General features: G+C 34.6%; 5 protein-coding genes across 13 annotated transcripts in view; 3 read left to right on the top strand and 2 right to left on the bottom strand.

Moving 5' to 3' along the window:
• LOC105457394 (neuroligin-4, X-linked) overlaps window positions 1–15,516 on the top strand; it is a 129,165-nt gene extending 113,649 nt beyond the window's left edge. Inside the window, exons 3-11 of the mRNA XM_011702032.1 lie at window positions 781–978; window positions 4,679–4,794; window positions 7,808–8,040; window positions 8,623–8,835; window positions 9,335–9,473; window positions 11,874–12,025; window positions 12,111–12,229; window positions 12,469–12,599; window positions 12,685–15,516. Of these exons, the coding sequence (XP_011700334.1) occupies window positions 781–978; window positions 4,679–4,794; window positions 7,808–8,040; window positions 8,623–8,835; window positions 9,335–9,473; window positions 11,874–12,025; window positions 12,111–12,229; window positions 12,469–12,599; window positions 12,685–13,266 (1,883 nt within the window). The 3' untranslated portion in view covers window positions 13,267–15,516. The remainder of the gene's footprint in view (window positions 1–780; window positions 979–4,678; window positions 4,795–7,807; window positions 8,041–8,622; window positions 8,836–9,334; window positions 9,474–11,873; window positions 12,026–12,110; window positions 12,230–12,468; window positions 12,600–12,684) is intronic.
• Window positions 15,517–20,730: 5,214 nt separating this feature from the next.
• LOC105457388 (ras-related protein Rab6) lies at window positions 20,731–29,493 on the bottom strand. Of its 2 annotated transcripts, none has more exons than XM_011702029.1 (6): window positions 28,683–29,493; window positions 27,999–28,057; window positions 26,210–26,369; window positions 25,550–25,755; window positions 25,386–25,452; window positions 20,731–21,302 (listed from the first exon to the last, which is right to left on the bottom strand). In XM_011702029.1, exons 1-6 carry the CDS (start codon window positions 28,750–28,752, stop codon window positions 21,229–21,231), a joined length of 636 nt encoding a protein of 211 aa, XP_011700331.1. In that variant the 5' UTR covers window positions 28,753–29,493; the 3' UTR covers window positions 20,731–21,228. The 2 variants fall into 2 exon arrangements, with proteins under 2 accessions (XP_011700331.1, XP_011700332.1); XM_011702030.1 differs by lacking the exon at window positions 20,731–21,302 and adding an exon at window positions 23,070–24,881 and having other exon boundaries at window positions 28,683–29,492.
• Window positions 29,494–29,510: 17 nt separating this feature from the next.
• Window positions 29,511–32,528, bottom strand: LOC105457387 (protein FAM8A1). Of its 3 annotated transcripts, none has more exons than XM_011702028.1 (6): window positions 32,344–32,528; window positions 31,884–32,085; window positions 31,305–31,454; window positions 31,112–31,232; window positions 30,130–30,253; window positions 29,511–30,019 (listed from the first exon to the last, which is right to left on the bottom strand). In XM_011702028.1, exons 2-6 carry the CDS (start codon window positions 32,071–32,073, stop codon window positions 29,690–29,692), a joined length of 915 nt encoding a protein of 304 aa, XP_011700330.1. In that variant the 5' UTR covers window positions 32,074–32,085; window positions 32,344–32,528; the 3' UTR covers window positions 29,511–29,689. The 3 variants fall into 3 exon arrangements, with proteins under 3 accessions (XP_011700330.1, XP_011700329.1, XP_011700328.1); XM_011702027.1 differs by having other exon boundaries at window positions 31,884–32,090; window positions 32,344–32,527; XM_011702026.1 differs by having other exon boundaries at window positions 31,884–32,527.
• Window positions 32,529–33,786: 1,258 nt separating this feature from the next.
• On the top strand, window positions 33,787–49,902 carry LOC105457385 (beta-arrestin-2). Of its 4 annotated transcripts, none has more exons than XM_011702024.1 (8): window positions 33,787–34,052; window positions 42,718–42,928; window positions 43,094–43,469; window positions 43,709–44,002; window positions 46,279–46,422; window positions 48,349–48,435; window positions 48,693–48,839; window positions 49,018–49,902. In XM_011702024.1, exons 2-8 carry the CDS (start codon window positions 42,796–42,798, stop codon window positions 49,091–49,093), a joined length of 1,257 nt encoding a protein of 418 aa, XP_011700326.1. In that variant the 5' UTR covers window positions 33,787–34,052; window positions 42,718–42,795; the 3' UTR covers window positions 49,094–49,902. The 4 variants fall into 4 exon arrangements, with proteins under 4 accessions (XP_011700326.1, XP_011700323.1, XP_011700325.1 ...); XM_011702021.1 differs by lacking the exon at window positions 33,787–34,052 and adding an exon at window positions 42,403–42,506; XM_011702023.1 differs by lacking the exons at window positions 33,787–34,052; window positions 46,279–46,422 and adding exons at window positions 42,403–42,506; window positions 44,609–44,746.
• Window positions 49,903–54,643: 4,741 nt separating this feature from the next.
• The window catches only part of LOC105457384 (D(2) dopamine receptor A), a 17,707-nt gene continuing 261 nt past the window's right edge, over window positions 54,644–72,089 (top strand). Inside the window, exons 1-10 of one of the 3 annotated variants that reach the window (XM_011702020.1) lie at window positions 54,644–54,910; window positions 55,545–55,772; window positions 56,464–56,695; window positions 60,931–61,356; window positions 62,045–62,336; window positions 67,755–67,979; window positions 69,493–69,838; window positions 70,866–71,072; window positions 71,149–71,445; window positions 71,707–72,089. The exon at window positions 71,707–72,089 is cut by the window's right edge and continues 261 nt beyond it. In XM_011702020.1, the coding sequence (XP_011700322.1) occupies window positions 61,036–61,356; window positions 62,045–62,336; window positions 67,755–67,979; window positions 69,493–69,838; window positions 70,866–71,072; window positions 71,149–71,445; window positions 71,707–71,947 (1,929 nt within the window). In that variant the 5' untranslated portion in view covers window positions 54,644–54,910; window positions 55,545–55,772; window positions 56,464–56,695; window positions 60,931–61,035 and the 3' untranslated portion in view covers window positions 71,948–72,089. Of the gene's footprint in view, window positions 55,773–56,463; window positions 56,696–60,930; window positions 61,357–62,044; window positions 62,337–67,754; window positions 67,980–69,492; window positions 69,839–70,865; window positions 71,073–71,148; window positions 71,446–71,706 lie in introns of all 3 variants that reach the window. The other 2 variants (XM_011702019.1, XM_011702018.1) reach the window with 2 other exon arrangements.

The raw sequence follows: 72,089 nt of genomic DNA, 5'->3' as shown, positions 1-72,089 counted from the left end.
ACGTGATACGCGTCTGAACACTAAATCATACCGGCTGCTCGCCAGACGCGAGCCAATCTCTACATCCCACACAGCCATTTAGAGCCCTTTCACGGGAGGGCTGTGCTCGGCACGGGTAGCTTAAATAATTCACCTAACAAACAGTTGCAAAAATCAGTTAATAACTTTAAGCAATATGTGCGTAAATTAAGTTTGCACAACAATCTGAATCGTATTGGGATTTCTAAAACGAGTTATAATTTCAAACATAAAAATGGATTTTTTAGAACGTAGAAAAACAATCTGTTGTAGTTAATTTGACTAGCATATTGTCAAAACGTTTAATAACCATTAAATAATATTACTATTTTTTGTATAAAAAAGATATATAAAATACGGAAACAATATGATTGAATCAATTATTAATTAATATGGATAAAAATAATTTGCTATACAAATCTTTAAGATTTAATTTTCTAAACAATTAAACACAATTGTATCTTTAAGCATAGAAATAATAAAACTAATAACTAAAATTATACCTCTGGAATTATATCTCTAGAATTATATACCTCTCTTATTTCTCAGTTTTCCCATATAGATATAACTAATCCCAATTTCATTGTATCCCACGATTTATCTCATCTGTCATTCGATAGTCCGCGACATGCGACGATTGGAGTTAAGCCCATCGGCGGTAATTCCGGTGCGATCACGGTGATGTTATACTAGCCGTAACCGTCGATAATGGACACCAGGAGCGTTGCGCTTGACCATAAGCGGGGCTTGTTTTGATTGCAGGCTTTCTAAACGCCAACACAGACTCGCACTTACGCTCACCGGCGAATTACGGTCTGATGGACCAGATCGCAGCGTTACACTGGGTACAGGAGAACATCGGTTATTTCGGGGGCGATCCCAAAAACGTCACGTTGGTGGGACACGGCACCGGCGCCGCCTGCGTGAACTTCCTGATGACCAGCCACGCGGTTCCTGACGGTGAGTCACAGCTTCCATTCTCGCAATGTTCTTAAATTGAATATTAACACAGGAACGCTTCTTTCCGTGATACATTCCATAAATAATTAATAAAAAATGAGTGCAAAGCAAATAATCTATATTAACGAACTTTATAATAGTATAAATAAACTGCAAACAATTTTTAATAAACGAAATTAACTCACAATTCCCAATAAATTCACGGAAAATGCAATTAATCTACATATGTGTAAAATACATTTTGTACACATATCACGATAACAAAATATCGCATAGAGTTTTATTTAGAGAGAATAAAACGCGTATTTTGAAAAGTCTCTTGAACTCGGATACTTGTACAAAAATGTTCTTGTAACGGGTTTATTGTCTTGGATCGACCCATAGAAAGCTGTTTCTCTTGTCGCGTCGCATGGAAACAGATAATGTCACGTAGAAACGGTAGAGTGTGCGAGAGGAAGGGAAACGGGAGAGGTTGGAGGGTAGAGGTCGAAGAGCGAGAAGCTGCACTGAGACAATGATACGGAGGAGCTAGGAATAATGGGGTGGTTTACCAGACGCCATAAATTATGGAGGAATCAGCTGGCCCCACCACCATTGACAACTCGCAGCTGTAGTGAATTATCATCCAGAAGGTCCTCCGACGATAAGCTTTGCGGTTCCGAAACAGATTGCGATACTCTATTTTTTGTCCCTCTCTCGAGCTCTGATAAAACCGGCTACTATGTGACTCATCGAAGAATACGACGAAGAATAATAGCGAGCGATATCCGGCTAAAAAATTATATTGTATCTCTTCCTTAGTTAATACTGTTTTCGCGCAAGAACTAACCGCGATTCCGGTGATAAATAATATAAAGCACAATAAAGTTTAAATTCTCTGTTAAATCTTTAATTTTTTCCGAGAATTCTAGATTTCTTTAAATTTCTGCTCTCAATTGCTAAATTTAAAACAATCCGTGATATTTCAGTATTCTGGAATTTGAAATATTTAAATTCCTTGATTTTTCTAATTCAGATTTCTATAATTGATCTAGGTTTCTCTTATCCCCATTTTTCTTTCCCGTTATCCTTCATTGAATATGTGCATCTCATTTGTCCCTCATATCTTGTATCCCGGCTTTCACAAATCCCTAATTTTTTATTTCTTAGTTTCTCGTTTTCTTTGATTCTGCGCCTTGAATAATTTATACGCTTGAATCTTTGGACTCTTGGCTTCTCCTCTCAAATCTTGATCTCACGATTTTTCAATTTCTCGATTGCTTCAATCCCGCGAAACTTAACTTTCTTGGTTTTCAATCTTTTTTTGTAATCTTAATTTTCTCTTTTTTTTCTTTAAATCCTGATATTCCTGATATTCTCAATTTCTCGTTTCCTTTGACCCTGTAACTTTAATTCGTCGAACGCCTGGCTCCTGGGATCTCTTGTTCCCTCGAAGGAATTAATTAATCCTTGGGTATTATGGAGACCTGCCATTAAATCCAAGTAACGCGACGGAATTTGAGCCGGCGATAATCCTTTAATAGTCCTTTAATGTCGCGAGCTTCGACACCATCTTATCGTTCGGTGTCGTCCCTCTCAACGACGACGGATATCGGAAGAACGGGGCCATCTTGATTCTGTAATGTCGGAAATACGTCGAGGATGCCGCCAGGATATTCAGAGTTTACCCTGGTATCTCCTTCGCTAAATGAATGAGAGCGAATCAGATGTCGACGTGTATCGGGCTGATAAGATCGCTCCCGAAGACACATTCCATCGAATATCAAAAGATGGCCGGCCGACCGAGCTACGATTACACGTGGAAAAACAATGCTGTCGCTTTTTATTTGACCTTCACTTTATAGCTTTAACACAGATATTGCAAGAGTATGATAACGAGATGAGGAAATTAATTGGCTATCGAACAAATTTTTCTTGTATTGTGGGCAAATTAATAATATATAATTATATAATTTACAATAAGTAAATAAAAAATTTAGTAATAATAATATTGAAAATGATAATATGATATATTAATAATGAAATAACAATATAGAAATAATTGAGACAAAATTTGTCGGTTATAGATTAATTAATTATGAATAATCAATAAAAAAAGTTTTCATATACCTTCTGATTAACACTGTAAACGTCGAGTTCTAGGTATATGTAGCATCTTTCATAGAATCTCTCGTCTTCTCGAGATATCAAGATTAACGACTCACAAAATTGGGATTAACCGACTTATCCCAGTCTTCTGTATTAAATAATAGACGAACTAACACGACGAAGCTGTGTAACCGTCGTGTTCGCCCTGCCGCCTTAATTTTCTTCGCGCTGCAAACCGTGCACTCTCTTGTCTATTCATGTCTTACGTAATGTCCAATTTTGCGACGTGTGAGATGAGAAAATTAATGACTAATAACCCCTGCTCGACTCTTTGTTGTACCAAGATATTACGTACATTTTATTATTAATACCGAGGAGAGAAACTTGTAATGTTTTATTTTCCCTCGGCTTCCCTGTTACAAGAAATAAAAATTATTAATTAAATAGAAGGATGTTTCAACAGCACAGGAAAATAAATAAGAGTTCATTTACTTAATTATTAATTTTCCCCTTTACGTAACATTAACATAGAAATAATGACATAAAAACCAGTGTAAAAATATGGAAAATAATAATCAATCAAGTAATTTTTATAATTTGTATGCTGATACAAGGCAGATTACAGCTTAAATTTTCTCTATAAAAGGGAATTCGATTATTTATTTTGATTTTCGATTTAAATTATTTGCATCTTGCACATGTGCGTGTTTAACTGCAGCAGTGGTGTCGAAATTAGATTTTGTAGATTTTTTAATACCGCGGTCCATTTATCTATTTTTTTTATAGACATCTTGTATATGGCCACGTTTGGCGAGTCTTGCCCCCTCATCTTTAAAGCGGAAATCGCTGATAACGTCGTAATGGAAGTCGTTGATTGGAAATAAATCTATCGAGCGGTCGGGATGAGTATTCGTTACTATGCATTGAAACTCGGATTGTATTTCGTTTACTCAGGTAATATCGTAGTTCCGTCCGCGGAAGGGAATCGACCTCGAAATCATCTCGAAATTCAATTTTGCGTCGCGATATATAATCTCTTCCCGCGCGAACAAACACCTTTGCATTACGGGATACGATTTGCAGATCCTGAGATAAAGCGCGAGCACCTTTCGAAAAGTGCGACACAAAGAGACCTCCACGCGTCGCACGGATTCCGGGAATCGCGTCTTGAATCGCAGCGATTCTAAAGATATAGAATTTTCACGATGCAGAGTATTTCCGGGGAAACACATTTTCTGGTGTACACAAAGGGGACGCAAGAATCGCGACGTTGCTGGAACTGCGTGCGGAACAATAATAATGGACGCGGGAAAATACTTGGGAACTAAAGATCTTACAAAGTATACTGTTAATAATTATTAACAGTATACTTTGTAATTAATTATACCTCTACTTAAGTTTCCGCGCCGAGCAAAACGCTCAAGCCAAAGTACTTACTAATAACGTCTTAATAACCGCGGAAGACTCCCATTTATTTATTTATTATTATTAGTGAAAATAACGACTTTTAATTAATATCCTTTACAAAGTTAAAACTCTATCACGGTTGCAAAGGCTCGTAACAAAACCTTACGAAACTGTACGTGACATCAACGTGGTGACTCGATTGCAGGTCTGCTGTTTCATCGGGGCGTTCTGATGTCGGGTAGCGCGCTTTCACCCTGGGCGTTGGTGAGAGGCGCCGCCAATTACGCCATGCAGGTCGCCAAACACCTAAATTGTTCGTCGGTGAGTACCAGCAAACATGTCCTCCCGATCGCGCCGAAATTATCCCGCGCGTCAGCCTATAATTTCATTAGCCCTTCTGCCACCCACTTCCACGCCACATGAGTCTCTCCCCTCAAAAATAACGGCACCTCCGTCTAGCAAATTCCACTTCCGTGGAATTTAGCGACACGGTAATTTAAATTATTTGCATCTTGCACATGTGCGTGTTTAACTGCAGCAGTTGTGTCAAAATTAGATTTTGTAAATTTTAAGACGAAAACTTTTGGGTAAATTTTCAGGCGAATTCTACAAATAGATACTAAATCCAGAAAATGAAATTTATGACGTGGAGAGGATTCGAAGGGAAAACTTTGAAATTCAAAAGCTCCGAGAGCAGATTTTGACTTTACGAGACAGCGGACGCGCGGTGAATCCAGCGTTAAATTTTCGGTTAAATTTCGTTTATTTTCGGTTTACGGGGTGAGACTGATCGACAGGGATGTACCTGTTATATTTCACCGTGTGTCGACACTCTCGCCGGCGTTAATTCTTATTCGCTCGTTTTCGTGCTCGCATAATTCGCGATAATTCCGATCGTCGGCGGCGAAACGATCGCGTAAAAGCGGACGGGCATAAATTAAAATATCAAATGCGAGTATATTCGCGCACCCGGTGTTTTTACAGCATTAATTACGCAATACCAATTATATTAACGGCGCGTTTCAATTAAGCTAATATACACTCGAGACATCGGCCCCAATAGGCGAGTGCGCGCGCACTTTCAATAAAAGGGACGTTAAATTTCGCAAATTGCAGACCGGGCGATGCAAATTTGGTGCGCGTACAACTGCGCTGTAGCGTAGCTGCAACAATTATTTCAACAGTTAGAAATTTCTTGATTGCTCGAATAATATTTCATATATCAATTTTAACAAGCAATGACATTAAAACATGAAATTATATAGCTCGAATTTCAATAAGAGATACCACCGCACCGCTATTGCACAGATTCATCATTCTCACCCAGAACTCGCACCCTTCTTCTTCTCTTTTCCATTCCTCTCTTTTTGCCCAGATACGCTCTTGCGCTACGAGCCATGAAAAATATGTTGTCCTCGGTTGACGGTTATTTTATTAAAGGTGAATTACGTACTTGGCTCACTTTATAACCGCAGAGCCGTCCGTGACGTATCCCTTATTGAAATTGATATGCAGCGCTGTAAATTCCGGCGACGGTATTCCCGATCTCCTCGTCGGGAGGAGAGCCTTCGATATCTACAAGCCCCCCGCCGCCGTAGCGTTTTCTCGTCCATCAAAAATAACGCAATAAAAGATAACCCGGTTTCGACAGTGTTTTTCCAATTCGAACTCCCCCCCCCTCCCCACCCACCCCCCTGGATATTTCGGGCGTGTGGACGAGGGCGGACGGGGGAAAGAGGGGAGGGGGTGGAAATAAAATTGATTCCCGCTACAAGTTCGCCGATCCGAATGGCATAATATAATCCCCATCTCAATTTCCATTTTGCGCGGTGCCATTTTTTCCACGGGGTGCTTTTAGGAACATCGAGAAACAATTGCCGCTTAATCCTCGTTTAATGGTTACTTTCAATCGCGAATCGCGGCATTTAGGCCCGGATAATCCCTTTTTTGCGAATAACAATCCGCAGCATTTCATTCCGCAGAATTGATATTATTTGGAAAAAACAAAGTAAAGGAAAGAGATTCCAAAATTTATATATTCAATTTCGTTTTTATGTAAACTGTCCTTTCAGTATATTCTTCTCGAATATTCTCTAGTTACATTTATCTTCTAATGATTTATTAAACAAAAAGATTTATTTTTGCAACAACATTCTTGCCACGTTCATGCAACAAATACTTCCTCATTTATTAGAAAAATTTTTATTTTGTTTTTTCTTCCATCCGTTTATCGTGCACGATAAACGGCGCATAACGCGCGAGATAGCTCACGTGGCAAATCGCCCGAGCATAGCGGAAGACGTTTCAGAGTTGACGCGTTTCGCGCGGAATGTGCGGGATCGCGTCGGGAAAGGGTCGACATTTTCCGGCGGCATTTCCCGAGGTGGATACACACCGTCGGAACAAGGCGGTCGTGCCTTAACGAGGCTACCACCCCTGTGTACGCAGGGGTGCACACACCGTCGCGCCGCGTCGCGCCGGCAGGATAAACAAGATTTTCGTGCGTCGCTCAGCGGAATTCAAACGGCGCCGGAGCCTTGGTCCGAAGAGCTGGACCGAGAGGCCGTTGCAGCCGGGCACGGCGATTCGCTTTAATTTCGAGGTCGCACGCAAATGAATTGCTTTACCGTCGGTAATCGTCTTTGGAAATCCAGCTTCCAACGGCAGACACGAGCGGCTAACCGCAATCGAATGTCGAGTCTCCCGCTGACTAAATGTGAACGTCCTGCGTGTGTGCAAATTGCCCGTGCCGCGCGCACGCGGACGGGGCACCGCCGATGTTCATCGAACGAGGAGAGAGAAGCGCGTCTGATTGTCTGCCGATTCTCGGTCCCGATAAAATTACCCGGCACAATCGCGTTAAATGTTACGACTTAATAGGATATCCCGCAGCCCGCGGTCTTAATTGTAATGACAGGTTCTATGGCCAATCTGAAGTTTCGTTTTCGTTGAAAATGCCGAGGGAGAGATTATTAATCATGATCATTCGTTTTTGATATTGCTCACAATTGTAATTAAATTTAATACATCACGTAATTACGTCTTACTGTTATAATTAAGCATAATTATAATTCTGTTTGTATTAAATGAGTAATATGATTTTGTTATTTATTTGTTTCCCTGAGACTCAGTTTCCAAAATTCTATCTTCTTTTAATTGATTATACGCGGAGATTGTCGTTATCTTATTTTCACTGCAAGAGAAGATATGGAGAAAACACGTTAATGCCTCTCTTTCTTACGCTTATAAAGTATAAAAAGCTAAAATGTGGTAATGGAGAATCCCTGATCGCGCGTTATGATCCTTCTAAAGTGTTGATTTTATTCTGTCGCAGGTAGCGGAAGATCCTCAGGCCCTGTTGAAGTGCCTGAGAGACGTGTCCTTGAGTGAATTGGTATCGGTGCCTGTTAAAGGGCTGGAGTTCGCGCCGGCCTTTGGCCCCAGTATAGACGGCGTCGTAATCGATCCCGGCGATCCCGAGGATCAGGACTACACCCTGCAAGTCGACACGATCAATACGCTCAACAACATCCTTCTGAGGAAGGACGTCGTGGCGAAACTGTCGAGGTATCGCAGCTCCTCTTTTTGTTCCAATCGTTATAACTAGCAAAATCGAGCATCGGAGCAAGAGAAAATAAATAGCGCGAGAAACAATACCGGAGTTTCTGCAGAAATATCACGAAGAAAGATAAAATCGCATCCTGCGACGTCGAGAATTCCTTTATTCCTCGGTGGAAAATACGAAAAGCTCGCGTAAACAAGACTGTTAAGATTGAAAAATTTTAGGATTCAAAGTGCCAATGGAAAATTCCAGGTGTTTAAGAATCCAATGAATTTAATTTCGACATACAGTTAAAACTTTTTACATTAATTATTTCGTAATTTGTCAAATTTTCTATTATTCTAATAAATATTGTACAATATATTATATTTTCATGGCGTCAGAATTTCACATACATAAACAGAAATGCGATCCTTCAAGATTTGCAGACTCCATAAAAACGAAACTTTTCGTACCTCAGGAAGCTTTTCATACTTTAAGATAAAGCTTATAAAATCCCGAAAATGTTTTGTAAATCGCAAACTTGTTAATATTTTGTAAAACTTCCTTTTTAAACAATGTGTAAAGAAAAATGCTTCAATTCATAGGTACGATTTGATGGTGGGTGTTGTTCGTTCCGAGGCATATTTTTCGTTAACCGCCGACGATGCTCAGTATGGAATCGAGGCTGATAGAAGGACAAAGATCCTGCGTGAATTCGTGCGGAACACGTACACGTATCACCAGCCGGAAATCCTAGCGACCATAATAAACGAGTATACGGACTGGGAACGACCTGTGCAACATCCCGTCAATATTAGGTAAATCCCGAGGAAATTTAATTGAAAATAAATTTCATAACAACGTTCTTTTATTTATTTTAATTGCTGTCATCTATCTATTTTAATTAATCTCCAGCCATTATTTATTTTATTGATAGCGAATAAATCAGCCGTGATATAAATTTATTTTTTGTCGTATATTTATTAGATTTTCAATCTACAATTATTTGTCTCACTATTTATTAAAAATATATTAAAAACTAATGTTTATTCATTTAAAAAGCTTGTTTTAAAATCTTTATTTTTCATCAATATATCCATTATTTTTTCTATAAAATAAATACGCATAATTATATATATACATGTATATATTTACGTATTATTTTAAATTTTATAAAATTTTTAAAAATTATATTTTATAGTTTACTAATTTGAGTTACATCATCCATTTTATAATTTGTTTTAATTCAAAACTCGGGAGAAATTTACAAAGTATATTTCTAAAAACCTCAAAGAGGATATATACACCTTTTTTCAGAGACGAGACTCTAGAGGCCCTGGGGGACGCGAATACGGTCGCTCCGGCGACGAGAACCGCGGATCTTCACAGCCAATCCCATAGGAATTCCTATCTATATGTCTTCGACTATCAAACGAAATTCGGAGACTATCCTCAGGTTCGTTATCAGAATGTACTTTTTATCGCACAAACTGGAATGAAAATAATTGAAAAAATTTAGACGCTACAAAATCTAGAGAATAAAAGACATCTAGAAATATATCTAATTACTTTTCAAATATTACACATATTTTTAATATTATTTATCTTCTTGTGGAAATTGTGGAATTTAATAATAAATATGTCGTGCGATAAATTTTGCACAACCTTTATAGACTTTAAATATGTATAAGAAGCTATACACATATTAAAAAATTCTATTAATAAAAAGTAGAGCGTAATAGAGATAAATTCGGTTTATTCGTACGTACAATCTCTCATCAATTTTTCATATTATTTATTTATTAAAGTTACTTATAACGCCTATATACGAGACAGAAGTTGGGATTCACCGGAAATGCGACAACATGGCGGCGACTCTTGTTCATATCTGATTTCAGAAACTTACGATGCACGTACGACCCCTTTCCTCCCTCATCCTCCCTCCACCCCTTTTCCTTTACCTACTCCTAGTTTCGAACTTTGAATGAATTTCGCAGTGGTGCGATTATTAATGCCACATATATTAGCAATATCCACTCTCCTCTTTTCCGGTCTTGTCTAACAAGAAACGGATGTGTAGAAGGAAATCCGAAAATTGGACCGATGAGATCAGTTATTACCGTTGCGCGAAATTTCGGGATATTATTTCAAGATATGTATTCTTGATGCGCATTAGGCATGAGTCTGTGTAAACCGCGTTTTAGTTAACCACACACCTCGCGTACATGCGCGACAAATACACGGAGTGAAGGAAATACAAATATATATATAATGTGTATAAATATAACGCACAAGATACGAGGGATTTGGAAATCCAAAAATTGTCAGGTCTTCGAGGAAAATAATAATCCACCTCTTGAAAATTTTCTTCGACTTTTCACGAAAGGTTAAAATTTGCTAAATAAATTATCGCACCCCTTCATATTTATCCGCCCCCGTAAATTCGAAAAACAACGGCGAAGAAGTGGAATTTTAAAGAAGCGCCAAACGGACGGAAGGGGCGGAGAAGGAGGATTTGAAATTCCACGTTCGCCTCGCACCTGCAGCTCCCGCGCACTTTTTCCTTCCCACCCCATGCCGTCATTTCTGCCGGCACCTTTATGCCTTACACCCGGTGCACTTTGCATACGAATATCGTCTGGCACCTCGACCTGGCGATCACCGTTGCCGTCACCGGCGAAATGAAAGTGCATTAAACGTTCAACGCGCCCCCGTCGTCCCCCTGTTTCCCTCCCTCCCCACCTCCACCCCCGGTCCTGTCTCGCGCCACGAAGCCAACGAAGAATAAGGATCGCGCGTAAACGCTGCAACGAACTTATTGCGTCTGCACGACTGCATCCAGAAAAACGTTTCGGTTGCATTCGCAAAACGTTCGTTTTGCGAGAATATAAACGCTAACTGGGATATTTCATATTCCCTGTGCTATGAAGTGAAATATATAACTCCGACATTGAGACATTTTTAATGTGTATTTCATATTGCAAGGAAGCTAGTTTCGTATTCCGCTCAACTAATCGATACTTAATTGTAAAATGAATCATAATAGATTAATATATTGATACACGTTAATACATCGAAATGATCGTGATCAAAAGAGTAATTATTTCCCGCTTAATGAATGATAATTTAATTGATTACTGCTATTATTCATTAAGCATTCCAACAGTTTATTCTGTAATTATTAACATCAACCGCCAATTGAGTTACTCCAATAATCATTATTGGATCATATTTCATTCTTGGATTTTGAATTAAAGCGTAAAAACCACTTTCAAAATCTACTATAGGCGGAAACACGATCCCGCTATTTCTCGTGAATAATTTGAATTTTTCGAGGACACGAACTCTGCACTCGGGCTTGTTAGAATGGCAGGCAAACGCGAAGTTTGCGGAATAGGCCGAGGTATTTTTACAATTTCAACGAGAAATCGTGGGTGCTTCTGGGACTTTGGCAGATTCCACGAGCGCTTTCGTATGATCGAGCGCGAAAGAGGATTCTCCGACCTCGGAAAAATTCTTCTGAATTCCGCGGTTAGTTCGGTCCGCGTTCCACCGTCCCTTTCACCCTCCCGCCGGTTGGACCATGCGATTGAACTGTTAAAGTGCCTCAAATCAAAGTCGTCTCGAGTCGACTAATTTTTTTATCTGTCATCTTGAGCCGAAAAGAACAGAGAGAAAGAGAAATAGAGAAATAAACACGCAAAAAATTATTAACATATAATATTATATACAAAAAAAAATCTAAAAATAACAGCAGAAAGAGAAATAAATTCTTATTTTTGCTGTTACTTTTACATCTATTTATATTTAATTTTAAATGTATTCTTATTGTACACCATGTCAATTATTCTTTTAGAGGCCGGGATGTATCCACGGGGAGGAGTTGCCATATTTTTTCGGAGCGCCCCTGGTCGGAGGAATGTCCCATTGGCCAAAGAACTATACTAGAGCCGAGACAGCGCTCTCCGAGAGCGTGATACTCTATCTGACAAACTTTGCACGCACCGGGTAAGTTGTCATAAAAGTTGCCATCTTTCGCAACGCTCAACGTAAAATAAAAGATCGATTTGCTATTAACGATCCTTCTCGTCAGGAATCCGAACGAGGGCACTCCTGATCCTGGACCCCTCGGTTCCAGACCGGAGAGGACCAAGTTTAAAAATATCGACTGGACCGCTTATGAGGCCGTCCATAAAAAATATCTTAGCATAGGTAAGCTGTCCTCTATGACGTTGCTTTTTAATTCTAATATTCTTTTATTAAATCTTTCCGTCGTATTCAAGAAGATTATACCTTTTTGATAAATTTCTTTTTAATTAATTTTCTCTTTTTTTATACAAAAAATGTATTAAAAATTTTTAAGTTTTATGTACATGTTTTCATGGCACAAAAATTATTATAATAATATGTATATAAAAGTAAACTAAATCGCTCATACTTTAACTTTATAGAACTCAAATCGAAACTGAAGAACCACTACAGGGCCCATCGCCTTTCGTTTTGGCTGAACTTGGTGCCTGACCTTCACAAACCCGGCTCGGACGATGTTCCTAGGTCGCATCATCTTCTCGACGCCGAGCAGGTATTGTCATAAAACAATTAATCGTACTAATTAATCGTACAACTATCAAAATCGAAACAAGCTCAGGAAGAATCGTATTCTCCAGGTGCCACCCAGATTCATTCAGAGGCTGCCAACAACCACGAGAACGACCACCTTGGAGGTAACTTCTATCGAGAAATCCTCGTCCAACGTATCAACGGCTATGCCGAGCGAGATCACTTTCGAGGACTCCACGGCGTTACCGGAGGACGGCTTCGCGGCGTATTCCACCGCCCTGAGCGTGACAATCGCGATCGGTTGCAGCCTGCTGATCCTGAACGTGCTCATTTTCGCCGGGGTGTATTATCAGCGCGACAAGAGCAACCACCAGCACCACGGCTGCTCGAAGAAGCGCCAGGAGAACGGCCAGATGCCGAACAACATTTGCGGCGAGCTGGAGACCAAGACCGCCGAGCGACACCACATCCAGCACATACCGCCACCGGAGTTCGCCGACCTCCAGAACAATACCTGTCACGTGCCTATGCCGCCCCCGCCACCGAAGAACACGAAGCCCGGCAAGCCTGGTCAAAACCTCATCATTAGTCCCAACCAGCTCCAGCAGGAGAGCCTGGCCATGACCGGCACCGGGACCTTGAAGAAGGGACACAATCACCCTCAGGTCATGGAGGAGCTAAGAGTCTGACTCTAGGAGACCGCGCGGCTACCGAACTAACATGGCCGCGAGGAAATTAAGATCTTGAAACAAGAGTCAAGGAATCACTTTGCAATGGAATCTCCATTATCAATCTGACCATGGACATAATCAGGATACTCAAGAAGTAATACAATCATTGCCAGGTCACAAGGAAGCTGCGAGTCAGACTCTAGCGAATGCCGAAACTTTTAGATTAGAATCTTGAGACCCGTCGAGTGTCGGGAAACCGTATAGATGGCTCTTCGGAATGTTCTTCGTCGTCGGTTTGGCCATCAGAAGTGGCCACCAGAATCCTACAGACGAAACCGCAAGACGATTAAAAGAGACAAAGTCTGAAATCAGAAACGGCGAACTGTTTCAGGGATAATGCTTTCCGCTGATGCTCGACGGAAAATGGGACAATTCTTCAAAGTTTTTCGAAGCGACCGTGATATTGTCGATAGATAGGAAGTGATAAAGGATGAAAAGTAAATGAAGGACTTTCATTGTTACGTGAGAAGTACATATTAGTGCAGGGGTGTAACCGAAATTCGAAGCCAGGAAGCCAACTGGCTGGCCTCTATACAGAGCCAGCAAAAGTCGAAGTCTGGCCGTTCGGGCCGAAGCAACGTTGTTTCCATTCGCTATGCCCCTGTGTTAGTGGCAACGCCATACTGTTATCGTTTTCTACCTTTCGAATTTGCGACCAACTGCCGAAAATCACATAGTCTTCGACGGATAGACAAATCTGCGTTAAGTAGTACTCTTCATCCTCAGAAAAGACCTCGTATTTCATATTTCTTTTTGTCATTTTTCATCTTGTTATATTCTCCTTTTCATTTTATAATACTTTTTTTTATTTTATTTAGGTATAATACATATTTATTTAAGGATTCTAATTTTTAATTACTAAAGACTGACATCTTCTTTATTTCGAATTTCATTGTAAAAATTTATTATAACTAATTAATAAGTAATTTCCTTACGCGCACAAACTTAATAATCAGAATTAATAGTGCTTTCTTAATCTGCTTTTATTTTATCCGGTGTCTTTTTCTCCTTTTCCCTCTCTTTTTTATTACCCTCCCATAATATAGACTGAAGGTTCGAGCCGATTTGAATCGTGCCGACACTGTCCTCGTTCTTCCGAGTGATGATGATTATGACAATGGTTCGAATCGCTGCCACGACGATTCATTTCTATGACGTCGATCGTTCAAATGCTCAATTAAATACTTAATTAAAAATTTCTTTTTCTCAATAATGATGTGACTAAATTTTTATAAAAATCAAATTTATTCTTAGCAGCAAAATTTTGTCACGAAGTAAAGATTGACAGAACAAAATTTCAGTAAATTATAATTTCGTGAAATTATTATAATGTTCTTGTGATTTTTTGCAAATTAAAATATAAGATAAAATTAAGACAAATTCCTGCACAATAAAAATTTGATAAATTTCTGAAACAGTTTCAGTTGAGAATGGAATCAATTTTTCTTTTTACTATAAGAATAAGAAAAAGTCGAATGATCGACGACACTCAACAGTATACTGCCAAACGATCGCAAATTAAGGAAAAATTGCGAATCGTTGAACGGAAAATCGTGATAAAAGTCAAAATTCAGAAAACAGAAGGCTGCTGCGATAGAAAAGAAACGCGTTGTTTTTAATACATCAATGTTTTACAAAAATAAGACAACTGCAAATTTAATCAATCCTTGTTGTTTTAAATAGTTATAAACATTTGCAAAAAAAAATTATATGCGAGGCAGGCATTCGCATGTAACAATTAATTGACTGTAAACTACTTTGTTGAAAACTATTTCGAAAAATTATAAAGACTTTATTAAACGTTATTCTTTATTTCAATTTTTATACTGATTTCACTAATCTCATATCATTCGTCTGTCAGTTTCGTATCATTTTTAAGACTAGCAAGTAACGAAAAGACAAAGAGATTAAATTTCTAGAGTTGTCCTATTTTTAAAGGATTAAATTTTTTGAATATCTGAACAGCGACAGGCTGTTGAAGGATCTTTCGAATGTAATTTCAACTGTAAATAAAGATTAATTAAGTTTAGGTCTGTCGCTGATGCGCTGTTAACGAGTGAAGGATACCGAAGAGCTCGGGAATAGCTCCGATTGTAATAATATTGCACATCGATGAGAAAAACGGTATGTCAGCGTAGTCAGAAGCACACTGGACGTAATTTTAAATTTGTATATAATTGACATTACAATAAACTATATAATAAATCATCAATCGTTTAATCGAACCTATCCCAAAAATCAAACTATTATATTTCTATCAACTTACAAAAAAATTAAAATTGTGCGTTGTCAAAGGCTTATTTGTACAAATGCAAAAGCTGAAAAATAATCTGAAAAATTAGCTGCTCATATTAATCTGTGTCCATTTTTGATAGACGATTTCCATTTAAATTATAATCTCGCAAAGAAATTGTTGTACAGATATTTTTGATTAAGATAATTTAGAAGTCTAAGAATTCCAAGGATTTTCTGGTGAACATAAAACTTTATTCGTTCATTCGTTGAAGCTCTACGGTTTAAATATAGTAATCGCGACACACATGTTATGACAAGTTTGCAAAATTCCATTCGCGAGAACCTCGGATTCGGACTAACACGAGGCTCCATCTAAGACACAAGGTACAAAAAGATGGGGTTGGTTCCTTCACCTCGACAAACGAACCATCGACGATCAGAGACACACTTTCGACTCGCTTTTAATGGCAGTTAAAGCGAATGCCTAAACTCGCTTTTCCTTAGAACTCCTCACGATACAAAGATTATTTTTTCAAGATTAAAAATTTGTAGTTGAACCTATACAATAAAAAAACTAAAATAAAAATTAGATAACATAGATTTAAATCACAAATAAAATAACATTTAAAATTATAGCGGAGTGAAATATTATCGATCTTGTAGTATAAATAGTAATACAAAAATTCTTGCGATTGTGAAACGATTACTATCGTTATTTTGAACGTACTATTTCAAGTATATTTTCATTAATTAGTGAAAGCATGCAGTCTATTTTTACAAATATTGCGGACAATCAAATATAAAGAATAGAAAATTGTCAACATCTCTCTGATCGTGGTTCGTTATGCGGACAAAAGCGCCTTTGTCCGCACAAAACACGCTATCCTGTTCCCTCTAATTGTTCACAATAATACGGTACATTCTGTGTATGCATTTGTTACGTTGCTATGTAGCATGAAGCTGAAATGATAATCCCGCCGTTGCTACTCGACTACGATTTTGTCTTACGGTACAGCAAACAAGAAACAATAGCAAAAGGACCGCTCCTCCTCTCGCCATGACATAACCACTCCTATAAGTTTGTTTCGACATATTTATATATTTATATACCTTTGTAATATATATATATATAAGTCGTAAATGCACTTGAGGCTCCGCTCTAGCCGGAACGTTCGCTTCCAATTGTCCCACTCCAATTTAATTTATCTTAATTAAAACTAATCTGTTATTTGTTGTTATCAAATCCCTCTTTCAGCACCATATTAAATATTAAATTATAATATTATATTATTTATCAATATTATTTCAAAATATTAAGTAATCAACAATATCAATATTAATATCAAATGAGGCTCTTAATTCTTTAATGACAATTGATATTAAAAATTCATTAATTCCACAAATTCTTAGTTTAATACTTAACTTCAGGAAATTAAACTATTTGCAAATATTAAAATGTAATAAAGACCTAATATACAGGGTGTCCCAAAATTTCGTGAATCAAAATATTATAGCAAGAAAGTCTTCGAAAAATTAAGTAAAAAGTTATGTGTAAATTTTTATTTTAAGCAGTAGTTTTTGAGATATAATACTTTAAATTCAGCCAATTATAGATTAGCATGCACGTAAAGTGCGCGACCATTAACACTATCGACGCGCTCACGGACATGCTTCCGTTTAACCGTAATTTATAATTGGCTAAATTTAAACTCTTATATCTGAAAAACTACTGCTTAAAATAAAAATTTATAAATAACTTTTTTACTTATTTTTTCAAAGACCTTGTTACTATGATATTTTGATTCGCGAATTTCGAAACACCCTATATAATAATGCAATATCTAATATAAAATAAGATAGTGATTGTTGATAATTAAAAAAGCAACGTCAGTTACCAATAAGGTATCAATCAATTAAGAATTAAAGTGATTACATTATAAATTCGTTATACGACGATCATTTCGACTAGATCGGTATACATCGGTTTACTTATCAATTACATTAAGGGAAAGACATTGCCCGCAATTATTTCGAATCCATCGATTTTTAGACTCTAAGTCGACTCTAAGTCACTATCGCGGATAGGATGGCTGTCCTTTTTAATGAAGAGACCGTTCGCATCCCATTTGTAATAAATTTGTATATAATTCTTTATATGTTTATAAATTTATGAATTTATAAATTTAAAGATATTTATAATATAATAAATTTCCGCGATCGCATTTTTTCACTTTGTTACAGTCTTAGATCGTAGGCAAAATGTCTTTCCCTAAAAAAATAAATAAAATAATTGTGTATTTCTGAAGGCGGATCTAAGAAAAAGAAGAAAGATCCTTTTTAAATCTTGTGGAATTTAAAAACTTGCAATCTAAATAGTTTTATGACAAAATCTTAATTTTTTTGGCTGCAATTGCTTTAAAGGTCCATTTCGTAAATAAGATAAAATTTAAATTAATTAATTAATTCAATTAGCAACAATAAGATAATATTTAACATATTTATTTTCCTAATTTAAATTCAAAGATATTTGATAAATTTAATTAATAAACTTCAAAAATAAATAAATTAATTAACCATTAATACTGACATGCTAATATTTAATTATATACCAATGTTTCATTTAATATCAATAATTAATTTCAATAATTGATTAATTCAGCAACGTTGGGTCATTAGATTATATTTGTGCTAATAAATCATAATCACAGTAACATACAAATTTAACATATATATGAGTGATGATTACGATACAGCGTCGCGTGAAAGTATAATTGATTCGTCATATCTTCTTCAAATCATGAAACTAGATCCGCCACTAGATCCGCCCTCGAACGCGTTGCCTCGAAATAGTGCTCGAAAAAATCATCTCGCGGTACATACTCAATATTGCTGTGCAACACTGTCGGATTAACGCTACACGACACGTTATATAGGGGCTGGCTAGAAAGATAGTTTCATCCATCCCTTTGCACTCATTCATCGATTTTAAAAAATTTATTTCGTTACCAAAACTTCCAAAAATATTTTGTTTCATATCGTACATGTAAAATTTGTGTAACGTTAGATAAATAAAAAAAATGTTTTTTTACAACAAAAAAACAATGCATTTATAATAGTTGTACGTATCAAACTGCACATATGTATGTAATATAAATAAAAAATAAATTAATCGATTTATATTTCATCAAATATTAGTGGTAATTATTTTGTTTTTTTTTCAAACTTATTAATTTTCATTAAACATAAGTAAATACACTAACAAAAATAATTATTTTACAACATGACATACAAAAATAATAATGTACAAATTCTAAATTCCACTTAGAATAAAGTCTGTCACAATTAGAGGATTTTTGAATGCAAAGAGATAACGATGCTTGCTAGGGCTTGTAGAGATTTCGCGTCAAGCACGACTAATAATTGATTTATTCCTCCGATCCTCGATTAATCATCTTCTAGAGAAACATTCGACGGGTGTTTGCGTTTGGCGTAGCGTAGGCGTTTCATTTTGTACAAACGGCCAAACGATATATATTTCATTTCAACTCAATAATTTTTCAAATTAGTGAAATTTATCAAAACTAATTTAGGTATATTTCATATTTACATATGAATTATTTATATAATTCATGTTAATTAAATTTAAAAATTTACAAATTAACAATACAGTTTTATAAATTTATCTTAGCTGCAAATTAAATTATTAATGATTTAAATCCAAATTGCTAATTATTAGTGCAATTTAAATGTGAATCAATAACTTTTCGATCATTTCTAGATTCGGCTGGCTTTTATACGATCTCTTCATGATGAAGAAACTTGAATATTCCATATCACAAGAAGGATTCAGAAGGCAATGATTTGCAATAAAAAATGATCACGAGTGAGTTTGGTCGTTTGTGCACACTTGCGTATCCACCGTCGATCTACAGACTTGAGTCTCGTTATCAAGTAGAGTCGCTTATTATCAAGAGATATCGAAAAACGTCTATAAAGATTCGTAATATGTGGTACATTAGAAATATCCTCGAACGAACAACACCTTGCCGATAAAACCGTGCCGTCATTGAAAAACTCGCAAACTCATCGTAATTAGCTTAATAGCGACTTAATCAACTCCACCGGGGATGATTACTTTCAGTCGTGCTTCCTCTGTGTTCTCCTTTTTTCTCGTCTTCCTCTAAGTACACAAAAAAAACTATCCATCCGCAAGCTTCGGTGTCTTGTGCGCATTTTGTTACATACAGGATCTCTGAACGAAGAGACAATATATGTGCTTAAACTTGGAAAGATGTAGCAGTGATCTCCACTAATCGTACACAGACCTGACGCTAAATTAATCCTTTTCCTACAGCGATCGATTAATACGCCTAATTTTAATAAAACAATCGTTGAAACCTAGAGAAAAATCTAGATAATTTCAGATAATTCTGATGTGATATTATCTATTTTCTCATAAAAAATAATTTAGAAAAATTGATTTTTCTAAATTATTAATCTATTAACAATTTTAATTTTTACGTGAAAAGAAATTAGATTTAGAATTTGAAGCTAAAAAATTACATTCAACATGGAAATGTTACTTTTACTTTAGTAAAAGTAAATTTCAATAATGATGTAATATCCATAATAAATATTACATTTCATATACTGTAAAAATATATTGTAAAAATATAGGACCGTAAGGACAATTAGATATTGATAGAAGATATCAAAATAATTATGAAAGTAATAGAGTCGTGGGACAGCATCCCAAATGCTAAAAGTGAGAATAAAATATCCTGATTTCAGAAGAATCTTAGTCGGTCTTGTTAATTTATTTGTCTTTTACATTATTAATATTTGTTATACCTCGAAATTAATTTATTTTAATTGAAGATGTATTTTAAAAAATTATAGATCGCCGCTGTAAGTAAAGGATTTATCTCGAAGATCAGGGAACGCCTTTTAAAAATGGTGATATGTAGTTTTCATCAGAGCCAAAAGATTATTGCTCGAAAACTTGTAGCGATCAAGAAACGCTGATATAATTTATCTCTTTCGCGTCAATTATTTCAAAAAGAAAGTATCTTCTCTTTCACAGTTTTCCTATAATTTTATATAATAACAGCCAATGCCTGAAAGTTCTATAATTTTATATTGATAACAATATAAATATGTATAATAAATGTATATATTTGTAGAATTATTAATTAATATAAAATGAAAATCATAAATTAATAATATTGAACATTATGAACTGATATATAAAAAATTAGTTATAGTTTTGCCTTAGCAAAAGCTACTCTTTGTAAAATATTTATAATTAGACGCGAAAGAATTAACCCTCGAAGGAGATTGAAAGTGCAGAGAATGTAACGTGGACTCCGCAGCTATCATCGTTTCAAGCTTAAACGTAGAAATACCCCGAAAGGTGCGGTCTCCATTTTCTCGCACGAAGCCGGCCCGAAAACAACGCAAGTAGCTAGTATTAGATATCGCATAAGTTCGTCTAGTAACACTTGAAACGATACTTAGGGCCCGAGATCGGCGACGAAGGCCCCTGTTCCCATAACGACGTCAGAAGAAGCCAGCAGCGTCTTGCAATGGTATGGTGATTCGTGTCGGGAGATTGACTGCGATTTTTCCCGCTCTCTTTCTCTCTTTTCGCTCTTTTCTCTCTTCGGATTGTGACGACGAATCGCCCTAGCAGATGCAGCTGCTCTCGCCCTCCGACTCGGAACCATTCTGCATCGGCGATTGATTCTGCAAGTCGACAGCTGCTTTTGTGTGTTAAGGCGTGTTGCATTTTCAACTTGCATTCTTATCAAGCGTGATAATTTTATCTCATTTTCCTTCCTCGGTGTCTCCCAAGAAATTAATTGAATCATAAAAAGAAGATACTAAATAAATCGTGTATACCAATATACTTTTCGCTCGGCGGAGCCCGTCGTCCTATTCGTCGTGCCAATAGGAGGTGAAAAGCGTTTCGAAAAATAAAATATCAAAAAGGCTTATGCACTTTTTTGCAATTTGGCAATATTATTGGTCAGTAAATACATTATTGCACTTGATAAACATTTGATTGGTAGCCTTAAACTTAATCAATGCGCGTGATGTTCCGATAATATTGTACAATGAATTCTTATAAATCAAATAAAGTACAATGCAATCCTTAATGATATTACTAGTAAACAAATCTTTTTGACGACTTTTCTAGTATTACACTAGTTTACAAAAAAAAAAGTTTTTTTTAAATTACTTTGAATCGGATTACGTGTTTCTTATAGAGTTTTAGATACTGAAAACGATGTCATTAGCCAAATTTCTTCAGCACTCTTAGATTTTCAAAGTAACTGAGATTTATTGTCCAAAAAATGTCAAATATCGTCAAAAAAGCCATTTTTTAACCTAAAACCTTAGTTATCTTGGAAACCTGACGTGCTGAAATTTTTTGACTTATAGCATTGTTTATAGCATTCAAAAATTTATAAGAAACACCTAATCCAATTCAAAATAATTTTTAGCTGTAAACTAGTGTTATCTACAAATTTCTAAATATTTATCTATTCGATTATACTGATAGTTATCGCTGTCAAATCGATGATCTTGTAACTAGATTTCTTTTAATTTTCCTCTAATCAATAATCCTTTATGAGAATACAGCTCTGATTTATAATTGCGTATATCATCGCATTTTAATTTCTGCTTATCAAAGCTCAGAAAGGTGACAATCGAAAAGCGTATAAAAGTTCAAAAACGGGACGGAGAATATGTTCTAGAATTACTTGCTATTTTTCAAAACATAAAATCTCGTAAAAAGAAAAATTATAGAACAATAAGTATAAAGTTAATAAAAAGTTTGATTTAACTAAGAATCCAATTAAATTATAATTTAAATTAACATTCTGAATTAATTGTCCATAAATGTTATCGTCAATTAAGTCCAATATAAAAAAATAAATATTTTCTTAGATCATTTAGTACAAGCCCTATACATATACAATTATCAAAAATATTAAAATTATTCATATAAAATTTTTCTCTTACAAAGTTATATATAATTTTAACATTTTTCGACAGTTATTTTTAATGACCTTCTATCTAATTTAAGAAAAATCAATTTCACAGGAAAAAGAAGAGAGTCGAGCAAGAAAATAAGTTAAAATAAATTATGTTTTCAATACTTTAAACAATATTAAAATTACAAAAATTAATATAAGGGAAAAATAAAGAAAATCATAGACAAAAAAATAACATTTAAAAAATTCTTCATTTTTTGTAATATTTTTTTTATATTATCGATAGTTTAAGCTTTTTTACATAAATTAAGATATTATAACTGACAAATGGTCAACAAAGGAGACATTAAAATATGTATCTTACTAAAAATTAAAAGTCTTCTTTTATCCAAATTACAAATTATATGTGCAGTATTTAGACAAACCATTTTTTCTGTACTTTTATAAACAAATTTACGTTGATCCAAAATGAATATATAAATAATAGCTCAAGGAAAGAAAACAAATTTGATTCAATAACATAAATCCGAGTTTGTACAGAGTTCATTTATTCTACTCTTAAAGTATTTGTAGAAAAGAGATATAATTAGCTGCTAATTAATTATTCACTTACTCCGTAAAAAATTTCTTTTAAATGCTTTTTCCTTCGTTTTCTCTTTTTTTTCTTATTTTTTACTAACTTCCCAGCATCAATTAATATTCATGCATTTAGAATTAGATCGAATTAAGCTTTCAACGTTGAGTTTCAGTTACTTATTTTTTTTCTATAGTATCGATAAAGCGAGGATCTATATATTATTAGTGATTAGAACTTGACTCACTATTTGAAATGTTTAAATCTCGAGGACTGCATTTACGTAACGCGTTTATTCTATAGTTCATAATCTCCAAATCGATGTGATTGTTGCTGAATATCGTAAATGCAAATGCAGCTGTCTTATTTTCTCTATTTATTGCAAACGTATAAGACAATTAATATCTTAACTTTCTTGAAAAAATGCAAAATAAATAAGAAACACGAAAAATATGATTTACTTCTATCAGCCGTTTAATGTCAATTTGAGCAACTATCGATGTATGTTTAATTGTAAAAAAATAATGTACGATATTAACAAGTGAAATAAATTCAGGTGAACTTTGATACTTTAATAAAGAGTATATCTCAACTCTTTCAGCTCTGATACGTACTTAAATACGGAAAAAAAATATTTAATTGCCTTTTGTAAATCTAAACATCGACTTTTTTGAAATACGTAATGAATGCATTGTCCAAAAATATAAAGAACTTTTATTAATTAATAAAAATTTAAATAAGAAAATGCAATTAATTTTGAAATTATTACTTTTAATTCGAATAATTATTTCCAATATGTAATTGAATAATAATTTTTTAAATTCAAGCATTTTGATCATGTGATAGCAATAGAAAGTAAAACAATTTGCCATACTTTTTAGTCTACTTAATACTGCAAGAATCCCAATTAGATTCAATCTGGATCCTCGCGATTTTTTAAAGGCGCTCCATAATTTTTAATCAAGAATGTAATTGCCGCATCAAAGCCGAAAGAGTTAGATCTTTCTACAATCGGCTAATATACGGAAACACGTCAGTGAGTAAAAGCAGTCTTAAGCTAATGTGTGAAACTGTATTTTTTTCTCGTCTTAATAAAAATCGTTGCTGCTCAGTGCACGGCTTTCCACGACTTCACGAAAACCACAGGCCGAATGCAATCAGTATCCTAAGTCATTAACTTATAAGTTAACTTAGAGCTCAGTGTTTTGTCTACTAGTCAGGGCATCGAACAGAAACAGAACTGTTATTCTCTTCAAATAATCTTGAAGCAGAATTATAAATTAATAAATTAATTCAATTAATATTATTAATATATTATGTATAATAATCTTATATATATATATATATATTTCCTAAGAAAATTTCCAAGAGAACGTTTCTCGATTTTATTAAAGAAATTAAAATGTTTTTTGGTAAATGATAACATATTAATATTATTATACATTAATATTATTAATTATAAGTAATAATATTAATATGTACACTTTACTATTTGCTTGTAATGCTTATTGAAAACTTGAAAAAGAGCTTTCTTAGAAATTTCATTGGAATTTGATCGGTTTTATATTTCTCGAAAAAGATCCTCAAACCGCTCCAGAACGATCTGGGACGATTCGGGTTCTGTTCGGAAATTAATAAAACTCCTTCCGATTCGATTCGATTCGATACCCTGCTACCGTACAGGCCGACGACGACTTAGCATGCACAACTGCTCTCCGAGGCTTTCAGTTCGATTGGCGTGTCCTTGAGCACTACCTCTTGCACTACGGATTAAAGAACTTATTAAGGAAAACACAAAAGTATAACGCAAACAAATGTAAGATCCGACGGATCGCCAAAAAAATCCAGTTCCGAAATCAAGAGCGAAACAATAGACCGGATAGCGGATAATCCTTCAAAAAATGTGACAAATGGCAAGAAAGTTGAATATCTAAATTGTTAATAAAAACTTTTTTGTAAAAAAAGGTTAAATAAAATATAAAACGCAAAAGGACTCACGTTTATCTTAAAAGAAAACACTAATAATTATTAAATAAAAACATGAAAAATTGCATATATAAGAACTGATTTTTGCTATTCCAATTTAAAGACATAATAAAAGAAAAAAACAACGAAAAAAATTGGTAGTAATATCCAGAATCGAGGAATCGCTAGATAAAGGGTGAGATGGGATTTATGTACACGTAAAATAAGAGAAGTTCGCCGCGAACGTTCCTGCAAATATGCCATGCAAATTGCGTGCAGTAAGTATCTTACGCAAAGGATACTGTCTTCGGGAGGCTTGTTTTCGGTGGAGTCCATACCCGGTAGAGCCGCCGCTACTCTTCTAAATAGCTAAAATAATTAATAGTAACGGTAATTTTTTTACTCATTTCCGGGCACACGGGTCGAAAAGATTAGTGTGTGAAAAAAAAGAATATAATATAGTTACCTGTTTAACGTTGTAGCCAGCCTTAGCACTAGTTTCGATAAACATCACATTTAGTTCTTTCGCTTTCCGCTCGCCCTCTTCCGTTGAAACTTGCCTCTTATCACTCAAATCAGTTTTATTGCCTACTAGCATAATTATCACATCACTTCCTCTTTCAGTCCGCACATCGTCTATCCATTTGGATGTTTGATGAAACGAGTTGGCGTCTGACAAATATGCAATCTTAATTTCATAGTTTATTTATCAGGGTGTACCAATAATAGCGTATGCCAGCGCAATTGAATTTACATTATTCTAAATATTGATTAATTAATCAAATTACGTTAATAAAATAATAATTTATTAAAACTTTCGTTTACAAAGAAAATCAAAATTATCGATTAACATGCTGTTCACATAGACAATGAAAAAACAAAAGCAAACTTAAAAAAATATATATTAAAGTCAAAAAACCTAAAATCTCCAAACAGTTAAAAAAGTTTCAAACTAAAAAAATGTATAAATAAATTTATGTATAAAATATATCCTTCATATACACATAAATTCAAAATAAATTTTAAAATTTTTGTTGTTAAGAGAATGTTTCAACATCGAATTCTTTTGAAGCTACTGGCACATAGCTTTTTAGGACACCGTATTCCTTATATACCGAGTGCTTACTGGTAATATCGTAAACAACGACCGCGACAGTAGAATCTCTGATGTAACTAGGTATCAAAGAGCGAAACCGTTCTTGCCCCGCTGTGTCCCACAGCTGTAGTCGCACAGTTCTATCCTCAAGATACATAGTTTTGCTTAAGAAATCTATACCTATTGTAGCCTGCAACATAGCAATAAATCAAAATATTAAGAATTATATTTTTAAACGTTGATAAAAAAAATTAAAATCATTAAATTTAATACTAAAAATTAATTTTAATAAACTAATTAAATAGGATAAAATAATATTATACTTTTAAAACAAAATGTTCATAAATATGTAACAACATAAAAAGTTTTACTTGCTAAAAATATATAATATTAAAAAATAATTACATTACATTGCATACTTTACCTTAATTAATCATTTTTATTATAATGTAATTAAACACAATATAATTTATTAGCACAATGCCTTACGGATAATGTGATAATGTGATAAACATAGAGAGAGAAAGAAAAAGAGAGAAGCGAGTTATCGACGTCCTACAAATTTCTCTCTTTCTATCTTTGTCGATTAGAAAAAGTCGATATCTTGACTCCCTACTGCCTCTCCTGCTAGCATTAGGTCTTTTCGTTCTAAGTGCATTTTCTTACATTTTTCCGCATTTGTAGCTACATTTACATATAATTATATGTATAATATTAAATAAAACAATATAAAAAAACACGATAGCAAAATTTAAAAAGCACAATGCAATAATATAAACGGAAGAAGTGAATTTAAAGTGAATACAATTTTCTTCATTAAAAATCTCCGAACAAAATAGCGAATTAAAATAATTTTGCAAGTCAGGAAGCAGATGATAAAGAAATTATCTAAATATGTAACGGATAAGTCGCCAAACATTTTATGTAGACATCTTCTAATATAAATATATCAATAAAAAAATTAGTAAACATATTAATAAGTGCATAAATGTATCATAAATAAGTGTATCGATAATATTTACAACATTGGGTAAGAAATAGCAAAGTGAAAGAATAAAAATTAAGCATTTTATTTCGCACACATAGTTTATTAAAGTGCAAAAATTAATGGCGGGATTGGGGAGCGGAATAAATGATATTCCAATTTTGTTTTTCCATTTATGATAATAAAAAAAATAGAAAAACAAAAAAGAAAAATGCAAGACATTAAATAATCTACAATTAAAATTTAAAACAATTTGATAAGTAACTTAATCAATAATACATAATATGTTTAAAACAACTATATTTTAGTTGATTTTTTATCTAAAGAAATTGTGTCATTGGATATAGAATCCTATAGCATCACAATTTATAGCCAATAGCCATCATTCAATATAGGTTTATCAGAATTTATAGCCAATTTTGCTAATGCATTAAATCATGCAAATATATAGTTGAATTTTATTATTATAGAGAATTAACTCTCACATGAAAATTTATTCATTTTTAACAAATTTGAATCTACAATTTAATAAAATTGAAATTTAACAAAAAAGAATTTTAGAAAATTCTGATAAAATTATATAACGTATAAATTTTGTAAATTTAAATTAAAATTTTAATGCAAATAATTAATGTTCAATAAATATTTATATAAAATTATTAATATATTAATCTACAAATTAAAATCATATTGTACATAGACTATACACAATTTTTCACAACCTGCACAACGTGCATGCAAAAAAAATTAATGCATTTGATAAAGCACATAATAAAAGTAATTTATTTAGGTATATTAAGTAAAAATTAATAGATATAATAAATTATTGCATACCTGGTATGTGTTGTCAAAGCTGTCATACATAAACCGTGTAATAAGAGATGTTTTTCCGACTGCAATAAAAAATTACATTGCTCATTTATTCAAACATATTTGAATCCTTATAAATTTTTTTTCAAACTAAGCTTTAATATTTTATTTTTAAAGATTCAGGGAATTGTTTCTTTCATTAAATTCATATTTCTCTGTATGATTTTTTCTTCGTGAAATGAAACAGTTTTTATTCTTTCATGAAATTTGAGCAATTGGCAAAATTTAAATTAAATTTCTTTGCCACATACTAAATTTCTTTAAAGAGATTTCGGGTATCCAATCAAGAAACATTTCGTTTTGTCGGGCATTTAACGCTAAACGCGGCCACCGAAGTAGCAGTTGGCAAAAAGCGCAGGGCGCAGATACCACGTTGCACGTTTTAAGCGCCTAAACGCGCGATCAGAACGAGCGCAGTTAACACGGCGACAGCGTGTCGTCGTGGACACGGTGGCGGCGGTGGGGAATATTGATCCATAACCTAGAAGGGTACCAGGCGACGTCGGGTAGGGTCGTCACCCCGATCGAGCGTGCTAACCGTAGGACCGGAGTTCGCGATAGCGCTTTCCCCCCGCCGGAAAAATCGATCCATATTTTTTTTTCGTAGAACACCGACGCACTTGTTTGGCACACCATCGGAACACTCACCGCTCTGCTCGCCCAGAAAGACGAGCTTGAACTTCCGCAATGGGTTACCGAAATCGCCCGAGGACGACATGTTTTTCTTTCGTCGCGCCTGAACGGATTCTCGGCAGGTCTAAACCGGCGGTTTCGATGCCAACAGATATTCGATAACGCGCTCAATGGCCGCCACGACGAGCCATTTAAGCGATCAGCTGCACCGGCTGATTAAAGTCTCCGCTAGCTCTCTGACGGGCTATTCAGGGCCGACAGCTTGACAGCTCGCGACGCTCGCTTGGATGCCACTCCTTGCTGCGAGTCGGCCACGTTTAACTGGGAAGTGACGTCGTGACTGAAAAACGTAGTCACAGAGAACGCCGTAGGTGGCACTACTGATTTCCGAAGAGGAGAGAGAGAGTTCGCGCTGATGCTCCCACAATTCTAAAAAGTCAAACTATAACATTCCCGTGGATGCGCAATGGATAACCAATTAGAAAAAGTTGGCTACTAACATCGACCTATTGCTACGAAATAATTGATAGTCCAGAAGTGTTTTGTAGTTCAGATAATATGCCTTCTTGAAGAATTGCTCATCAGATTTTAACATTTGCTCCCACATTCTTCTACAAATCCTAATTATATTTTAACTATAATGTAATTAATTTCATGTTTTAGTCCGCATCTACATTTTTTGGATCAATTGTTTATTAAATTAATACAAAACTCGGTTTTTCTCGATTTAAATAAACAGCATGATACAATGAAATGAAAATAATTCACATATCTTTTACAAATTTGCTAAAAAATTAAAATTTTATATGAAATTTGTATAATTACATGTATAATACATATTTGAATAAAAAATTTCTGAAACGGCTTCCAGCCGCAATGATAATCTTTATTTTTTACACGTATATACACGCCATACACATGAACCCGCATGCATTTGGTACAAGAAGCACGTACAGCCATATGTACACATCACAGAGAATTCCATCATTGTCCCCCAGCAGCATCCCTCATTGTCAGAGGGATTACTCCTGTGGCCGATTGTTATTTCTATAGGGATCCTCTATGACGATAGAGTGACAGATCAAATCATAGCCGGTTCTGTTGAACCTAAAGAAGAACAGGGAGAAACAAATCGGGAATATGAATGCCAGCACGAAATTTTTCACCATTGATCGGCCCAATGCCAGCGGCAGGCCCAGATCGGTTCCGGGGCTCACCAGGACCATGTCCGGCTCATTCGGACGTTCAACGGGGGTTATACTTCGACATTGAACCACTCGCAAACCCATCATGTACTTGCCAGGAGTAGCGCCTCCGATAAGACCATACACTCCATGTTGAAGCCAAAAGGCCTGAAACATTTTACGCAGAAAAAATTAATTTATTTTTTGCGGTGACTTGTTTTTATAAATAAATATTTAATTTTTTTATGAGATTTATGAAATTAATAGAGCTTCTTTACCTCAAAGATACAAACTATCACGCGATGAATTACTTCCAGAATCAGAATTCCATAAGTCATCTCCAGAGCCATTTTATAATCAATACGTAAATTTGTTTGCAACAAATCTAAGTCTTCTATGTCTCTGAAACATTAGAAGAGATGTTACAAAAAGAAATTTAAAAATAGAATAGAAGTTATATGATTAAAAAGATATGTAAGCAATTTTTATGCACTTAACACGTTATGCTTAATAAACAAAAACTTGTATATATTTGAGATTATTACAATGAGAGAAAAATATTTTGTATTTATGACTATAATTGCATGGTAAAAGAAATATGGTTAGGAACGCACTATTTTTATAGTTATTATTACTATAATGTTAGTAATAATATTATAACTTCCCAGATAGCACAGAGAGTGAAAAAAGAACTCAGTTATATGTCACCAATTCTGAGTTCGTTTTCAAACCATGCAAAAAATTCATGCAAAAAGAATTCTTTTTTTAAAAGGGATTCTTTTTGCACCTGAAAATGAGCTCAGAATTGATGACATAAAACTGAATATACTAATGAATTCTTTTGGGCTCTATGTGCTATCTGAGCTTATATGTATAGTCCTATCAAACATGAAAAAATTTTACTATAAATTATAATAATTTTATATATTAATATAGTAAACTAAGTAAACTATAATCAAGATATGTATGAGACAAATGAAATAAATATTTTTATGTAAATACAACTGCAATTATAGTAAGTATAACTATTTTCTTAACATTTGCTTACTATTTATATTGTGATAACTATTAAAAAATAAGTAAACAAAAAAATAATACCAATCATAATATATAATCATAATTTTTAAAGCAGCTATAATTTGCATGGTTAATTATAATTTTATAGTTGTCCCCGAAATTCACTATAAATTATAGTTAAATTATGGTTATTCCGACTATATTTTTCTCTCGGTGTACGCAATATCGTATTTTTCTACCTACATAAAATCGAAGACATCGATTGCAATGAAGGTGATGGAAAACTTCAAGAGAAATAGCATTGTCGAATCTATAAATTCCGCTGCAAACCTCTTCCAAATTGGAGGAATCCGATACTCGTAACCTGAATCGATAAATTACAGAAATCAACGACATTTAATATGCAATTTAATAATTTCTCTAGATCGATTCTAACCATCAGTTCCTGGAGGTTGGAAAGGTCCTGTGGGTTGTTCCTGAGGTCTTCTTTGTCTCACCGTCTCATTCTGTCTGTCTGCATTTCCAGTTATCACTCTTTGCGTATTCGATTGTGTTGATGCTTGATTTGGTTGGAAGGGTGTTGAAGCTGAAATTATATCTTGTTTAAAATCTAATTCTCACGTTAAACTGTATCTCGACAATTGTCTAAATTTATATAAAATTATTTTTTACTGTGTACCAATAATTATAATTAATTTTTCTAAAACAATTAAAATATAATAGCCTCATAATACTGATTAAAAATATTCATCCAACATATACGAGAAAAATTGAAAACTTTTACAAATTTAAATATATAGATATCTCAATATTATTGAAATTTATCATACAATTTATTTCTTATTATAAATTGAATTATTTTGAGCTCAATATTTTTCTATATCTCTATTATATATATGTTTATATTTATGTGTAATATACATTTGATGAAACTTTCTGATTTCAAAATAAACACATTTCTTGTCCTTGAACATGTCAAGAGTAACGATTCCAAAATACTTGCGTTCCTTCGTACCAAGTGTCGGATTCGTAATGGATTGCCCTGACATCATATAATAGGGAAACATTGCCGCGACACTTTGCCAGGCATATGCCTCCTGGAGCCATTCTTCCAGCTTTTTGAAATACCGCGATCTCTCCTCCGCCGGATTCGATTTACTTTCGGAATCCCGCCCCGGCGTGTCATCGTTTTTGTCGTCTGCCATTTTGACTTCTCGCTTTGCTTGCGTAAGAAAATAATAGTCACTCAATAAAATTGCGGAAGCTCTCTGTCGGATGTCGTTTATCGCTCCAAAATTCTTTTCTCCTTCGTTTGGCACAATAACAAAACAGTGACAATTGTCAAGTAGAGCAATTGTCACTTGGTGGATCAAATTTTATTAGGATCAATTGACAAACACCAGTGCAAGGTGCGTCGAAAGAAGATAAACAAACGCACTGATAACGCTGTTTAATTACAAATAATTGCAAACTACCTTTTGATACCTGTGCCGCAGGCAATCACTATGCTCGTACGTAAACGCGCTAGTTAACCCTGCCTATCACTGACGTGTATGATATCAAATGGATAGCAACGCAAGGCTTTTTACAGTCACGATTGCCCAGTGAATTTCTGTCACGACAGCTTTTCCCCCAGACTTTAGTCATGGGGAGAACTCTAGACTGACGTCTAATGCGCACTTCTGATTTCGAGAACATTATTAGTACAAGCTTAAATTTAGAGTACTTTCTGTTACACAAAACGAAAGAGCTTAAAAAATAATTTTTCACTGCATATAATATTTTTGTTAATTATGAAATAATTTTCTCAAAATGTCCATTATGTGGCAAATTGTACATTAAATATTATCATCTGTTGATCAAAATATATTAATATAATAAATCGATTAAACCTAACATATTTCTAAAAATAAATGAAGAATATTACAACAAAAAAGTGTGCAATATTCTTGTAAATTTTTGAAAAAAATATTCTGTGATATTTTATTTTCATTATTCTTCTTCTTGAGTATCAAAATTGTAAAAACAAATGACAAACGAAGTAATTCAGGATGACCTCTGGTAGTTAAGACTGGTACCAGAAGTAAAAGACCGACTGAGACTTGTCCAAAATAATGATTCGAAATTTTGTCCCAATTTCATAAAGGAATCTTAGTATAATTATCTAAATACATTGTCCTCCGGTTTTTTTTCTTTTTTAATTGCGCTTGATGCAATATTTTATATTTATTTTTGATCAAATTAAGAATTTATTTACATAAAATTCTTTAACTCATTAAATTATTATAATAAATAAATTTTTAATTTATTTACTCTAATAATTTAATAAGTAAAATGTAAATATATAATTAAATTTTAATGGAATAATATGGAATAATTTAGTAAAAAAGAGATAACAGAGATACAAACTAAATGATGAATTTTGGTTTCACACAGAGAATTCTAGATAATTGAATTTTTTATTCGCACCTACAATATTCTTCAATTTTTTGCCATTCGAATTTTTGCTTAAAACGTGTTCGCTATTTCAATTTAAATGTTGTAAATCAGAAATATAAATAGAACAACCATATGTTCTACTAGTGACTTTCTCTTCACCTAACATTTTGAACATGTTAAAACCATCTGTCCAGGATAATGGTAAAAATACAGATAAAAGGTCAGTCAAACAAGTGATAAAATGATAGATCCTATTCGGATTTGTTTAATGGCTTATAATTATTTTTCTCCGGTCAAATATCCAAATTTCTTTCATTTAAAACTCCGGACAAATCCAAGTTGGGAGCGCTGATCGAGTACTCATTGTCAGAGAAAATAGGGACTTTCCTCTGAACCCGGAGTGAGAACCCGGAGAGGAGCCACTGGCTTCTGGTCGTGCGACGTGCTCGCAGCTCCGGTTCAGTAATCACGGTGGGTCGCGGTGCGCGTTTCCGACTGATGAGCAGTCGGGCGAGCCAGCAGTCGTCCTCTTTGTGCGCGAGACTCTTCGCGATAAGTATCTCACGACGGTCGTGGCCGCCGTCGTGTTCCACGCGCGAGTGTTGGGGGTGAGTCGCCGGGGTGGTCGCGTGGGAGCGTCGCGCCGTCGCGACGCGTCGCGCCGCGGCGACAGTGACAGCTCCGGTGGAGCACCTGACGAGAGGGTGTGGGCCCGCGACGCGGACGATCACAGCGGGGACCTTAGGTAAGGTCGAGCACAGGACGGACGGGGACGGGGACACTCGCCGGAGAAGTCTCACCCGGTCCCCACGGCCGAGAGAATTCCCTTAAGACTCTCTCCCCGGTTTCCCAGCTACACCGCGAAGCCGACCGTTATTACCCGTCGTCTCGCGATCGCAATTTCTCATCCTCGCAGAAGTGCGTAACGCTCGTTTTCGTGCGGTACCGTGCTGACGCGAGCGTGAAGATCCGCGCACCGCCTGAAATTTCACGGCTGTCCGTTCGGAGTAAGGACATTTTCGTTGCTCCGAAAAAGGACCTGACTCCGATTGTGTCGCGCGCGAGAAAAGAAACAGGAGCGGATCGTCCCCGCTTCTCCTTTGAATCATTTCAACAAAACGCCAGCCAGCCGGAATTCCGGAAATTCCAACGGCTCCGAAAAATCGAAGTTACGTGCATGCGAGCTGCGTACGTGCTCGCTCGTAAACAGACTTAACCCTAGAATGTTCTTTCTTCCTTCGTACTTGTTTACAATGTACGTGTCTTTAAATTTTAAATACAAGCATCTAAAAATGTGAAAAAGCACCGAATTGACTTGTTTAATACAAATTATTGATAAACTCGGAAATATCTTAAAAATTTCACTTTTGAAAAAAATGAAATTATTGTTGAAAATAAGAAAAAATTTTTCTTTTAAACATTTCAATAAGTTTTATTAATAAAAACGTACCACGTTCTCCGAAATCTGACGTTCTAGAATTGTGATTTGATATTTAAATGGATTTATGCGTAACTATATAAAATATACTCCGAGAAATTAACTAGACATGTAAAATAAAGAATATCATATTGTGTTCTGTATATTCTGTGTGGTTAATTAATTTCTATTTTTTTTAAGCGACGTGGAAAAAATTTTTTTTAATAGGATGTTATTGTAAAAGCTATATTAAAAAGCATTTGTAGCAATTGTTTATGGCAATAATTGTGTACAACACATCTAATATTTATTTGATATGAACAAACTTATTATAAAAAAATAAAAGAAATCTCGTAAACTTTTCCGAATATATTTAGAGATGTTATAAACTTTATTATTTTATTGTCAGTAAATAAAAACAGAAAATCTGAACAAGAAAAAATTAGAGGCTTGTTAAAAACTATATAATAATACATTTCATTCGTTTAGTTTGCTGGAACGCCCTACATTCGTGTATGTATGAAGAAGTGACGAGAAGGAATTTCATCTGTCACAGCAAATCCCGAAGATTGCTTATATCATTAATTATTGCGATAAATTGCTAAAGAGATCGCCTGCTTTATTTAGCTTTTACCTTTGCGTTAATTACAACATTAATTATCTTGATGCTCATAGTTTAAATTCTCTTTAAATAATAATCTACTTTAGTAATAATTAATTGAATATTCAATTGATATTTATTTGCGAGAATTTTGTTAAACAAATTTTTTTCATTATATCTCTATAAACTTAAATCTATTATTTAATTTAAATTTTTGTTCTATTATTTATATTCATTAGTAATGTTAATTTGTAATGTTATTAGTGATATAATTAGTAATATTAATTTGTTTATTCACCTTTAAAGAATTTGCAACATTAAACGACGATGTTTGATTATAGATCGTAAATTACGGCATAACGTTGATCACATAATTCAACTTTATTACTATCTCATTATGAATTTTATTATCTGCAATCTCGTAATTCTTGCAAATAATATGTAAACGTATTTAATTTATACGGCACAAATTTTATGTGAGCCGGTATACATTCATCTCGAAAATACTCATTTATAAAAACCGTCGACACAAGCGATGCGATCCGATTATCGTTATCGATGCGAATAGATTCTCTCTTCCTCTTTCCTCTGAGAGAGCGTGATAACCGAAGGGGAACCCGACTTGTACGTTTACCCCGTTATCGGGCGAGACATCATCAATGTTGCATCCACAATCGTGTGGTTTCTGACCCGATGTATCGAAAATCGAACATATAACGGCCGACAGGCCAGCCTCGTCTACCGCGCGCCAATCGATATTCCCGCTTTTCACCGTCGCTTTTCCACGCGACGTTAATTACACACGCCAATGTAAGATGCATCAACGCATTCTACTCCGGAATCGACGAGAGCCACGCGACTCGACCCGCCAGTCGCCGTCGACGAAACGTGGTCGCTCGTAAAAAGATCCGGGCTGACGTTGACAAATACCGCCGTGATAAGCGCCCTTCTTTTTCGGAGAAACACAAAGAATGCAGTAGATGCACTTCTAGAAATTTAACCTTCTGCCTTTTATCCTCTCGGGCTTTAACGTCTCGTTTTTCTCTCTTTTTCACTTTTGAAAATAAGGAAGTAAACAATGTCATATAAATGATTGATGGAAAATTAAATGCGTCATTGTGCATCGTTAAATTCGATACGCAATATTGTATTGAATCTAAAAAAAAACAAAAGTATAAAATTATTTTGTGGAAAAATCGTCAAGGTTACGGCGTAGATCATTATCATGCTCATGTGATCGTCATTATGTAAGCTGTTATATGAAACTTTAGATCATTAGGTTGCTACAAACGAAGCAATTAAATTACGGGATATTGTGTTTCGTTTTTTTTCTCCCAATTAACCAATCTTTTAATTCGTCGGTTTTATGACGCAGTTTAATATTTCTTCATTTTTACGTTTAATATTTATTATATATATATATATATATTTTATATTTTAATTTATAAATCTTTATGTTTCTCTATTTTCTCCAATTCTGTATTTCTACATCTACGCATACATATATCGCGTACATCTTTTTCTTCTTTAGAGATCATCATATCTTATATCTCTTTAATTAAAAGAGAGGATGCGAAGCTCGATGGCATATTTGCAGCGGTGACGAACGCATCTTGTATGCAAGGACCAAATATAAATATGAATCGCGCTTTTCTTTTCGCCGCTCATTACCACGAGTTGCATCGCGGTGTCCTTGGCGTTATCGATGATCGATAGTCGGATTGCCGAAGATACAAGGATTAAATGAAGCGTTTAATGCAATTTGCACAATATGTAAACACGACGCGTGTCCAGCCAATTACCTATCGATTTTAGTCTGTTCAATAAATGCATTTATTGTATGCTATGAATGAGAGATGCAACAGTTTGTCGTGTACTAAAGCTACTTTTGTATCTATCATTTGTTTGCTAAATCTAATTGCGTATCTTGAGATATAAAAATATTAATATCAAGTATTTATATTTTATTTATTATATAGATAAATAAAAAAATTAATAATTACATCTGACATATTAATGTACATATCTTTTCTTAAAATCGGATAAAATTTATTCATGTATGTATTTTTTATCAAACAATCTCGTAAAATTTTATTATTGCATTTATTCATTAGAGCGATGTTTCACGGGATACAATTTACCCTTATCGCGCAATTTTCCACCGTTCTAAAAAATTCTAACTGCGAGGGTTACAGAAGGGGAAGAGGAGCGGTCGAAGTTCATGCTGCGACTGTCGGATCGATATTCGTATTCTACGAAGTCGCGAGAGCTTTAACTTAATCTGGGATAGTTTAATCATGCGGAATTATGCGCTAACTTCGTTAAGTCGCTCCTGTCGATGTGGTTGCCTCTTCGAGAGGCAACACTTAAAAAAATTCAGACCATTAAGCACAGATCAAATCTCTTTAAAACTCGAGACAGTTTATTCGATATTCGACGGAAATTTTCTTAAATTAGATTGTTATGTAAAACATTGAGACTCTGCATTAACGATTTTCGAATTTTAAAACAACAGTTTATGGAAAACAAGCCGATAATTTTTAAATTTAGTTATTTAATTAAACATTCAACGCGAGACAGGAAGACTTTAATTTTAATGTATGAAAATTTAACTGAATTAATTATACGATTTCGAGCAGAGTTTCTGCTGAGAACACTTGAAGTCGTAGTGAAACCAGGAAAGAGCACCAATGTGCTTACCTGTTAACCTTGAAGCGACATTTGATAGTTACCAATTATATATTTATATACATACATCCGGATATAAGCAAACGTGAATTCTTTTATCATTAACGACAACGAAGATTCAGAGAATCAATCGTCGAAGATAACTACTGATAAATCTATCAGTAGATATCTTTATATTGACAGTGATATATCTTTTATCATTTCCTGTTAATTTTTATTAATAAAGATATTTTTAAGAAAGAAAATTAACTTTATTGATATTGTGTTATAATTGAATAACTAAAATCTAAACGAATTTTTTAATTATATATTATAACATAAAAGACTACTACAATAAAAAATTTGGTTATTATTTTATTTGAATAATAATTTAATTAACACATAAAATAACACTGTCTTCGGATCCAAATTCAAAAACACAAGATACATTATCTGAATTATTTATAAATTAATCAAATGATAATCGCAATAATAAACATTATCTATTATAGATTGATAAGAATATTTTATAACTATTTAATAAATTTAAAAAAAATCAATAAGTAAAAGTAAATTTAAAATGCTTTTTATTTTTAGATATATTTTTTAAAAGGAACTTTCTGATATTTTATTGCGCTGTAATTTTGAAGTGACAAATTGCAAAATAATAGAATATGAGTATTCTACTAGCGTAGCTTTATCATTTATCGTGTACCATCCCATCAAAAGCTTGCGCGCGACGCAGAAGCTCGCAACATGGCCCACACGCAATATGTCCGATAATAGCTAATAAATTGTGCAATATAGCGGCTCGTTTATCAGCCCTCACATGTGTGAAAATTTTCTACAGAATTTCCCGCCGGCTACAGAATTTCCCACACTATTTTCAACTCTATTAAGAAAATTTAAGAAGAAAAATCGCGCATTAATATACAGTACAATATAGTCAGAAAAAAATATTTTACCTCGAATTGGTAAAATTGGAATTATATATAAAAAGCAACGTGATTGTTGAAATAAAGTTAAATTTGCTTATCTGAATTGTTAGTCTGATTTCAGTCATTGTACGGGACATTGTCGTTCTATAAATATTTTGACCTCACCATAATAGTGACAGCTGTATTTGAAACGTCAGAAAATGTAATTTGAAGCTTTTGAGAGTTTATTAATAGTAAAATTAAAATTGAGTAAATTATAAAACAAAATGAAACAAAAAAAAATAAATTATTATTATATCAAAATTAAATTTTCTGGAATAAATGGAACTGTTCGTTACTGACAAACAAGATTTTTCACAAGGTATTCTATTATTTTTCTCTCCTTTCCTCTTGTTGAGTAATTCGTGCCTCGCGTAAATAAGTTATTTCCGGCGAGATCAACCTGTCGAACATTTTGAAGTACGAAAACCAAACGTTCGTATCGTTTACTCGGAGTTTATAGCCACGTATAGGGTGTCCAAAAATCGTCACGCATTTTCTCTTGATTAATTTTAAAATTAAAATTAATTTTGTCTCTACGAAAACTCATTTAGATAAACTCTACCTTCCACTATCTTGACTTTTAAAGTTGTCTTTTATTTTCTCAATTTAGAATGTAATGAAATGTGATATCAAATATTAAAAAATCAGAAAGTAGTGTCTGATCAAATTTATTTAAAGAAGAATTGACTGTATATTAGAATTTAAGGATTTTATTATAGCGCGAGTCTCGACGCATCCTGAATAATGGAACGGGTATAGGGTACCTTCTGAATAATCCAGTTTCCTCAGTCGGATTCTAGAGGAGCTACATCGGCGAATCGCGAGGGGAGCACCCTGTGTATACAGAATAATGACGTCAACGGCGATTGAGTAGTATGATTCCCGGTAGTTTCGCGCCGCTTATAGAATCACTGTAACAGTTATAAGTGCGCTAAACTACGGGCAACTTAAAATGCAACGCCATCACTCCGTTCGCCTTCACGTCGTTTATTCGCCATCAAAAGCACAATCACAGGCTATCGAATAAAAGCGATAAAAGCCTCATTAAATAGTAGATTATTCCGCAAAACGAAGGAATAATCTGGTTCGTATCCGGAAACTGACTGACACTCCTCGACATGGGAGCTTTGCGGCAAGGGAAAATGAGAGGGCAAATGATTGCGTCTGACGTGTAGCGCAATATGTACTGAATGAATTAATCTGTGCTCTTTTTATCCTTCATTTCAGCCCTCTTAAAACCCAAATTAAACGCGAAGGGAATTGAACATGATTATAATGGACAGAATTAAATGTCTGCGTATTAAATAACTTCCTCTGCCAATTTCGATTTATTTTCAATTACTTAGCGAATTAACAAAAAAAATAGAAGAAAAATTTTATTAAATAAATATTAATAAAACATATTTATACTCATATACGCACGTCAATGTACATTTACTGTATAAATATTTGACACACCGCTTCAATTAATTACTCTTGTTTGGTATCTCATAATATTATCGAACAGCCATTTTATTAAAATAAATGAAGTTTACCGATTAGTTTACGTTTCTGGGCGTAATTGGGTTTTTTCCCGATTGTTTGATTTATGGAGGATAGCGATAACGACCGCGAGAATGCCTGCTCAGGCATTTGTACCAGACCAGATAACACACGAGTGACGTCAAATGAATCGTAAGACTAACTTCCGTCCGTTGACCCAGCATGCAAAATTTGTCCTGAATCATTCGAAGAGCTATTAGGGACCAGAATTTGTGGACAATTAATGAATTGGAGGATGATAAACCGACACAGCAATTTTTCGATATTTAAACATTCAGCAAACTGAGTATTATTTCAAAAATTTTCAGCTTTATTTATATAAATGTGTAATATAAAATTTTAATTATTTGATGTAATAAATTTAATGTTTACGCATTGAACAAGTCTGTTAAAGTAGATGAAGTTTGTCCCCCATCTAATCTTCATTTTATCTTCGCGATACGTAACTGGAGAGACCTCGCAGATTATGGCGCACAGATTGATAAAGAAACATGTATTTCGGTGCTCTGCGATAACATTTGGCATAATGACGTCAAATATGTACGCAAGTTGCCTATTCCTTTCCGTTGACCCGTTTCATTGACGTTAGATATCTTGTATTCTCATATACTTTCAATTATGTATATATGGTGTTACAGAAAAACAGCATATAGTCTCTTTCCTTTTCTCATAAACAGTAGAATATCAAAATATGTAATATAATAAAAATAATAAAATATTTTTCTGTTTCTTTCTCTGAATAATATATTACAACATTAAGAGAAAAAGAAAGAGAAAAATATTTTTTAAATATTAATTAATTAGATATAATAAAAGTTCCTTTTCAAAAATAAATAAAAAATATTTTCAAGAAATAAAAATAATTAAAAATAATTTTCTAAGTAGATATGGAAAAGAATTAAATATAAAATACACTACATTATTCTTCGAATATCGAAGTGATAGATTCAATAGTGAAATGTTTTTAAACAGCCAACAAATTAAATAAAAGTAAGTTCTCTCCTGAATTTCGCCTTTCTCTGCCTTAATGGACTTAGCATTGATTTTCTCTCAAGTAAAATTTGATCAGCAATTTAATGGGAAGACTGCTAAGACAGGCTGAATTAAGCTTTGGAAGTGTAAATTGGTAATACGATCTTACTCTTCGATTAATCGAAAGCAAACTTTATTCAAAAGTAAATTTCATTTAATTTATTTCGATATATACTCGAGAACTGGAAAAATTAATATTTGCCTGCAAGATAAACAAGGAAAAATCAAATCAAAATTTTCAGATTTTATAGAAGCTATTTCTGGAATATTTCTCTCTTCCCTCTCTTGCTCCCTCTTTCTGCCTCTCTTATTTTTCATTTCATTACCACTCGGTACAAATCCATTATATTAAATCATTCGTGTATCTGTAACCGATAGCGGCACGCGGTGTGTAAATCCCGCGAGTACAAATTATTGTACGAGCATTATCGTATTAAGTATTATACGAGCGCCGATTGAAATTGACATCCATTTGCTGGAGGAGTTCAGTGCAAGCTCGGCGTTGCCCCGAAGAGCTCCGCCATCTTTCACCGCGTTCGCATTTCGACGTAATTTTAATTTTTCATTTAGAACAATCAGTTTATTACAGCAGCTAAATAAATAAAAAAAATGCAAATTTGTGCATACAAAATTGTGACTCCGTGAAATACAAATAATTATATATTTTTTAGAAAAACATATCGGCTTAGCGTTGTTTTGTAGAATTTAATTCGCGTATAGTAAGAGCCGTCAAACGTCAAATTTATAATAAACACAAAATCAAGAAAGTCTTAAATAGTTGAAAAAATAATATAATATAAAATCAAATTCTAAATTACAAATAATTTAAATTAATTTAGTAATTAAAAATTAAATTCTAATTGTATTTATAAGTGTTAGTGACATAGTTTTTATAATTACTATAATTAAACTGATAAAATAAAAGTATCAATGAAAGAATTAGGGGAGAATATAATAGAGGTAAATTTATAATTAATAATAGAAACTCTCTCTTTCTCTCTCTCTCTCTTTCTGTATAACAAAAGAGAAAAGAAAGACTGTAATTCTATATATATATATATATATATAATCTTATAATATTAAAAATTAATATAATCCTAAAATATGTTTATAATTATTAATTAATAAATTGTTTGTCAATGACTTCTTAACAAATAATTTTTGTTGGCAGTGGGAGAGCTCGGAGTCGGACTTCTCGGACACTGAGGACTCAAATGAGCTAGAGGCCAACGTGGGCCCCGAGATCACGATGGACACTATAGATAGTGTCAATAAACGGCAAGCTACTCGTGTTTTCAAAAAATCCAGTCTTAATGGCAAGATCACGGTTTATCTTGGCAAGAGAGATTTCGTCGATCACATCACACATGTTGATCCTATTGGCACGTATCCATCATGATTAACCCACATGCTTTCAAACAATAATAATGTATAAATTCTTAATGTGCATACATATATAAGTATGTATAGTACATCGTACATAATTTTACGCAAACAAGCCTTTTCTTATAAATTTTATGTTAAAAGGTATTTTTATATAATTTCAGACGGGGTCGTCCTGATCGATCCTGACTACATAAAAGATAGAAAAGTGTTCGGTCACGTTCTTGCGGCGTTTAAGTACGGCAGAGAGGATCTGGATGTTCTCGGACTGACCTTCCGTAAAGACCTCTATCTAGCGGCCGAACAGATTTACCCGGTGCTGCAAGGAACTCAGCCCCCTAGGGAACTGACGCGATTACAAGAGAGGTTGATCAAGAAACTCGGCAGCAATGCGTATCCCTTTTACTTCGAGTTACCACCCCACTGCCCCGCTTCGGTTACTCTGCAACCGGCGCCAGGTGATACCGGCAAACCCTGCGGTGTCGATTACGAACTGAAAGCGTTCGTAGGTGAGACGCAAGATGATAAACCACACAAACGGTACGAATTTTAGTACACAAAATGAGAGGAGTTATTCTTTCAAATAGAAGACATTTTTTCTTTTCCATTTAGAATAAAATAAATTTCCGTTAAAGAGTGAGATATGAAAAATCTTCACCTGTTTTCTTTAATACACATAGAAATAAATATTCTGATATTAGTTAATCATTAAAACTGCAATTAATTTATTTAATTATTTCATCGTAATTAAATGGTGAAACTAATAATTCAATTCGTAGAAGCTGCGTGAGGCTGGCGATCAGGAAAATTATGTACGCGCCGTCGAAACAAGGCGAGCAGCCTTCGGTGGAGGTCAGCAAAGAATTCATGATGTCCCCGAACAAGCTACACCTGGAAGCCTCCCTCGATAAGGAGCTCTATCACCATGGCGAAAACATAGCTGTGAACGTGCACATAGCGAACAATAGCAACCGGACTGTGAAAAAGATAAAAGTGTCGGTTAGGCAGTTTGCGGACATCTGCCTGTTCTCCACGGCGCAATACAAGTGCACTGTCGCCGAGGCCGAGAGCGAGTGAGTATGCCCTAACTAATTACACTCATTTCTTATCGTGAGATGAAGATATCGCCGGTATAACGCGTTGTAACATGGATTAATGTGATTTAAAAAGCCGTTTTGACGACAAAGTACGTGCATTTCACGAAAATTAAATTTTCGCTATAAATGTCTTAATGTTGATATAACTCTTAGAAATTTCGAATAAACTATCTTTTAATTAAATTTCTCAAAGAATAAAGAAAATAACTGAACAGTAAACGAAAATTTCTTTAATTTATAAATCACGAATATCTCAAGAACCGCTTTTTAATCACGACCATATAGAAACAGCCTTAGGTTGGAGTTAACACTTTTTAATTTAGTAAGCTGTTAGTATCAAACTATTTTGTAATCTAGGCGACAAATTTTTTTAACGCTGTACGATCCAAGTGTTGTTAGTAATATGATACATATATGTATATCTATAAAAACTTGGAGACTCGATGGGTCTCTGACGATCGTGATCAGCTTGAACTGCGCGTCAAAGTTTTTCTAGCGATTAAAAATCACACACGGTGGGCGCGATAACACGCGATAAACAGAACTGTGACGAGCAGGAAAATAAAATTATTGCACTGGCAGTATAGGGGTAGCGCCAGGATTCACCCTGAGTAAGGTGTTTTCTCTAAGGCCGACGCTTGCCGAGAACAAAGACAAGCGGGGTCTTGCTCTAGACGGTCAGCTTAAACACGAGGACACCAATCTCGCGTCTAGTACAATGTGAGTGCGAGATTAAGAGCTCGCTGTTTCCCTCATTACTCTCTCCACCTTTTTTGCCGGGTACTAAGGAAAAAAAAAGAGATGACGGAGGCTGGAAACCGGCCAAATGGTTCGCCGAACTAGAATCTCGTGACGATATCTCGTGGTGAATGTCCGGATTTTATAGGAACTCATCATGCTCAAGTGCCATAAAGACGAAGCGTAGTGGCAAACGTGCTATCAAATTCTTTTTTAGAACAACTTTATAAAGTTATTGAGAGAGAAAATTTGCTGAAAGCATTGTTTTAACGACGTTTTGACAATAAATTAGATGAAATTAATTTCATTTCTTGATAGTCTTTCAGGTCTTACAACGTAAAAGATACATTATTTTGTAATAATAAAATATACAAAAATTAAGTGTTTTAGATAAAGTATACAGAAAGTAATGTAATTTAAAAATATTCATCATATATTTGCTCATAAATCTTGAATTTAATAAATTTAAAATTAAAAATTAGTCAAAGAGAAAAATTAAATTCTATTTTATTCAAAATGTCAATTGCTTTACTTTTCTTTATAATCTTAAAAAAGATTATGGAATTAATAAGAAATATTGAGGGACAAATCCGTCGCCAGCCTCCTTTTTCATTCTCTTTTTTTGTATTAATGTAAAAAGTGATAAATGGAATGGCAGCATTTTCTTGGTGATTTTGTGCTGGGGATTTTTAACGCGGTGGCCTGTAATCACGTATGGATCTCGATCGGTGGTGGTCTCATTTCCTCTGCAAAACTCCCTCTCTCTCTCTCTTTCTATCTCTATACATTCTTCCTTCTTTCTCCTTTTCCCCTATTAAAATATATTTCTTCGCCTATTGAAATTTTTCTTTTCCTACTGAAATATATTTTACGAATTATCAAAATAAATTTTTCTGCATTAATATATAACCGTAAATGTCTCACATCCTACCAATAACCCTTTCAGGCACTGAAGTACACAGTATTGTTAAGCCCTCGTCCTGTTCTCGTCTTTCGCAATCGTAGTCTTTCATATCGCAGCGTGAAGCACAAGCTGATATATCATACACGATGTATATTTGAGTGTTACAGAAAATAATTGATTAATTTAATTTGTTTATGTATTGTCGTATTTTAATCAACCGTAAATTTTTCGACGCAAAGCTGGAACTCTATGAAATGCTATAATATATATAATAAATATCGCTAATATGAATCAAAGTACTAAATGATATCAAGATATTAAATAATATCTTGATTAACATAAAACAATGTTTATGTATTTAAAGATAACATTAAAAGTAACAAATTTGTTTTGAAACTTACGTACATATTTTTCTTTCTTAATATATAATAATATATACATAAACTAATAATGAATATTAAAGATGTTGAAGAAGAATAGTTTACAAATATCTTGTCAAAAATAATGATTGCGTGTTTTGCGACATGTTTCGCGAATCGATCGACGCGAAATCTCGGTCCGCACGTAGTAGCACATTAACACTCATGCTGGTTGTGTGTTCAAATGTCAGGGAGGGATGCCCGGTGGGTCCGGGTTTCACGCTGAGCAAGGTGTTCACCTTGACACCCCTTCTGGCCAACAACAAAGATAAATGGGGGCTCGCCCTCGACGGCCAACTCAAACACGAGGACACCAATTTGGCGTCCAGCACCCTGTAAGGACGCGATGCCTGAAATTGAGCCTGCGACACATGCAGACACACGTCTAGATATTGATACGCCGTACCGCGTTTCGGTCGCGCATTTAGCGCCGAGAGAGATAATATCCGGAAATTATCTCTCACAAATTGCGAAAGTTTGACTCTGGAGTTTGACATAATGTTTCCTAAACTTTCGACAGCTTGACAGACACGTAGCAGTTGAATAGCAGAGATCCCAATTGTTAGATTTAAGCGCACGTGTCAAATATATTTTCTAATAAAAGAGAAAAAAACAGAAAGAGAAAATTATGGGAAATATTTTATTTTTGTATTAAGACATTCTACGGAATGAAAAAATTCTACTCTCTACTCTCAACTCGTAAGAATTTCATAAACATATATCATACAATTTGATATAATTAAATAATATATAAATAACAATAAATATGCATATAAATATTTAACAAATAAATTTATATAAAATATTTTTATTACATAAAAATCTAGAAAAATCTTTTGTAATATTGAAATATTATTTATACATAAAATCGTAAATGATTAAAAAATAGTTTTACGAATGTCTTCAAATATTTTAATAAAGTATTTCCAAAGCTAAACAGAAACATAAATTATTTAAACAGAAAAATTGTTTAAGAAACACTGAAATTCAATGCGGTTAGGAAAATTTGCAAAACAAGCGCTAAATGCGGGACGAGAATGCGGGCAGCGTTTGTTACACACGTGTCGTTCACGCACGCAACGCGCAGCCGAATACGTCTTTGGGAATTTCTCATTTTCGTGCGCAACGCTTTCCACACAACGGCCGGAAAATACATGTTGGCTGCCTGCAACGAAGCTTTTCTCAACGATCGATCGATCGAGATGGCGAGCGACTGGCTCAATCATTGTCGAACGACGTGTAATTCTGTTTTTGCGAGATTCGCACTCAAACTCACTGAGAATCCAGTTCCTTCCGCGCATCCTGGATTTCTTAGATCTTAAATCCATGAATATCGGTACAAATAAAGATTTTGGGATCAACAATTTTTCAGGATTTGATAAGAATTTAAAGATCTCTAAATTCTATGAACCTCGATATTTATGGATTCTGAGATCCACATGCTTTAACTCTTTCGATACCATTTTCTTGTGACGTTTTCTTACATCGACACAATTTCTAAATTATAATCAAATTGGAATTTTGATACTTAGTATTGTGTGGTACACAACAACAAATAAATCTTATTATTTTTCTGACAAAACGCGTACATTGGCAAATTCAACACGTCTTATCTTTTTTATATTACGTGAAACTAAACTTGGCAACTTTGATACGTATCTTCAGCGTATCTATCGTACTGATTTGCAACAGAAGAAACCTTCGTCTTTTCCGCGATCTTCTTTTTCTGCCGAATAAAACTTTTCGAACTTTCGTCGGGTCATATATCTTCCAATGGTACCGAAAGGATTAAGAAATTGCGATCCAGGGGATTTAGGATGCAAGATACCTAAAGCAAAAGTTTAAAACCGAAATCCCGTCCTCCTTCTGCTTGTGCTCGTAAAAAAAAAAACATGGCATCGCCACCGCATTGTGCCTGCAGTAAAATTGCATGGACGAAATAGAACTTGTTCATTTTTGCTGCGAAGCTGTAGTTATCGTCGATAGCTTGATTAAAAGATATGTACGTGATTACTGCTTTATACAAACGTTTGAATGAATAGTATTGTAAATGTATAACATTCGTGTAAGTGTATAAAATTGCCGTTTGCTACTTGTCTTCTATTTACGACTAACAAAGTTAATTTATCATTCTTTTTCTGTATTGCTTCCCGTCGTTGCATGACGCCATCACACAATTAACTTTGCATGCAGCTTTTACGTAGCGTTTATATTAATAGATCATAACGTATTATAATGACAACAGTAAATATAATTCGCAGTGTGGTTGATCCGGCGCAGCGTGAAAACCTCGGCATAATTGTCCAGTACAAAGTTAAAGTCAAACTCTGCCTCGGAGCTCTAGGAGGGTAAGTATTATTATCTATTTATTACGTTCGGTGTGCTCTAAGAGGGTAACCTAAATCAGTTATCTTCAGCGTATATATATAATTTTTTTATATAAATATAGCAGCTAGAAAAGAGTGTTAAAAATGAATACGGCGTTTTTAAATTGAGTTAATCACTTAAATTTTGACTGACACGATTCTCTAAGGTTCTCTTTAGATTTAAGATCACGAATTTAATATTTCTATATTTAACATTACTGTTATATTCTAATTAACAGCGAATTAGTCGCGGAACTGCCCTTCATTCTGATGCATCCGAAACCGGAAGAAGAGGAACCAGTGCCGTCCACAGCTCGACCAAGCCCTACGCACAAAACTGACAGCGGGGAAGTATCGCTCGACACAAACCTTATTCAATTGGATACGTAAGTAACTCGGAAAAATTTCAATGTTTTAAGTTTTTATGAAAAATCAAGAAATCGCGGTTACAGATCAATAAAATCTTATCTGAAATTTTACGAATAATTACAATTTTCTTAACATTCAAAAACATATAAAATAGTTTTCAGATCACATTTCTAATTTTTTTTTGTTTATTCTCAGGGAGGCAGACGGCGACGATGATATAATCTTCGAGGATTTTGCTCGTTTGAGGTTGAAAGGCGAAACAGAAGCTTGACCGTGTTCCGCCGACACCTTGACACGTATCGATCAAGTGACTTTGACGCCGCCATGCCGCACGCAAGACGGAAGTTGCACAATTTCGCCAATGATGCCAATAGTAGCTATGTCGCAGCAACAAACTTAAACGACGTTAATGTTCAAACGACGTTATTGTTTGTTGCTGCGGCATCATCGCTATCCTCGAGCGCAAAGTGTCGGTTGAACGGTGTTCCACCGTTTTGGCACGTATTAAAATTTATCGCAGGAATACTTTAATGACAAAGACAAAAATTATTAAAAAGTACACACAAATTGTATAAGAAAGAACTTCTGCTCATAGTTTTTTTGTGCAATTTCGAATTTTTACGTAGGCTAAAAAAATTATGAAAAATTCAAAATAAAACACGATCTCGAGAAATTTCTTCTTCAGTCGTCATTTTTACTGATTATTGAAAGTAATGGAAAATACATAAGAAGTTGAAGTTTCTCAGTGGTTTCTTTCAAACTGTTCGACAATTTTTTGTTTGTTTCTTTTTTAAGCTCTAGCCTACACATATTGTTGATGAAACAATTAACAAAATAATTAAATAACTGATAAAGCCATTTTTGTGGCACATGTTTATGATTCTTTATGATTTTGACTTGTGGGGAAAACGCGACGGATATTGTAGTTGACGTTCACGAATTTTTCATCAATGCCGTCGCCATTTTATGCTCTGGCTCTGAAGACTGATTTTAGGAAGGACATCCAAGAATCTAGCCAATGACGTATTTATTGTAAAATCCTTAACAATAAAAAAAAGCAAATGCAATATGTATGAAAAATTCGGTATTTTATTTTCCAAAAAAATTACAAAATTTTAAAATTGCTATTAGTTTGATTAATTGATTGGGTATAAATCACAGGTTAATTTTAAAAAATTCAATTATTTTAACTCACATTAAAACAATATTTATAGTTAATTAGGTATTGGATTGATATAAATCCGAGAATGAGATTCTTTAGATTTATAAGCTACAATTGCGATTCTTTATGGCCAGTACACTGTCTTTAAGTTCCACCAGTGCATGGGATAAACTCTTTTATCAATTTTATTTTAATAATGCTGAGAGTAAATACGTATGTTAGTGCACATTGCAGAGATCGTTTGCGTAAATAGGACGATCGTAAGCGCTTTCTTGTTCCTCATATAAATTTCGCAGAATTAATACCTAATTTATATAATTAATATAAATAAAGGGCAATTAATCATAAAACCGTGGATAGAATAAAAAGAGAATTGTTTGATATTTATCGTATTTCTCCGGGATAGAAAAACTACAAATACTTGATTTACGACAACGAGGGAAATTATTTTATAAAAAAGTTAAGATTCTAGAAAGATCCCGTTTAGAAAAGTTTTACGCAATAATTTAATCGTATACTATAGGCAAGATATGCAGAAATACGCAAAAAAAAATGAGGAAAGATGGCGTTTCGAGATGCAGATGTCAATTTATAGATGTATTTATGGATAATTTAGAACTTGGTACCATTGTAAGATTTGTAATATTATCCGTTTCACATCCCTTTTCCAATCAATTAAGTTAAGACGGCGGGCACTGTTTAATCGTAACTATTGACTCTGATAAACTTTTTAAAGACTGCTCGAGAATTCGATTTTCGCACTTTGCAATGAAATATCGCATAATCTCGACTCGCTCGTATAAATTAGGAGTTTGATATTGATTGCCTAATTAAACATTGGATGCAAAGATTTTTGCTGTAAGATTAAGTTACGAAAATCGTAAGATTTTAAATTTTATCATGCAAATAAAAATATCACGATGAGTTATCACGTGATTGCGTCTCGTTACTTTTGTAACAAGTATTTCTAAATAGAAATTTTTTTCCAATTTTAGAAATTGCTTTTGATGTTGATATAAAGCACAATGCATAATTTTCTTATCTTTTTCACTTTTTGATAGCCTATTTTTTCTCTTTACTCGTCAAATTTAAATAGTCAAAGTATATAAAAATATACAAGAGAAGAATGATATTTAAAATGTAATCTCTCTTAAATTACATTAAATCTCGCAGAGTTTAGTGATAAAAATGTTTATTAAACAAGAGATTTTTTATAAACTATTAATTTTTTCAAATTACAAGATCAACAATGAACGGTTCACATTGGCAACGAAGATAACTTGATGGTGACATTAATTAAAATGACGGAAGTTACAAAACCACAAAAGCTGTAAACAGCATTGTACATGTATGTATGTGCGTGTGCGTGTATGTGTGTGTATATAAATATACACAGATAGGAGGCAAAGAAAAAAATAGTATTTTTTATCACTTTAGCATTTACAAACTGTATCTAGACGAAATAATCAAGTATGTGGTCTACGCTTTTTTTCGCGCGTTTAACGTTAAACGTGCGATAAAAATGCGGCCGTATTTCCTCATACCAAAGCCGATATATCCGTTTCCTAAAAGAAAATGCTTCTCGAGAAAGGTATTAATAGTAATTTACGCAAATAAAAAAGTCTATTTAAATCTTTAATCTAACCTAAAAGGGACTTTCCAATTTCTTTCATTCGTTATGTAAAAAGACTTATTCGTAATTTAACAAATTATTAATTTTTTTTACACATATATGAATTTAATAAAAACATTATTAAAACATAAATTATATTAAAAATTTGTTTTATATTATAATATAAAAAGTATAATATCTCCTATAGGTTTCATTCGTTCGTTTAGTTCATCTGATACATTAATTTAATCGTTAACTGTCCAAATAGCAGCTTGCTTAGAAAGTCTCGTAACTTTTTCAATTTATTTTCATAAAACAGGAACGTGCATGTTCAACGAACGTAGAACTATTTAATTAAGGGAACGTACTTTTGCGATTGCGGCGAATGTCGAATGTCGACACTTCGATTAACGTTTTAAACGATGTATGAGTGTGTATATGTGCAGGCTTGTATAATGAGAGTATATTTTATATTCGCCCACGGGAGGCGCGTGCATATTTTTTATATGATCGCAAGCGGTAAATGATTAACATTTTTATTGTGATCGTCAGAATCACAAAAAGAAAGATTACGCCGCACACATAACCGAGAGAGATAAATAAAGTCAATAAAGTATGCCGTCTCTGTAATTCTAATATTGAGATTGTTTTCTTACGATACAAGAAAACTTATATATCACATACAGAGTGTCACAGAAAAACGCAAATTTTATAAATTTGACCATAATATAAAATCTCATTATTTTCTGTGAAAATTTAAATTATAAAAATTTGTTATTTTGTATACAAGTTATTTGTTCATAATTAGTAACATGTAATTGATATTTAATATTAAACTCTTTACTTAATATTTTGTCGACAAGAAAATTCTGAAAGGTTTCAACTTTAAGAATGCAATTTTAATGCGACATTTTCTCAGACGCTCTGTATTTAACGAATCACTGCGAAAAGAAAGGCAAACGATTACGCTTCTTTGATATAATGCATTTTGCGCCTGGAAATAATTCTCATAATTCTCTCATTTTATATCTCGTTTAACTAAAAATTGTATTTCCGTGCAAACAGGAAACCGTTGTGATTGAGCATATAACGGAAACGCGAATATGCTGTTGTCAGAATGTATCACATACGATATAGGACGGCGATTAATTAATTGCACTGGAGCATAATAGTATAAATGGCATAAGTTTGACACAAATAAAAAGAGAAGAAATAGAAAAAGGAAAAGAAAGAGAAGATATGATGCGTCTCGAGAGTGTTTCTGTAATTAACGTAATCGAGTTGATGTACAAGTGTTGTGGTTCTTCGCAGCTGTTACACGTGTAAATCGTAACGAGAGAGAAAGAAACAAAAAAGAGAGAAAGAGAGCCATTATTGTTAACTTGTACATTGTACCATGGACGACTTATTTATTGAAGCCGCGCGTTGTTAGTTAGCAAACAAAGTCGTGTGTCGTTCATGATCGTTCGCTGTTCACTCGTGAATAATCCGTTTTGTATGTAAAAGAGATTACAAGAGAATTAATAAAAAGGAGATAGGTAGAGAAAGAGAAAGAGAGACCGCGAGAATGTGAGAATGCATGTATGCGTGTATACGCGCGCACACGCGCGTGTGTGTGTGTAAAGTAAATGGCATGAAGTAAATATATATATATATATATAATGCATAATATATTGTATATGTAAAAATCGTGTATTCTCGTATTGTAACTAGCTGTAATAATTTAATAAATCCTGTATATCGAAACTGTATACACATTCAACATGTTTTTCAACATTCACTACGGCGAATTAAACTTAATTTATTTTCTTTCTTTTCTTCATTGTCTATAAAACATTTCTTTTATGTATTTTAATAATTCCGTTCATAACAAAAAAACATTTTGTTAGAAACGCTAGTGGTAGTCAGTTTAACAAAAACTGTATATTTTCAGATTTAACGTAATTATTAAGTAATAAGGAAACACAATATAAAAAAAAACTTTTTGCAAAGCTTTTCAGATTTCCGGGCGATTTTACTATAATATATTGTGCGCGCGATACGTATCGTGATACTGTTGCTTAAGCTTTCAAAGTTGGAAAAGTTCCTTAATTGGGGAAATAACGTGCAATTAACAAAGCGGCTAATACGAAAGCTCTCTTCCTTGACAAAATTAAATGCCCGTCTTGCTAATAAAAGCGTTCTTTTTTTCAGTCGTTTAAAAAGACTTGGGATCTTTAGTCAGCAATATCAATATGTTGTCTGCATTTATAAAAGTATTTATTTATAAATATGAATTATACAGAATGCAAGAAAATTAATATACGCGCGAATATTTGAACTTTAAATATTTAAGCAATAACTAAATGTAAAATATACATAAAGAATATTCCAGCAAATTTGATATTAATACGTTAAATTAAATTAAACTGGTAAGTATATAATATTAAATTAAATCACGTACGTAGCAATATTATGATATAGTAAATAATTCTGAAGCAATTTAAACAACTATCACAATTTTAACTTCGAAACTAACTCGAGCACGAAGAATGAAGATATTAGAATCTCTACCGCGGTTCCCGAAGTAATTTGCCAACCGCAGAGAGAGGGGTAGAAGGGTTGGTGCTGAACCAAGGGCTGAATTCGCCATTTCATTCATGTAGAAACTTTATTCAGATTTAGTCATCCTCCGTCGCAAATTCTAGTCATAAATCGCGCGGCATGAAGCGGAAAAACGAAGAAATGAAAGAAGAAGAAAAAGTGTGCACGAGGACACATTTACAACACGAGAAGGCCCGGAAGAATTACGCGGCAGAAAGGAAGAAATCGGCTGCCGTAAAGAAATAAGGGGAAGTTCGCGGTAATAGGGATGAAGAGCGGGGCACGCGCGGGGAAGAGAAACGGAAACGCAAGAAGAAAATGGAAAAAAACAGGTGGAAAGGGGAGATATGGGAAGGGAGGTACCGAGCGGCGCGCAAATTTTAGCGCTTCTCCGTCTCGCTTCCGTCCCGCTCGTCTCCTTTTATCTCTCACCACGCAGCCTCCGTAGCTTCCTTTTCAGTATGATCCGCGCGGTCCGAGCGCGAGCATCGTGTACTCTTAGATTGTTGTCTCGTTGTCGCGTATTGTTTATTTCGTTACTATGTGAAAAAACTGAATCTGTGAAGAGAATTAAAGTTGAATTCAACTTATAATAAATTTTTTCATATAAATTACTTTTATTTAGAGATAATCAATTGCTACCAAGAGATTACTTATTTTAAAAAGTTTAACTGACTTTTCCGTGAAACAGTAATCTTCATGAACATTTATTTGCGCCGTAAATATGTAATGTAAGAAATCTGCCAGATTTTTAATGATTTCTAATTAACGTTCGATAGTTTATTACTGATCTGTCGATTTGTTCGAATTTTCCAAGTTATCAGATGTTATAAATTTATAAAGCATCTATACTGCATATATTATTCGCATTAGTTATCAATTTTATGATTTTGTAAATATATAGCAAAATTACTTTACTAACAGTTTTGCGAAGCATATCAAAGCCGAATTGAACAAGTTAACAGATCGCTATATTAAACAGGTTTTACTTTTAAAGAAATTAGATAATCTCTTTGTTATGGTAATATTGACCGGGGCATTATTTGCACAATAAGTGCGTAAGATGAGTCTTCCATCAAATGCTTTTTAGTTCTGACGTTTAAATTCGAACTCGCGAATTTTTTGCATTTTCTGCATATGCTAATAAAATAACGGAACTTTTGCACTGCAAATAAAAAAGTGATACAAATTATTCTTACTTGATTTTGCATATAAACTAAAACAAAATAAATTTATATGACATTCTAAATAGTTGGCGTTGTAATTGTCAATCTAATAAATGATTGAATTGTACTTTAACTTAATCATTATTTAGATTAGAAAGTGTTGATAAGTGTTTTACAAAGATCTTTAGTAATATTGCAGGTAGATAGAATATAAAGTTTCCAGTCTAATATGTTTCTGTGATTAACAATCTCGTTGTTGATTCACCGGGATTCGTTCGGTTCCCTTTTCGAGCCATCATAAAAAGTCGGTAGTCGCGCTACTTTGCTATTCAAATATCGAGCGAGCGACACGAGATTTAATAAACCCGAACGGCCGAATTCATTTTGGATATCGAAGAGCTGTGAGATTAAATAATATAGATTCATGGTGAGTTTCGTGAGTCCAAAGATGATACGCAACATTGAAATTCAAATCCGTTTCTTAGCAAATCCGTTTCTTAATACTCTTAATACTCTTGATTAATATACAAACTAATTTATAATTATATATAAATCACGCTGACAATTAAATCCTTAATTAGAAATCTCGATAATTGTCTTTAAATATACTTATCATTAAACTTTTGAAAGTTTGCTTAATAATTTTTTTCGATTTTTAATTGCTTTATAACATATAAATTAATTGGCACGATATTACAATAGAAATTATAAATTAAATAAAACATATAAAAAAATATCTTTCAAATAAAATAAATCTTTTAAATAGCATACAATAAGCTTATTAAAACTTAAATTTCTGATAAAATGTAAGCGAAGTTGTTGAAAAGAAGTTTATCATTTACACAAATTCTTTCAAAGTCGTAATTTATTTGCAACTAACTAATATATTTGCAACTAACGAGTCAAAAATATTTTCCGCATATATCTAGTGTTAGAGAAAATTCATCACATAAACTCGTCTGACCTTCGATGGCTTTTCTACTTGACGGTTTTGGCGGAAATTGTCTCGCTCAAAATCCCTCAGAGAAATCTATGAGAGATGACTTCATAAATGCGGGATCTCTTTTGAAAACTTTTAACATTTAATAAATCATTGTTTATCGAAGCTAAAATTTCAGAAAAGAGATGGGGATAACAGCTCGTGGACAAGTGAATAAACATTTACCTTTTTCGCTTCTTGCGAGTGTCTGCAGATTCATAGAAAGAGAACAATCTTGATTTGGTATGAAACGCGAGTGAAAAAAGTGAAAAGTGTCTTAACTGTCTGAGGTTCAGACAATGAATAAACTGTACCGACGACAAAACCAGAACATCAATGGCGTCGAGACGCGAGCAGCAGAAATTGGAAAAGTAAGTGCAATCATATAAAATTGATTGTATACAATATACTATTTTCTTTTCGAATTGGTTCACAGATTTTGTGTTCGTTGCAGAAATGATTTATTTATTGCATTGCAATTTTATCAAATAAAAGAAATATAAAAATAATGTAGCAATATTCTAAGTCAATTTCTCTTCAGTTACAAATTCTTTGAGAGATTTTACGATATGCAATACAACGTCATTTTTCTTAAAATTCTTTGAATTAAAAAAAAAAGTTATATATTTAAACTTATTAAAAATATATTTAAGTATTATATTCCTTTTTCAAATATATCGCTGAATATATAGTTATTACGTCTACTAAAGTATATTTTTACACTTGTTATTCTTGGAATTATTATTTAAAGCCTCTTTTAGAAAACCTTTATTCGAGCTAAAAGTGAAACTGAAGCTCTAAGATCCAAGATGCTATAAAAATCCATCGAAGGATGCTAAAAGAGGAAAACCTGGGATAAACTAAGTATGCGTCATTTCGTTGCGAAGAAAGAAGTTCTCGCCATTGGAGCGTGATTTTTAAGTGCTGTCACTTACGTAGATGCAATTCGATTAGCCGCATGTACGCGCGAGACTCTCATTAATCGCGATCCCTTTATCAGAGGTGATGTAGCTATTGATCTCGTTGCAATACCGTGACAAGCCTCGAGCCGTTAGCCGTTTACATTCGGCGGAAATCAGAACATTTTATTAGCTGAATCAGCGTGCGACAACCCGAGACCTGTTGCTTTAATATCGTCCCATTTTTTTAAGTAGAAAATGATTCAATCATCTTTTATGTCAGTCCGACTGATCCACTCTGCTTCGTATATAACAAAAACCATTTAAAAATTATCTTCTATTTTCTATGTTATTTCACGTTATATAATTCTTTATCAGTCCTTATTTCAATTTACTACATTTAATGTACTTATTAATGCATTTTCTGTTTAATAAAAGAACATATATATAACAGACTGTTTATAAAAGAACATATATATAATGTAGAAACAATGTTTTAAGCTTAAATTTGTAATAATACATTGTACAAAAACAGTCATAATTTCCGGTTTTTCGTCTGGTTTTTCGATGGAAAGCGGAAATAACTAGATTACTGTCGACCTTTTCTGGAATTCTACTCTTTCTCTCTCTCGGAAAAATGAAATGTGAAACATCGCGATTAATTTACGTCATTCTGCCGAAAGGATCGATTATTAAGCGCCGCATATATTATTAAGGACAAACGGTATTATTTATTCAAGAATCGGGGAATCCTGCAGTTAAAAATATAACACATTTATTATTTTAAACAAAGGAACTTTTGTCTTGATTTACAATTTGATAAGTTACGATTGATTAGTTGCGATTAAATTATTCGTTCATTTTTCGTAAACTTTAACAAATTCGTAGGAAAATAAAATATTTATTTACGGCGATGGTACAATTGCATTTAGTAGCAAATTTCTCATTGGCTTAATAAAAAATGGCTTTTGCAGTAAATTATGGAAAAAAATATTTTTTATTAATAATTTATATATATTGGAAATTTTAATGTCAACCAGCATTTGCGACGAATTCAAAATGATCAACAGAAAATTATTCAATATTAACGTTTAATTCTAATCGATCAACAAACTATAGAATCATAATGGTCATAAAGAAAATCGGCAATTTTAATCATCTTGTGTTAGATTTCGTAGATATAAAATAATTGCATAGTCTGTTTTACAACATTGTTTACATTTTCATATTTTACCATTCAGAATGCTTCTGACTTAATGCCTTAATGGACGACAAGCTTGTAGAGCACACAACTGTGCTTCAAATAAAAAAGAAAATCTAAATGTAAACTTTGTTTAGTTGTACAGTTAATGTTACAGCTGTTTAAGAATATTAAAGAGCAGACAATTAGAGGAGCAGTAATCTTTAACTTCTTTAACATGTTCTCTTTAACAAGATGGCAATAATTTACTAATTGACGGCATTATTATGTACCGGAACACCGACTGTATCTTATTTGAGTTGCTCCAATTAATGATCGTTCCGATGACTCGTGACGGAGCGCGCGCTGTCATTGGCCTTAGAGGTGTCAGTAGTCATTGCGAAGCCGCGTCACTTTCCACGCGGGACCGCTAATAAATTACATCCGCATCTCCCGTTCGCACTCCCATCGGTCCCGATCTCGAACGCATGTTAACCCATGCTCGTTTTGGTACGCGAGCGCACATCGGTGCCGGCACACGATGTACTTCAACCCTGTGATGCACTTTCACGGATCAAGTCACTTAGGACGCCGCGCCTCGGCTTCTTTGCGAAGTCGAAAAGTGCAGCCCGGAAATGCAATTTTGAAATTAAACTCCCGCAAAATTGCGAACCACGAGGTGCGCAACAGCTTTGCGGAAAAACATCTTTTGTAGTATCTTTAAATGTTATTCAGTTATAAAAGTGTAACTTTTTTATCAAAATTCGTCACAATTAAAAATGTCTAGCAAATACATCTCCCTTTCTCTCATTACTTCTTGCAACATAAATAGTAATTGTAATTAATTGTGATTAATGTATGTATTAATGTTTGTCATTAATGTAATTTCTGTAATTTCTCAATTAATTTGCGATATATTAGCTTAAAAATATCTGTTAAATATTGAATATGAATACATATTTAAGACAAGGAAGACGATATGGCAGCGCATATATTCGGCTTTGCGAATAACACATGATGTTACATGCGGATCATGCAGCAAGAATTATGTTTATTTTTATTCACGGAATATTGCGATATGCGAACTTTCTTAGATATAAATAGATCAAGTACTCTTGTGCGCTCGTCGCAATATTCCATCACGGCTTTAATGCATCAACTTTATTATTCATGCCCTGCATTAATGTATCGTTATCAACTTTCCGCGTAAACTCGGCGGAGAGAGAGCTGTATCTTCGTTTCTGGGAAATAGGAAATCGGTTTCCAGTTTTGCCCGTAAAATTCTACACTCGCGATAACCGCTTTAATTACGCTAATTACAAAATACTAGTCGACGCAAACGAATTTCGCACCGACCTAATATACGGACTCTAGCATAAATTCCACTCCTTCTAGCATAAATATAAAGCTTAATCAGTGCTACCAATCACAAGTTTAAGTAATTTATATATAAGTAATTCGTGTAAATAAATTATAATTATGCATTGTATATTTGTATATGTGATTCAGCCTGCGCACTGATTATAAGTAATTAATTCAAGAGTATAGTAATTCGAAAGAGACGGTGTTGTTTGAGAAATCTATTTTGGGAAAAAGAATTAATTATTAGAAATAAGATACTAGAAAGAAAGGTAAGAGAAGTTATTTTCTGTAGAGAGAATTTTTAGTTTTAATGATTTCCATATTACTATTTGTAACGGATAAATCCGGATAACATGCGTCGGGTACGTCATTGACAGGCAAGCTTGCCGAAGTAGCAATTTGTTCGGAGATCAGCATTGTCGCGAGGTAGAGAACACGGACTGTCGATATCCTGTACGTCAGTTAATCCGACCCGGTGAGGTCCGCCGCCGCGCCGCTCCGGCAAATAAATAGCGGCCACGAAGGGGTCTGACATTTTTGTAACCCGCCTGTGGAAATATCCGAATGGATTGCAGATCGCACGCGCGTCCGATCTTACACATTTATCGATGTCCCCGATAGTCTACGAGCCGACGTTCGAGCCCGATCCTTTGTTTGTTTGTCGAGAAAGAGCGCTTTGTTCGTAAGATTCTACCCGCAATCAACGCGCAAATAGTCGCTCTCCTTTCCCCCCTTGACGTTGTGAATTCCTGATGATAAAGAAACCGATGACAACCCATTCTAATCTTCAATAATTAAAACAAAGCGGATAAAACAAGACAACATTTTTTAAAACAATATTAATCCGCTAAAATTAAGTCTATTTAAATAGCCTTACATGGAGCTTTTTAAAGACTAAATTGTTTAGCTTTAGACTTTTGTATCATTTTCAATGCATAATATTCCATATTTTTAATTATTTCCAATTTTAAATGAACAAGTAAAAACAAATTTCTAAAGACTTTACTCTAATTCCTGAATCCTTATAAAAACGTAAATTAAATTAAAACTTATAAATATCAAAAATTAAATTACATGATTAATTTAATGTATTATTTCTTAAAATTTTAATCTCTTTTAAAAGCATGGCAAGATTGTGGGTATAAAAGTCTTGTTATTTCTTCAGATTGTCCTCAGGAATACTCCAAATCGGCATAAGAACCTCGCACATACGTGTTATCGATCGTGACTGGAGGTATTATTAATCCTGAGGACACCATCGAGACTCGTCATGCTGGTCCCGGAGGGAAATTTGACAGCTTGGGCGAGTAACTGGACGACGCTGCTGCACCAGGTGTCCTGCAACGACACCCTTTTGGGTTGCGCCGAAGAGTCGTGCGACATCGTTTCCGGCGGATTCGATCATCTATGCACGGCGATCGAGAGAGGGACTTTTACCGCTTCCTCGATGACGCTCCTTTGTACGCCATGCGATTATGCGAGTTGCAACGTCAACGTGTCCTTGCTCCTCAACGGCCTCGAGAGCATTGAGGGTGTCTTTCTATCTAGGATACCGATAATAAATTGTAATGCCACGTCCATCGAGGAGGAAGTAAGTTTTCCTTGTGAAAGACTGAAGACATTAAAGTATCGAAATTTCCAGGTCGAGAATTTAAAATTCGCATAATTCAACTTACGAGAGTTCAAAAAAGCACTCGGGATTAGATCAGCTAAGTGTCTTAAGATATTAAAAATTCAAAGAGAATTAAAAATTAAGAAAATTTATAAAGAGATAGAATTTAATCCTGAAAATTGAATTTCTTTAATTTAAATTAATTTAAATTTTTCGCAGAAGTTTTCAAAATTCTTTTAAATAACTTTCAAAGACTCAAATAGTAAAAAAGATTATAGTTTAAAAGATAAAATCGAAGGAACAATTTTTTTAAAACTAGAGATTACAAAATTTCAAAACGTCTAAATTTGAAGTTCTAAAGATTCTGATTTAAATATCATTAATATAATTCATAAAATCTACGAAAAATTTTAAATATTCTTTTACAAGATTTCTTTTTCGAATCTCAAATTATATCTAGTTCACTTGAACATTTCTCCCTCGAAGCGATAAAGTTGTTCGATTTCCGTCTATTGGTGACATATAAAGATCTTCATTTCGAAGACGAGAGGGACGATATTTCAAATCTGTGACGACGTTTAGAAATTGTCGCTTTCCACTTCAACACCTCTGGAAATTCCAGTCATCCATCTCGGACGTAACGGACGATAAATATCCGGTGTTTTAGATTTTGGAATGCTCGTCGGCCGGGAGCATCGCCGAGGACCTGGCCGTGTCCTGCTCGCACCGGTCCAGGCTCGGCGGCGCGGGAACTAAGACACGTCGCTTCAACTGGAGCTTCTTATTCGTGGCGGTGTTCATAGTCGCCGGCGGGCTGGGCAACATATTGGTTTGTCTCGCGGTGGGTCTGGACAAAAAACTCCATAATGTGACGAACTATTTCCTGCTGTCGCTAGCCATGGCCGATCTCCTTGTCAGCCTGTTCGTCATGCCTCTGGGTGCCATACCTGGCTTTTTGGGTGAGACTCTCAAGAGACTTGTCTCTTCTCCCCTCTTTTATTCTTAAATTATTCGTAATCCCCCTTTTGATAATTTGATTCCTTTTAATTTTCGACTTGATGAAATGAAACGCGTTCACATTGAATGACATGGATGAAAAATATCGTCAAATGTCTTTTCGAGTATTTCAAGACGCTAGACAAACATTGGAACATGCGCGCGGCATGAAATGTGGAAAAAGACGAGGGAATATTTCGGACAGAGAGAGGAATATCTGCGGCTAGTCCGCCGAGTACCGTGAATAATGGGTGCACAGTGGTCGGAACAGTGCGTATTAGCGGCGCACCGGAGCGGAATTTTAGAGGGACCTGCGTAGCGACGCGCGCGATCAGATTACGCTCGTAACACAATCCGGAGTTTAAGATGCCGTGGTATAGTGGAACAATGTGGAAATGGGAGACGATCTGCGTGAAAGGTCCGTTTACGCCCTCCCTCTCTTTCTCTCTCTTCTTCTTCTCTTCTCTTCTCTTCTCTTTCGTCCGAACTTACGTCCTCCACCGCAAAGTTTCCTAACAATCGCGTAAATTGCCCGGTGATTAATGTTAATTGAATTCAAAACTGCATCTCCGCTTACAAAACTTAATTTCAAAGTGCCGTTACAAATTGGAGCCGGATTACGAATTGTTAACTTCAAAGTATATATACATATATATATATATATATATATATATATATATATATATATACATCAGCCGGTGTAATCTGTTAATTAACCTAAGTGGAGTTATTTTCAAGTATTTCAGTCAAGAATAGACCATTGATCACTGACCATTCAGGATGATCTTGAGCAAATTAATGTATGATATGCAAATGAATCTTTTCTCCTACGGAACAATCGATCGGCTCGCCACTTCCCGCCACTGTTGTCGAGGGACGACTTCATCCGCGAGTTTTCGCGTCACGTGCTGGTGCCCCATTCTTCACGCGAAACGCGCCGACGACACGCGAGGCATTAGCGGATTCATCGTCGCGGCTCGTTTATCTCGCGAACGAGACAGCTTTTGCTCCGCGACCTGAAAGGAGTAATTTCCAGGCGCGCATCTATGTAGGTCCCGAGAAACTTAAAATCCGCAACAGCGATGACAACGCGCCATTCGATTCCATTCGAGTCGTTAATATGAAGCATCCGTTGAAGCATCCAGCCTTACACATTTCCTTGAATCTCTTAGATTGTCGATTCTAATGCCGTTGAAATAAAAGCGCTCGTATTTTCCAGCTCCGACGTTGCGATATTTTACAGTTCACAAAATTCACGATATTTCTGCGGGTTGTATTGGCGTATAGGAAAAAATATATTGGCAATCGATGTCTTGAGTACGCCGAGTCCCTTGGGTGTTGTCAATTCACCATCATTAAAATTATATAGAGAGATTACTAAACTTTCAAGCTTTCTCAAATTCAGATTTCGTTACACAGATTTATTATAAATCATAAATCTTCTCTCTTTTGGAACTTTGAACTGATAAATCTAAAATTTTGAAATTTGCAATGTCCAAGATGAATCTCTGATTATATAAGAAAAATGTATTAATTTTATGTATTAATGATTCTTTATATAATAGTTTAAAAATATGTTTAAATATACGAGATATAAGATTATACAGACAGCAATTAGCAAAATATTAAAAATACATTCCTAAAATCGAAAACATATTGATACCAACTGTCTATTGAAATTTCGTTACTTTGCAATGTCCAACCATATTTCACATCCATCGCAAAAAAAAATAATTTTTTAAATTTTATACACTAAAATGTCTCTATACACAACAAAAAGCAGAGTAGCGTTAAAGATTAAATTGACGATATTACATTTAATAATTCTCGACGTCCTTGATCCTATTACGAGGTGCCGTGATTATGGCGCTAATTAATTCGCGTTTCGACTGAAATTGCTGCGAGCAACGAAGCACACCGTATGGCGATTAAGTACTTTCGAGTGTCCAATCTACGTCGGCTCGATGACAGCCTACAATTATCTTCGATGACGCCTATCCATCGTAAATCGTCCCGAAATTCGTCTCGGGTATATTCTCAGACTTTGTGGATGATGTAATTAACAAGATTTAAACCGTTACTCTAGTTTATTAACGACATAAAATATAAAACGTGATACCAGAAAAATTTCAAAGCATTTTCTAGTATTAAAATTTACAAGGTAGTATGTAAATAATAAATATATTGAAAGCTTTTTAAAATTATTCTACAATAACTATTTATTTCAATTTTATTTATCGGTTAAATTAACCGTTTGTGAATAGAATAGCGTCGAAACATCGTCAATATATCAGATAGGACACAAACGTGCTGAAATCACTGGAAGCGTGAAACTAGCGCGCTTTTTTGAGCCCGCTCGTTATACTCGTTAAGTTGCGCGGTTCATTTCCGACGTTTGTTTTCATATTTTTGCGAATATGTGCCGCGAAAAGGGCAGGAAGTGCATTGCGAGCACGTACGTGGCGGTGCGGCAGTGCAAACCCGGCGCGTATGCACCTTGTTACGGGGGATGCGCATCGGCGCGTAACGGGGCTTTTGTGGCTGAAAATTGGCAAACTCGCCGCCTCGGAGCTATGCGAATATTTCGTATTCAACGGCATTCGCGCCTTCACGCGCGAACTATCGGCTACTCCCTTTCGTATTACAATTCTTTCCTTGCGTATTTCCGGAGAAGCTCGCGAAGTTTCCGCCGTTAACTTTTTAAAATTGATAAAAGAATGGGAGCATACAGTATATGCACGGAATTAATAACAATAGCAATAACGAAGTTATCTCTTCATAAATTATCTCAATGGAATTATTAATGTATGCAATATCGAGACGGAGATTTTAACGATTGGACTTAATCTTTGGGCGAATTCTCCGCGCGCATTCAAATCCTTTTCTCAAATTTTATTTTCAATTTTACTCGTGTTTTAATTTTTATTCCGGAGTTTATGCTCTTCGGAGTTGTTGAATTTCAGTATATTTGAATATCAAGCTTGCTAAACAATGCTGTTCAAATTGGTCAGCGCAGAGGTTGGTGCGATGCAATATATTCTCGATATGTAATTATTATAAATGTAATTTACAATGTGTACTTATCATTTTAATTTTAATCGTTACTCAAACTCTCCTTGATTAAATATTGAACATGTATTATATCGAAGATTTGCGCCTGCCAATCCATATCACTTTGAATGTCGTCATTTAGAATTTTCTATGATACTCGTATAGTTTGTTTTCTATTTTATTTATTCTTATTTTCACTCTTCTCTTTACGTTTTTGTTGCGTATTTAGGCCTTTATTGCGGTGTGTCTGCTCATCAAGTCGCGCTTTAATCTGTTACTAATGAAATTCCTCCGCAACGTAGTCTCCGAGGAGATCTTAATATAACGCGACTATGCAAATTTTTGGGGTTACTATGCGTCCTCAGAAATTCTGCGCTTCTCGCCTTAATTCTCGCAACGAGTGCAGCGCACTATACCGAGAGACGGCGACGGATTAAGTTGATTATTTTAATTGGATTAGTATCCATGCCGGTGGATTAAAGGAAGAAACTACGCTTTGAAGTATGTCGCGACATCTCCTTCGTTCGACTCGTTAAATGTCATTCATTCCAAGCTGTAGTTACAGCATTAGGATTTGCATAATGAGAAACTCCGATATGATGAAAAACGGGACGCATTGTAAATGAAATGGAATGATAAAATTACTATCGCCGTTGTTGATAGTCCGATAGTCTATCGCTGGATTATTTTCTGTTATTCTATCAGTGATTGAGAAGGCGCCATTAATTATAGATTCGTATACATAAATCGTTATTGACTTTATCAGATCTTCTTTGCTTCGCAAATCGCTGTTTGAACAATCCATCATCATACGGTATGATCGTACAGTGTTTGTTTAATCCCTGGAATAACATTGACTGCATACGAAATGTTGCATTTCGTTGCATTCCGAAAATTTCAGATTTGACTCTTATTAGATAAACGTTCCTCGATAATCAAATATTACGTATCGAGTGATACGATTAGTTTTACTACAAAAAGTTCAAATTCGCGTGTAAAAGTTTATAAATTTTTTAAATGTGAAGAGAAGTAACACAAATTATATCTATATATATACATATTTTATTAAAACGTAAAAAATATTGAAATACTTATATAAATATTTACGTGTCCCACATTAGAAAAAATTTAATAAATAATCAATAATCATTGAATCAAAAAACTGTTCGAAAAAATTATAAATTCTCGTAAGGAGTAAGAGCAAGCGCGCATCCAGATCTGGCGTCCGATCATATATCAAATCATGATCAGCTTATGAATACTAAAACGTTCCAGATGTATCGGTGGATACTTCGAGTTTCCACAAATCTTTGAAGTGATAAAAATACATCGGCGGCTCGCAGAATTTGCGTGTGGAAAGTGACGGTTTGTGTAACGCATTTCCGACATTTGACGTCGTTTGATGTGGTCCATTCATCGTATCGCGGGAATGCACTGTACGTTCGCGCGCATCCTCATACGTTCCTAAGCTAAATCTCAATCTATGCAATGAGGGCTTATCCCAAGCCTATTTTCTCCGTTATTTTTTCTTCGATAAAAAGTGCGTCATTAAAAATGCCTAACGAAGGTCCAACAATCTCCAGCTAAATATCCACCTAAATCCTTTCCTTCCGTATCTCAATAAAAAAAATTGTTCAAAAAAAAGAAGCCGTAAAATTCACTAATTAATTCTTCCTTTTCCGATTTTTCGTACACATATAGAATATTCCACGAAAAAAAAGAAAAATTTATGTAAATTATTTGATTATAAATCTTCCACAAATGTAGAATGTTATATGACAGAAATAAAGTTTACTAATTATTTATTTTAATTAATAATTTTGAATATTATTATTATAATCATAAATTATTCGATATCTTGTCCGATGTTTTAATAATTCAAATATGACTGAAATTTGAATACAGCTTAAATTTCTCTCTACTAGATTTTTAATCAATGTTTTCTGACTGAGACTTGAAAGTGAAGCTATTTCATATTCGCTGCTTTATGCAGATTATATACGTACATGCAAGATTTTATGATATTTTTTCACCCCAAATATATGCTTTAATGTAAGAACATAAAAAGAAAATATAATCATATTTTTCACGTAATATTTCAAACGTTTAAAGCTTAATTATACATAAAGCATACAACTACAACAATAATAAAATTGACACCTTTTTCATATCACGTAATCTTCTTTGTCAAAAAATACGGACGTGTGACAATGTCGCGGTAAACTCTTCAATTTTGGCTTGAATAATAGACAGCCTAAGATGGTCGCGTAGCAGATAACGCTTTTCGCTCTGACTTGACATCCTAGCTTCTCGTCTTTTCGAATTTGCAGGGTATTGGCCGTTCGGCGTGGTGTGGTGCAACGTATACGTGACATGCGACGTGCTGGCGTGCTCGGCGAGTATAATGCACATGTGCTTCATCTCTCTGGGCCGTTACCTGGGTATCCGTAATCCGCTCAGGACACGTCACACATCCACGAAACGAATGGTGGGCTTCAAGATCGCCGCGGTCTGGCTACTAGCCATGCTGGTCTCCAGTTCCATCACGGTGTTAGGTAAATTACCCCTTTTCTCCTCATGTCCCTCTCATTCGTTTCAGCGGCGACTATCTAAACGGGGGGGGGGGAGGGAGGGAGGTTATACCTCCTCGTAGTAGAAAACCTCCCAATATGGACCGGCACGTATCTCATAAAACGGGTAAGTGCGAACAAGATGAAAACGCGTAGAATCGGCAAACAATCCCCGAGATGAAATGTATTCGAGAAACGGGAAGCTAGAACTGCCGTTTCATGTTTGCTCACACTCGTAGAATATACAATGCTCTTTATCCTGGATAATTCTATTCCAGAATAAATCGTCCGTCCTATTTATCTATTGTGTTAACCTTTACGACAAAAGGACGGTATTAAGAATTTTCATTATAAGGCTGATAAATAATAAGGTTCTATTAGAGATCTCTCTCATTTTTTTTTTATAAGGGCACATTCGCTCGTTCTAAAATTTTTGAAGCAAATTAAATTCCATATTCCGGCAAAAACTCTTCGAAAGAGCAAACTATTTTATGAGGAACTGCATCGTACCTCTCACGGAAAATTTAAATCCTAAACCGATTATGCATATTAGTGGACGAGTTTTCTGACCTAATAGATATTTTCTACTTGCCACTATTAATTTAATAACTTCAACAATCGCAGCATCTGTTTATCTTTCCTCTCCTTTTCTCTGTCTTCTTATTAGGCATTACACTAACTTCTACATATTTTTAATATTGCCTGCTAATTTTAAACAGTAAATAATATAAAAGAATCCATTTATAAAATTAAATAAATAGATTATTTTACATTTTCAAAAATCCGTTTATAAAATTAAATAAATAGATTATTTTGCATTTTCGAAAATTATGCAAAAGTGAAGGTGAGAAGGTGCGAGCGATACCTCGGTGGGTCGATAGACAACTTCGCGTTTTTATGAGCCGATAATTTTCACTGTATTCTCGCGAGATGAAGAGCGAAAAAGCGTGACGACGCGGCGATGCTTTATCGGCATAATACACATTTATCAAGGCTCTCGATGGCCGTCCTAATCGATAATAGAGAGGTAACCTCCTTCCTCTTTTTCACCTCTTGTAATGCAAATAACTCGATGGAAATTCTAATTAGGTGAGTTATACCAAATTTCTCGGAATTTTCGTAATTCCACGTTTACTCCCTTAACGAGTAATCGATTAGTCAGAATCGCGCAAAGTCAGAACGAGAGAGCTCGGATTCGAAGTCATTCTTGGAAATAATTTCGTTTTAAACACGACTCTATCGATGCCGTTTTTAAACAAAGCTTCCAAAAATCTAATTATATTTCCAAGCACTTGAGATAATCTTAATTGAAATTTAATCTGTTCCACTTGTAACAAGATATTCCGTAAGATGTGAAACGATTACGACGATTCGAGGGGAAATCACGCTTCGGGAAGAGATCCTGGAAGCTTAACGGATAATCGAGAGCTTCAATCAACAGCTAATTAGTGAACAGGATAATCAAGGCGTGATGAGATCCTGACGATTGTTGTTTCAGGCGTAATTAATTCATCAAATATCATGCCACAACCGGGTGTGTGCGTCATTAACAACCGGGCGTTCTTCGTATTCGGTTCCCTGATCGCCTTCTACATCCCCATGATCGTCATGGTGGCGACTTACGTTCTGACAGTACAACTGTTGCGGAAAAAGGCCCGATTCGCGGCCGAGAATCAGGATGGCGAGAATCAGTTTCGTCGGCTAGGCGGCAGATACGCGTCCACAAAAACAACATCGTCGACAGCATCAACGTCTAATACATCTGCCGCGACCACCGCCGTGCGATCGTCGGCCTCCTCGGCGAGACAGGTTCGCACTTCCGGCTGCAACGCGGAAAAGGAGAGGTGAGAGAATCAATTATTTTCATAAACATATCTTTCTTCAAAATAAAATCTTGCGTAAAAGATATTTAATCATTTTTTTTTTTTCTTTCAAAGAAATCATCCCCTTTTCTGCTTAGTTACGATTAGTTCGGAAGTACTTCCTGTATAATCATTATATCCAAATATGTTCAGTCTAATGGATGTGCATAATTACGATGTAAATATACATACAAATATTATGTATAAACAATTAACATAAAAATAAATGTTAAAATAGAGAATAAATGATAAAAAAACTAGATTGAACACGATTATATCTTCTTCACGCACACATACATTGCTTCAGACTTTATATTTATAGACAGAAATGAAATTAAATTGTTCGAATAATGTAATTATGATATTCATGAATTAAAAAATAAAGTTGCAAATATATAACATTCATTTATATATGTTAATCGTTTATCAAACTGTTTCTATGGTGCAGCTTTATACGAGGCAAATCGGGGCATGCAACACCCCTGATATCAATGCGAAGCGACGATCCACGAGTCTATGCATCTTAAATCAAGCGTCGCGACGCAACGGCCAGTCCGGAGCCGCGAATTAATGCAATCCCAACTTTCTTCATCAACGTGTCAATTTTTAATCGTAAACTCTCAACAATTCGCACACGAAACCAACAATCTCACACTGCCATGTGATTGATGTTGCAAAATAAAAAGTAGAATAAAATAAACAATGTAGTTTTTACTTCTGCAACAAAAATCATATTACAATGAAATAAAAATATTTCATTACAAAAAAATTTGTTTTAATTAAAATAATTGCAGATAATAACATAGAGAAAGAATAGAGAAAGCGTTTTCGCAATGTTTATTTGTCTTTTTCTCTTGATGTTAATTAAATTATGTAAATCATGTAGAAAATTTAATTATAAGTAAGGATTAATTAAATAAATATAATATAGTATAACGTTCGTTTTCAAAGAACAAGCACGCAATAGTTTCTGGGGAATTTAGAAAGTTTCGTTTGATTATTGAAACAGCGACAAATGCGGAGGTGTGAGAAAGGTCCTGCCGCATTTGAAGTTAGCAGTGAACGGCGCCGGGAGTGCCGCCGTAGGACCTCGGCTCAAGTCGAAAGTGGATCAGGCTACCCAAACGCCGGAGAACATCGCGCGCGAAACACGGAATTTCACCCTCAGGGCCCTGAAACTGCAACTGAACGTTACGCCGACCACGCTGAATCTCAGGTAGCCCTCTCTCCTCCGGAAGGAATCCGGAGGATTAAAAATTCCACATCCTTCGTAAATTCGATTATTCTTTAAGGTTTCTGGCGGGCCGAACGAAAAAGAGATCTCTGGCCGCGAACGCGGTCGCGACCGAGCAGAAAGCCAGCAAGGTCCTGGGGCTGGTATTCTTCACGTTCGTGCTGTGCTGGGCGCCGTTTTTCCTACTTAACATTTTCTTCGCCGCGTGTCCCAAGTGCCCCGTGCCGAGACACGTGGTGGATACGTTCCTCTGGCTGGGCTACGTGTCCTCGACAATCAATCCCATCATCTACACCATTTTCAACAAAACCTTCCGAGCCGCGTTCATTCGCTTACTGAAGTGCAAGTGTTCGAGGTAACATAATTAATTATTTCTTTTTTATAATATTCATTTTAATTCGACCTAATATTATTTTTTTTATCATTTAACCATTTTGTAGTACAGTTCTCAGAAATGCTTTTATTTTCTCTAATCAGATTTTTTTTAAACTATAAATAAGCTTCAACTGATCAAAAATTGTATTAAAAAATCTAATAGAAATTCTTAATAATAAAACAATTCTCTTCACAAAAACAGAAGCAAAAACATTTAATAAAATTAATACGACTCTCTTAGGTCTACGAGGCCTTCGAGATATCACTCGGTCACGGGAAGCGGAAGGGGAGCGGTGGGCCTGTGCACATCCGGTGCTCTTCCACTGGCCATCAGTCTTCAAGGTACACCCTTATTAACCCCAACGCCCAACCCTACGACGTCGGCATCGGGAAGCTCGTTTGTCACGATGATGCACCGAACGCCAAGCTCTCTATACCAAGACACCTTCTTGATTCACGAACGCGATCAGGACGATCATTAAATCTTCATCGATAATCGGGGGGCGATCACACTGCACAACATAATTTTTGCCCTCTTTACAGAAACAGGCAATTTTAATTGAAAAATCAATGTACATAGAATGTAGATAAAGCATCTTCCGTAAGTAATTATGCCGCTGTTTG

The sequence above is a fragment of the Wasmannia auropunctata genome, unplaced genomic scaffold (genome assembly GCF_000956235.1).
Source record: "Wasmannia auropunctata unplaced genomic scaffold, wasmannia.A_1.0 LD335244.1, whole genome shotgun sequence".
In the NCBI taxonomy this organism is placed as follows: domain Eukaryota; kingdom Metazoa; phylum Arthropoda; class Insecta; order Hymenoptera; family Formicidae; genus Wasmannia; species Wasmannia auropunctata.
Note: the sequence above shows the minus strand (reverse complement) of the source record. Positions and strands in the feature narration are given on the sequence as shown.

Excerpts from the sequence above, each read along its gene's own strand:
- LOC105457388 (XM_011702029.1), bottom strand. The coding sequence starts at position 28,752 with ATGTCGTCCTCGGGCGATTTCGGTAACCCATTGCGGAAGTTCAAGCTC. Across the intron at positions 25,756-26,209 it reads CGTTGTTTACGATATTACCA|ACGCCAACTCGTTTCATCAA; the intron begins GTAAGCACTCGG and ends CATATTTGTCAG. Across the intron at positions 25,453-25,549 it reads CTGGCTACAACGTTAAACAG|CTATTTAGAAGAGTAGCGGC; the intron begins GTAACTATATTA and ends TAATTATTTTAG.
- LOC105457387 (XM_011702028.1), bottom strand. The coding sequence starts at position 32,073 with ATGGCAGACGACAAAAACGATGACACGCCGGGGCGGGATTCCGAAAGT. Across the intron at positions 31,233-31,304 it reads CCAACCTCCAGGAACTGATG|GTTACGAGTATCGGATTCCT; the intron begins GTTAGAATCGAT and ends TTATCGATTCAG. Across the intron at positions 30,254-31,111 it reads ATCGATGTCTTCGATTTTAT|AGACATAGAAGACTTAGATT; the intron begins GTAGGTAGAAAA and ends CTAATGTTTCAG.
- LOC105457385 (XM_011702021.1), top strand. The coding sequence starts at position 42,477 with ATGAAAGAATTAGGGGAGAATATAATAGAG. Across the intron at positions 44,003-46,278 it reads GTCGCCGAGGCCGAGAGCGA|GGAGGGATGCCCGGTGGGTC; the intron begins GTGAGTATGCCC and ends TTCAAATGTCAG. Across the intron at positions 46,423-48,348 it reads AATTTGGCGTCCAGCACCCT|TGTGGTTGATCCGGCGCAGC; the intron begins GTAAGGACGCGA and ends TATAATTCGCAG.